The following is a 72,089-nucleotide window of genomic DNA, read 5'->3' as shown; positions in this document are numbered from 1 at the left end:
ATGGTTTGATATGGTTCAGTTTTTCTCACGAACTGTACCATGAAGAGCCCTAGCCTTCATAGTTTAGTCTGACAGCCCATTGGTAAGTCTTGCCTAGCTTGTAACACTTCTTTTCTGTTTTATAAAAGGTTGTAGCACACTTTTTGCTGTTGCAACTGTTTCAAAATTTTTTTGTCACTATTTCAAAAAAGAGAAACCTCCCAATTTTTTCTTCACTTCTTCCTTCACTTTCTTTCTTTTCTAGTGATTGGAACATGGTAATATGAGCATTTTGTTGATCTAAACACTACTCCTTATAGTGTTTTTTTCCCACCTATTCACATCCACTCTCAATTAAGAGCTTGTTTGTTTCAGCTTTAAAATAATGGATTTTTTTTAAAAATAGATTTTACAAAATTGTTTTTCAAAATATTACAAGTTTTTTATATTAGTTTTTTTAAAATTGAAATATTACTTTTGACATCCTATAACATAAACAAACATTATTGAAGATCAAAACAAAATCAAAATGGTAATTTTTTCAAAATGTGGTATTTTAAAAATGATTTTTATGAAAATCTATTTGAAATAGCTTCAAAATTAAGTGATTTTTTGAAATCCAAAAAGTTTTTCAATAAAAAAATGAAATATCTAAAATAACATTTTAAGAATAACTATTCAAATAAAATTTTTATTTGAAGTTTTTATGAAATTTTTTTTTGTAAATTTTTTTTACACAATAAACGGGCTCTAAACTTGACGATAAAAGCTTCTTGTTGAAACAACAAATCAAAAATGTTATTTAAGACCACAAGCTTCATGCCTCCCCCTTTTGTTTGTGGCCTAATATTCCACTAAATATCAATAAGAGGCTGATTGTTGTGTTGGCAACAAAGTAAACCCAACTTGGGAACAATCGAAGGGACAAGACTATTCTATGAACTTGACTTTTCTCATCTATCAATGGTTTGTTGCTTATAAAAGCTGTTGTCAACCACCATACATGGCAAGTTTTGGAAGAGGTGCACAATTACTTTTACAATATTTCCAAATCAAGTTCAATAGGACCTTTAATCAATCACTAAATGCAATTGAAATTTACTTGAATTTGAATTATGTTCAATTTTGCATACTATCTATTGTCTATTAGAGATTTAGTGTTACACCTGATTAATCTGGGATCCTTCTTTAGGCCATTCAAGAAGATTATGACTCTACACTATTAATGCATAAATCAAAGATTGCTCAATTTTATGATTGTAGTCACCCTTTTGATCTACCATGCATACTCAGTAGATTTTTGCTTGAAGGCGATTAGACCATGCCAACAATCATTTAAACTGTGAAATTCTAATGTTTTTGATACAAACCTGATTCGTCTGGGTTTTCAAATTGAATTTGCGATCATATAGTTTTAGAACTCTCTCGCACACTTTAAACCATAAAAACCCCATTTCTCCCCTTAAACTCCCTAGCCTTTCTTTCTTGTGTGATTCATACCACACATATCCTTCCCCTTTTTCATTTTTACTTCTCTTTGTCTACTTGATTTTAGCAAGTAACAATGGTGGAAATTTTGCCTTAATTGCAGTCTGCCCCTATTCGTCTTATTGCAGCATTTGACTTGCCTTCATTGCAGCCTCCAACATCTTCAGTGTTGGGTTTGAAGGAGTGAGTTTATTTTACACTGTTTAAAGATAAGGTTTGTTTAATGTTTATGAAGCTTGGGGTTTGAAGGAGTGGATTTATTTTTTACACTCTTTAAAGATAAGGTTTGTTATATGTTTATGAAGCTTGGGCAATCCTTACCTTACAAGTCAGTTTTGTAGGGATCAATTAAGCATAAGACACACATTCTAAGATGGTATTAGATTCTATCTTAGATCTGTTGTAGGGCTTATCGCATATGCTTCTTTAGTCTCATTGAGACCTGAGTGGGGGGAAGTGTGTTGGGAATTTTGCCTTCATTGTGGTCTGCCTCTGGTCGCTCAATTGCAGCATTTGGCTTGCCATTGTTGCATTTTTGTAGCCTCCAACACTTTCAATGGGTAGTATCTATAAAGTTTGGGCAGACCTCACCTTACAAGCTGATTTTGTTGGAATGAGTTGGGCTAAACCCTCAGTCTAAGAGTACATATTGTGAAAAGGTTTGTTGAAGAGGTGCTTATTGATTCAAGCATCATTTTGCAGGTACCTATAAAGATTTTGAAGATTGTTGAGCTGCCCCTCATGAAGTTAGTAAACAAATGTGAGACATTATCTAAGGAAAGGTGATAAAGATGTTGAAGATTGTTAGAGCTGCCCCTCATGAAGTTGGGAAACAAATGATGGACATTGTCTAAAGAAAGGTGACAGAAATGTTAAGATGATAAAGATGTTGAAGATTGTTGAGCTGCCCCTGCCCCCCTCATGAAGTGAGGAAACAAATGGGAGACATCGTCTAAGGAAAAGCGATGAATACAATGTTGATTTTGTTGGTGAGGAGGGAAAACTCCAGAAGTTGAATTTGCTTCCAGCTTTATCAAAAATAGAGAAGTCTCTTGGACATTTTTGAATAACATTTTCAAGAAGAGCATTAAGGAGGATGCCTACCTACACGTTGGCACATTTCTTTTTACAACAATGCTATTTCCTTTTTCCGTGAAAGGATTCAACTTTCAAATTACATTTGAACTTCTTGGAGCTTTTGGCATGTGATACAAGCCACTATCTTATCATGATATTAAAATTCATATTTAATAAAAACTGACTTTACACAGTTTTGGAGGATCATATGGCGGTTTGGAAGAGGTTCATCAACATGTTTATGACAAATGGGTAGATCAATTGAAGAAGGAAGACTATCTTGATTTTTTTGGCAAATAGTTCCAAAGGCATGTCTTTTTGGAATCAATTGATGCTTTTCGCATGTTGTTATTGACAACACACCAAGTTACAAGGCAAATGAATTTTTATGGTGGCAATGAGATGAAATCTTTATTTGGATACAATTGTTAAAGGTTAGAAGGCCGCCACTTATCGCTATTTTAGGACCAATTTTTTTTCTTTGTTGAATGAATTTTCCAATGGTGGTGGTTTAATTGAAATTGCCATGACATAATTTAATAATATTTTAATTTGGGATGCTTAATTGAAAATAGGTCATCATTTGTTAGGATGTTCATACTTCCTCTTCCCTCAATAGTGTTGACTCATTTGTAATAAAATAGTGTCTCAAAATGAGTGATCCATTTCAATCTTTAATACACTTTTTCCAATTTTACTCCCTAATTAAGAAAAATTTCATTATTCCCAATACATGATATGGGTACTTTAGTAAAAACATTATTCGCTCTTACTTTTATACACTTTTTTTAATATATGGAAAATGATCAACTGGGCCACTCATTGTGGGACAGAGGAAGTAACTTTAATACACTTTTCTTAATATATGGGAAATGATTAACTGGGTCACTCATTGGGACAAAGGTATGGGTGGGAATAGGCCAGACCTTTTATATAAATAGAAAAGGCCTAGGCTTTTTTAGAAGCCTGTTTAATTGAAAATAGGTCATCATTCGTTAGGATGTTCATACTTCCTCTGTCCCACAATAGTGGTGACCCATTTGCAATAAAATAGTGTCTCTAAATGAGTTATCCATTTCAATCTTCAATACACTTTTTTCAATTCTACTCCCTAATTAAGAAAAATTCCGCTCTCTTACTTTTATACACTTTCCTTAAAATATAAAAAATGATCAATTGGTCACTTGTTGTGGAACAGAGGAAGTAACTTTTATACACTTTTCTTAATATATGCGAAATGATCAACTGGGTCACTCATTGGACAAAGGTATGAGTGGGAATAGGTCAGACTTTTTATATAAATCGAAAAGGCTTAGGCTTTTTTAGAAGTTTGTTTAGTTAAAAAGGTTAGGCCAGAGACCATATAAAAAGCCTTTTAAGCCTATGAGGCCGACCTATTTAAATAAATGAGTAATTTTATTATTATTATATTATACTTTGTATTTTGAATTAAAATATAAAAATAAGTATTAGTTATTTTAAAGAAATTATGATGAAAAAAAATCTTATGAACAATGTCATAAGTTGCTTCCATAAGTTCTTTCAAACAAATAGTGTCACAAAATTTATGCTACTAGGTTAACTCAAATAAGTCAATGCAAACAAACATTTTATCTCACTGATCTTTTAATTTGTTAGTCTATATAAAGTTGAGTTGAATGACTTTTTTCAAATGTTCAAATAAAATAGGCTTTTAAGTAGGTTAATAGACCAATCAGGCCTTCAAAAAGGTCAGACTCGGGTCTAAAAATAAGCTTTACGCTAGGCTACAAGTCAGACTTAGGCTTTGAATTTTTTAACAGGCCAGGTTCAGGTTTGGCAAAGCCTAGTCCGGCTTAGCCTATTCCCACCCCTAGACAGAGAGAGTATCTAAGAAGTGGTTGAAAAGTCAACATGCAAAGTTGAAAGAAAAATTGGTTGAAGATATATGAACTTCTAAAGCGTTGAGATTGGTTGATTTTGATATGAAGTCAATGATGAACTGCATATATGAAGAAAAGAATTGCACCAAAAAGATACACAATTAGCCTTCAATAATAAAAAAATAGGTAGGTAAAATGTCATTAGTTCAATTTTGAAATTGATAGGCATAATTTGAAAACTTATTCTTTTGCGTTCTTTAGTAGTATACTTTATACTAGTGAGATGCATACTAGTGATGCTGTATATAAACTATCCACCTGCCTTCACTTAGTCTCCAACCGTAAGTTTGGGGCTGGGATTAGTCTTAGCTTATGCCTTGGATTATTTGTTCTGTAATGGCTTTCTTGTTGGACTTCAGTACTTTGTTACATGTTGAAGTTAGACTTGATAAATTATTCTTGTAGCTGTCTAGCTTAAAAGCTTCTAGCACACTTTCTTAGTGGAGACAGTCTTAACTATATGTTATTAAAACAAGTTATATCAACAAAATTTCTTTCTTTTATCTATTTTCATTTTAGTCCACTTTCACTTGTTTTTGTACCTTGTGAATAATAATTTCTGCTAGGTTTTGTTATTCTTTATTATTATGAAATTTGCCTACAAAATTGGCTTGTAAGGTGAGTGTTGCCCATACTTTATAAACATACAAATCAAATTTCTAAACAACCTGGCACTAAATCACCCTTTCAAACCTGAAGGTGTTAGAGGCTGCAAACCAAATGTCATAGTTAAGGTGGGCTAGCGGCGAACCTTAATGAAGGCGGAATTTTCAACAAAATATTATTTGTAATCAGTTAGATTTAAATATGTACCATCATGACATGGATTATAAATTATGTTGATGTGATTAGAAATATTGAAACACTGATATGTAGGGAAATGCATTATGGTTGTGAGTGTTAGGTGGAGACTCTCCGCGTTTAAAAGTTTACTTGACTATCAATGGGTTATCTGTATGTAGATAGATAATTGGGCAGTCAGTCTAATGTCTGTTCAATCGTTGTGTATTTAACTTCATGAATGACATTCCCCTTGGTTATGTAGGTTATTCACCCCATCCACGATCAGACCTTTTATTTGACTATTGCACATAAGAAGAGACTGAAGGAGGAGTATGGTTAGTAATGTTCATAATTTTTCTTATACAACTTAGTTTTAGCAGTGTTAATTTACTTTTGCCATTTTGTTGACAATTCAACATTGAATGGTAGGAATTGAGCCCTGGACTTTTGTTCAGAAGCTAGGAGATGCTGTTTTCATTCCAGCTGGTTGTCCCCACCAAGTCCGTAATCTGAAGGTAAATTTTTTGTATATGATATATTTATTTAATCTTAAATGAAGGTAATGTTGTCGTGTTTACCAAGAAGTGTAGTTGTTGAAATTATGAGCTTTCGATAATAGATATAATAAATGTAACTTAATTGTGGTTAAACATGATTAATAATAACCTGAGAACTAACTGTTATGCTGCCTTTTCTTTAAAATTCGGGACTGTTCGAAGTGTTATATACGTGTAGTCAAAATCCTAATCATGTTTGTAAAAGATTGAACTCTAATGTGATGATTAACTCATTGTTATTTGATACTAATGTGATGATTAACTTTATGTAAAAGATTGACCACTAATTTCTATGTGAAATGTTATTCCAACAAATTTTAAAAAATTATTTAAAGTTAAACAGTGTACTCTAGTTTAAAATAACTTCCGTATTAATAAATACATTTTTAAGGTCGATGAAGTGGATTTCCATGATGTGCTCTTCAAAGAATTTGAATCGAGCCTACGAATACTTTAAGCCCAATAGATCTAGGGCATATTTTGATGTCATCTTAGTATTTGGGTCAGTCCTTGCTCAAATTTCCAAAACAGGCTTTTACAATAATGAATGTCTATTCTATATAAATACATTCTGAACATATTATATGTAATGCATATTCATGGCAGATGTGAAAAAATATATATTTTTTTTTATTTCTTATAACTACCATATGCCTGAGAATGCTATCAAGGGTTGCCAAACATTTTCAAAAACTGCTCAAGACTATGATTCTTCTGTATATTCACGGGGTCTGTTATCCTTGGGAATAGAGTAACATGATTTAAAATAGATGGTCTCAAAAGTAATATCTGTATCGAATTGTGCGAATCTGTTAAATTTATGTTGGATGTCTAAAGAGAGTTATAGAACTTATAGTACAAAGACTAGAGATATCGTCCTCCCTTGAAAAAGTGTTTATTCCTAATAAATCAATGTTGAATGGCAAGGGAAGCCATATTGTGGTATTAAGCATTGCTCAGAATCCAATTTAGTGTGACTGAACAAGCATTATAGGTTGTTTCTCATTTTCTTTTGACCTGCCATCCTATGTAACAATCCTTTAATGAATCATGTTATTTAACCCAGTCACACTAATGATTTATTTTCGTTTGTATTGAGAGCATGTCAGTTTTGAAATAAAAATTTTAAATCCTGTACTTGTGATGTTTTTTACACTACAATTTCTTACAAACCATTTATCACCAGCTCACGGTTTATGTGTTGATCTTTCCCCCCTCCCCTTTTCTGGCTAATGCTTGATAAATATGTGTAAATGTCAATGTTATGTATTACTGTTTTGCAGTCATGCACCAAGGTTGCTCTTGACTTTGTCTCTCCAGAAAATGTCGGCGAGTGCTTTCGCTTGACAGAGGAGTTTCGCAAACTTCCAGTAAATCACAAGTCCACAGAGGACAAATTGGAGGTACGGCATACTACTTTTGTTGATTTGATTTATTGCATTTTCTATTTCATTTCATCATTAGCAGCTTATTTCACTAGATTTTGATCATAGGTCAATAGCAGTTTTAAAATATGGCCTTGACCTAAAATAGCCGTTTTTGTTAGCTTTCAGTTGCACATATTGATGGCATTGTTATGCACCTATTGAGGTTATGGCGAAACTGGTTTTGATTATAGTTAACAAGTCACATTTGCTTGAATTGAACATTTTTACCATCTCGGTCCTTAACTGCAAGGTGTTTATTAAATCACTTTAGTAACTGTATTCTAAAATTAATTACATGAAAAATTGATTAAAACGGAAACAATTGAAAATGGTTCTACATGGTTTGCAGATAGTTTTAGAAGTTTTGATTAATCTATTTCAGTAACAGATGTTACTGTGTTATATACTATTGGTCTTACCATATCAACAGATTGTTGGTATTTTGTGTATTGTTTATTCCCTGACTGCTGTTATTTGTTTGTTTGTTTGTAAAAGGTTAAGAAAATGATTATATATGCGATGCTTGACCTGGTCAAAACCTTGGAGAAAGCAAGGTTAGTGATTGCAAGCTTTAAGCCTCGTGGTTATGGATTTGCAAAACATGCATACATTATAGAATATATGATTTTCTCATTATTGTCTAGAAATGCATTGAAAATTATATCTCGTTTTTTTTTTTTCTTTCAATTTCTTTAGGATCACCATTTGCCTGTGTATATCATGAAATTAATGACTGTCAATTAATTTGCAGGTCTGGGGAAACTGGAGAAACTAAGGTTCCAGTGTAAATTGTAAATGAATCTGAGAGATTGACTCTAACTGTGGATGTAAATTTTCGAGTTGCTTTGTTAGGTGTGCTGATCTTAGAGTTCTTTTGTATCGGGCGGGTAGAAAAGGATCTGCATTTAGTTCTCTCTAACATACCTTGATGATGTACCTTTTGAAACATTATGACTTGGCGTACGAACAAGTATTACTTACCACTTCTATTATAGTGTCCTAATTATCCCTATGTTCAGGGACTATAGCAGAAGCTAATGCTAGTATTGAAATGGTAAACTTTTGAATGCATTCATGATGCTTAAACTTTTGAATGCATTCATGATGCTTCATGATCTTATAGTCTAATTTTAGAAGTGTATTTATAAAACATGGTTGGTGTTAAGTGTTATTTCTAATTTGTTTTCTTCTAATTTGTTCTTGATGCATGTACACATTCCTGTTTACGTATTTTATATTTTGAAGATAAAGCTTAGATCAAATTTTAGGTGTGTTAATAAAACGGATGTGGATTCTCTCTTGCACTTTCTCTACAGCTTCTGTTGAGCACCAATAAATTAAGATGATTTCTCACTACTACATCCCATAGATCTTTTATGCACTATTGAATTGACAAAAATATCCTTCAGCTTTTAAAGATACACTTCTGGAAATATTCTTTTTCAAAAAATTTAGTTTTTTTTTTTTTTTTCGGTAGATGCATTTACAGAAGTTTTAAAACGGGATTTTCTCAATTAATTGAGAAAATCAGAATATTTTGTTGATATATCTACACAACACTCTTTTCAAAATCTTTAGTAGATGTAGCTATGGAAGATTTTCATAAACTTAATTAATTTTGCGTTTTTTCAATTAATTGAAAATTTAATTTGTAACTTTCTCAATTAATTTGTAACTTAAATTTGAGACTTTTTCAATTAATTGGAAAAATCCAAGTTTTATTGTGTTTTACCGTAGTGAAATTTGGGATTTGTAATTAATTAGGAAAATCCTAAATTAAATTATAAATTAATTGAGAAAATTTTAAATTAATTTATTGTTATGAAATTAAAAAATACAATATAGAAATGAACTAGAGAAAGTAGTATTATATTATCTTCTTCAAGAAGTATTATCTACATTGCGAAGTGGACCTTATATATAGGACATTAGAAAGGTGAAAAATCATAATCTTATTATACCAGTTAATAGGGAATATGAAGATAAAAGATTAGAATACATATGGACATTCACAATAATATTTTATTTATAACACCTCCTTGGATGTCCATTGAAGATATGCCTCATTAAAACCTTACTAAAAAATCCAGTGGAAAAAATTCTAGTGAAGGAAAAAGAGTACAATATTCTTTGAATATGAATTGCCTCGTTAAAAACATTACCAGAAAAATCCAGTGGGACAAAACCATGCTGAAGGGAAAAAAAGTGCAAAACATATGTATTTCTCCCCCTCATGCATACATTTATATGAGAGACAATATTCTTTATAGTCGTTGCTTAAAATGTCTTCTTCGAAGTGACTTCATATAGTGTTAATAGTTATGCAGGATATTATGAAGTTGGTGCCATGATTTGTTTAATAGATCTCCACGAAATGATTGTACCATCATATGTAAACAAATAACCTCTTTCTGATCTACCATTGTGAGAATCTGACAAGTAACCTGCATTTCTAAGATAACGAAGTATATGTTTGACCGCTTTTTAATTTCTTTGTGTAGGTGAATAATTATATAGATTGACCGCAAATGATATATCATGATGTGTATAATTAGTAAGGTGCATTAGTACTCCAATTGCATTGAGATATGGTACTTCAGGACCAAGCAATTTTCATCCTTTTCTCGAGGCCTAAAAAGATCTTTCGCCACATCTAATGATCTAACAACCATATTGGAGTAGGCAACATGTGACATTTGTCCATATAGAATCATTTCAACACTTTTCTATATAACCTTATTGGTGTACAAATATTCTTTTGTCTACATGCTCAATTTGCAAACCTAGACATATATTTTCTTCTCTAGGTCCTTCATCTCAAACTCTTTATTTAAGCAATTTATAGCTTTTGGAAGCTCTTCAGGAGTCCCATAATACTTACGTCATCCACATAGACAACTATTATTGCAAATACTTTTCCACATCATTTTATGAAAATACAAGGACAAATTGAGTTATTTGTATATCCATCCTTTACTAAATATTCACTGTGGTGATTATATCACATGCGTGCAAATTGTTTCATCCCATAGAGAAACTTGTTCAGTTTGATTGAGTAGTTTTCTCGAGATCCAAAATTATGTGCCTCTAGTATATTAAACCTTTCAGGAAGTTTCATATAAATGTCACTATTAAGTGAACCATATAAATAATATGTCATAACATCCATCATGTTTGAATTAAGCCCTTCATGTGTTACAAGGCTAATTAATTATCAAAAATCGATTGAATCCACTACAGGTGAATATGTTTTTATCAAAATCAATCTTAGGTCTTTGTGAAAATCATTGAGCAATAAATCAAACTTTATATCATTCTTATTTTTCTTTTTCACAAAAACTCATTTATATCCAATTAGTTTCACACCTTGAAGTGTTCAGACTACATGTTCAAAAGTGAGTCACTTGTAAAGTGAGTTTAATTATTCTTCAATTGAATATATTTATTTTGGCCAATTCTCACTTAGTCTACAATCTTTAATAGACTTTGACTCATGATCCTCGTTATCATTGATAACTTTTAGCGCTATATTGTATATAAAGATATTGTCAATATTGACTTTATTTGGTTATCTCAATTTCGGTTCAATTCTATTTCATCCATGACATAATTTATCGAGATCTCTTTATTTCATTATTCAAGTACTTGATTTGTTCTTCTGGAACTGAAAATTAAATTAGGTCAAAGTGCTCTTAGCATTTTCATATCCCCACTTGGGTCATCTTTAGTTTCTTTTCTTAGTAGATGACTTTTAACATTGGAACCGACTTTCATACCACGCTTCAGGCGCATCAACAACTCATTTTCAATATTATATTATCCAATAGGAGAATCCACTTTGAGTGGAGTATTATCAGCTGATAATTTATTTCATAAACTTTGCAAATGAATAATATTTTGAACTTTTGGTTCATATTGATTTGTACGAGGATCAAGACTATAATTTATTTTAAATTACTCATTTGAACTTCTTGTTCATGATTTCAGTTGTTCATTTGAACTTCTTGTTTATGATTTCAGTTGCTTATTCCCTCCCCCTTATGTTGGGAAACTTAATTTATCAAGTGATAATCAGCCTATTGGGTTGCAATCAAGTATTAGATTATTTTCTCAAATTATATCCTCAAAATTGAGATTCATATTAATTATATTTTTTCAATATTCTTTCATGACTCATCTTAATGTATTATATTGGAGCAGTTGAAATATACACAACACATCCAAATGTTCACTTAGATGAGAAGTATTAGAATAAATTATGGAGGACTAAGATATAGTATCTTGTTGGCTTAATGCTAATAAATATCTTAATATCATACTTTGGGTGTTTCAAATATATAATTTAGAATTGATGACCATATAATTAACTTTAGACGTCTAAAGAATGAATCTTCGGGTCCATTTTCTTTCATGAACATATATTACATGATATTCAATATCAACTTTAATAATATATGTGATACTTATACATGAATTTCTAAAAAATCCATAAAACAAAATCTTAGTCTAATTAGTTGAGAAAATAATTTCGCAAACTTCTGGTTGTGAGTAGAGACATATGCATGATATTTTAGTCGATGCGACAGTTAATGTCATAAAAGCACAATTTCTCAAATTTTTATTTTCCTTTAGAAACACAAAAAAATTTATTGGATTGAAGAAACTTCTAGTTCTTCAATACAAATTATTCGCATCATATTATATCCGAGATGACCCAACCGGTTTTATCAACAACACATTTAAGTGTAATTTATAAACTACTGGTTTACAATGACATGTGCTTAAATTGTCCTAATATAAGTGTAGTACAAATCAGAGGGAAAAGCCGGTAACTTTTCTATTATATATTTTATGTCTAAATTCATTTGTGTAATACAAAGATATCCAATATCTCCAGTATAATTCATGTGAATTATCTATGACGAAAATATTTGGCAAGACATAAAGAGAACACACAAAAAAGAAATATAAAGGATTAAAGTTCATTCGAATCTCGACTCTATCAAAATATGAGCTTACTTTCATGCGTCTTTAAGATGGACTAACAAATGTCATCCATACACTATACTTGTAAAAAGAAAAAAAAATAGTATAATTAAGATTTATATGAGAAATATAAGCACTATTATAACAAATTTAAAATATGTAGCAACTTTAGACTATAGATATATTCTTTAATAGATTGCAATGTTTTAATTCTCTCGTTAAAGTATCAATATTTAGAAATAATGTGAATAAAAAAATTGTATCCGCAAACATTGATCATCCTAATAATATCTCATGATTTAACACTTTAATCATACACATGCATATGAACATAATATCATATAATTATCAAAATCATACAAAATCATATCACTAGAATTATATATATATATATATATATATATATATATATATATATATATATATATATATATATATATATATATATATATATATATATATATATATATATATATATATATATAGATGAAATATATAAATTTATAATTCTAATTATGAAATAATTTATACTCAAACCAGTTTAATAAGTTTGTAAGATAGTCAAATGCTAGAAAATTACAATAATCCAAAAATATAGTTATCCTTCTGGGATGTGTTAGAGTCACTCATGTCATTCTTCTAGAATGACAAACATTTTATGAGTATATTACAAGTTTTTTTTACATCGAAACACACAAATTTATTTGTGAAATCCTTCTGGAATACTTCACTATTATTGATGCAATCATTTTTCAAATTTTTAACATAACATATGCAATCCTTCTGGGATATGTTATTAGTATAGATGCAATCCTTCTAGGATTCATTAATATCATGATGAAATTCTTTTAATATTAGATATACAACATTTTAAGGTGTCAGAAATTCTTATTTTAAAACTTTAACTCTTCGAGAATTATATATCACAAATGATCTTCGTAGTGATAAAAATAAACCCTTATTTGCACAATCCTTCTAGGAAGCTAAAAAAAACTCTTCAAAGTCATGTCACAAATATTCACATCGATTAAGAAAAATAATTCTTTAAACAATCCTCATGAGATATCTTACATTAGTTTAAGAGAGATTTTTTGTGTGTGTAGTTCTTTTGGAACTCAATCACAATCACAAATATTTTTTTTTTTATAGTTCTTGAGGAACTCAATCACATTTTGTTGTTATTCAGGAACTCAATCACAATTTTATTTTACTAATAAAAATAATAATATTTATAATCCTTTAGGGATGTTTGATAAGTTCTTCAGGAACTATATAACAAACTTAATACTATCTTTAATGGATATTTGTTAAGTTCTTCAGGAACTATATAACAAACACGTTGTTTTGTAATCCTTCCGATATTATTGATAATTTAATAAGATATATCAAAATTCAACATGGATAATGAGAAAGCAAAACAATAAAATAATTAACTAATATTACCTCTAACAGTTAGTACTTCAATTTTTTTTTCAAGTTTGGTAGAGTTTCGTGCTGATAACGTGTTATGAAATTAACAAAAACAATATAGAGATGAACTAGAGAAAGTAAAAGAGAAAGTGATATTCTATTATCTTCTTCAAGAAGTATTATCTACATTGCAAAGTTGACCTAATTTATAGAACATTAGGAAGGTGAAAAATCATAATCTTACTATACCACTTAATAGGGAATATTAAGATGAAAGATTAGAATACATATGGACATCCACAATAATATTTATTCATAACATTTATCAATTAATTGAGAAAATCTTAAGTTCATGAAATCTTTCGTACTTACGGAATGGTTTGAAAAGAGAGTGTTCCGTAAGTAACATTCATATTTTTCCAATTAATTGGGAAAATCCTAAATTTCATTATATTTTAACGCTTTCGTAGATGCATTTATGGAGAAAAAAACTAATTTTTTTAAAAAAAATATGGTGATTCCGAAAGTGCATCTACAAAAATTGGGGGCAGAAATAAAATTTCGTTTGGTGTGTAAGAGATCTATAGAGTGGATTGAGAAATTATTTAAATTAATAGCCATTAGATATATCTTATATCTTATGTTTCTCTCTTCTAATTTATTGCATTTATTTATTTGAACCATTAAATTTAAGGCAGCATTGTTGACTGAATGTATTATGCAGGAGATGATGCATATATGCCAATAAAACAGAGTACTCTGACTTGTAGGTTGTATCTATCCTCAAATTATTTTAACTTTGATTTTATTTCACATCTATTATTTTGAAATACTTCATTTTCTTTTTATTAACTCACTAGAATTTTTTCACTGTGATTCTTCCATTAAACCCATAATAAAAGTTTTATAATTGATAATTTGACGTGTAAAAGACATTTTTTTAGTTGCTTCTTTCCCTCTCCCCTCATTTTATTTCAGATGAGATGAAATTTTATTTTGGTGCATAAATAAATAGTAATAGTGAATATGGTTACGCTTAGAAGGTCTCATCTTTATATGAAAAAGATTATAAGGTGATTTAGTTTTTTGTATAAATTCTACAACTATTTTATGAGAATTGTTATGTGACACAGAATAATACATGTGTGAAAAAAACTACAAAATTTTAAATTTTACTCAAACTTTACTTTTAATACGGTGTTGATGTAGTTGCTCGTTTTAAAGCTTATGTACTTCCTTACTTTAAGAATTTATACATTACATCATTGATATTAGATTTCAATTGAATAAACAATTAACAATTTTTAAATTTGTTTGCAATTGAATAAAGAATGAACAGTTTTTAAATTTGTAAAAAGTTTTCAAGTTGATCTAATTTTGATTAATAACCAATTTTAACATTGTTACTATTCATTGTAAATTTGCTACTAACATTTAATGCTAATCCCACAATTTAATATAATTATATCTTTTTGGTTTATAATAAAAAACATAAGTTCTTAATCATTGCATCATATAATTTGTGTATCTTTAGTTTGTAAAAAAAAAACATGAATTCTTAAAAATTGCATAATAAAATTTGTGTAAAGCTTTTCGTGCGTTAAAAAATAATAAGCCACTTATTTTTAATTTTTTTTAATATTTGAATATTATTGATCTCTAGCCGAATAAAACTTATTAGGTTATGTTTACCAAAAGACAAATTCTAACATATTTTATAGTATTTTCTGATATACCCAAATTTTGTAAAATTGTATTTTTATTAAAAAATTTCAGGCATTCCACTATTTTATTTCTTTTTGGCTTTAGTCACCAGTTCCGATCCACACGTGGTTCGAAGGGATGACTCACTGGTCAAATCTTGTTTTTTATCAAGAATCAAACTTGGGTAGTACCCGAACGATTCGTTCTTCTATTTTTTACATTATCATGAAATGAATTTACGAAGACAAGACAAACATTAATCAAGTTAACATATCCATCATTTCCTACTTAAACGTGAATTTGCCTCTCAATTTTAGTATGTTTGGTTTTACTTTTAGAACAGTGATAATTGATTTTGAATGTGAAGAATTATTTTAACATGTTTGGTTAAATTTGAATAGAATTGATTATATATTTTAAAATTAATTCTATTTAAAAATATAATTTGTACATTCAAATTTACTATTAAAATTAATTTAACAACAATTTATTCAAATATAAATCAATTTACTTTTAACTCACTTTTAGCCATAATCAATTTTACATAATTAAATTCACTTAAAATTGCCACATAAGTCCTAGTGTTTTTTCACCTTTTTCACATCCACTCTCAATTAAACTTGTTGATAAGAACTTCCAATTGAAAGAACAAATCAATGATGTTGGGATGCGTTGATGTGCATAACGTATATCCTTATGCACGGTGCATAAATACTCAAATATTGTTTATATTACTCAAAGTATTATATTTATTACTCAAAATAATATACAGATTACTCAAAATAGTATAAATATTACTCAGAACAATGAATATATTACTCAAAATAGTTAAAATTCGATATTACTCTGAATGATGTAAATATTACTCAGAATAATATACTCATTACTCACAATTAATAATTACTCATAATTAATAGATGTGTACAAATAATGCATATATTATTCATGGATTATAATATTATTGTTTGTTTCTAACTAAAATGTTACTCGGAACAATTTAAATATTACTTGTACGAAATTTATGCACCGTGCATAAGGATATACCTTATGCACATCAACCTGACCCAATGATGTTATTCAAGACCAAAAGTTTCATGCCTTCAACCAGTTGTCCGTTGCATAATATTCCAGTAGTTTTCTATAAGAGGTTCATTGTTATGTTGGTAACAAAGTAAACCCAACTTGAAGACAATTGAAGCAACTTGATTCACGACACACATATCCTTTCAAATTTTCATTTTCACCTCTCTTTTGCTCAAGTGATGAGGTGCTTATATCGATTCTATCAAGTGTAAATATCGTGAAAACATCTGTAGAAAAGGTGTTTATCGATTCAAGTAACATTTTGGAGGTATCTATAAAAATGTTTAAGATTTTTGAACCATCACTCATGAAGTCAGGAAGTAGATGTGAGACATTGTCTAAGGGTTTCAAAGTAAACAAAATAATGTAGAAAACAATTGTAGAATATGATGAAGACAACACTGCTTTTATTGGCGAGGAGGAGAAAAGTCTATAAGTTGAATTTGCTTCCAACATTTAAAAAAAATAGAGTAGTCTCTTAAACAATTCAAAATAACATTTTCAAGAAGATTATTAAGGAGGATGCACATTTACACATTTTCATATTTCATTTTATAATAATGTTTTTTTCTTTTTATGTGTGAAAGGATTTTACTTTTAAAAGATATATGAGTTTATTGGGACTTCATACATGGATTACAATCTTATAATTAAATATTTGAATGAAAAAGCTGGGTTTACATAAATTTTGGAAGAAGTATATGGTCGTTTGCAAGAAGATCATTTACATATTTATGACAAATGAAAAGACCAATATAGCAGTCCCTCATAAATTTAAGAAAGAGATGTGGGAGTAGGACATCGTCTAAGGAATTCAAGATAAACAAACTAATGAAGAAAACAATTGTAGAAGGTGGTGAAGACTTTGCTGATTTTGTTGACAAGGAGAAGAAAATTCTAGAAGTTGAAAATGCTTCCGACTTTTTCAAAAATAAAATAGTTTCTTACACAATTTTAAATAACAATCACATGAAAAATATTAAGGAGGATGCATACATACACGTTACTATATATATTTTTTCAATAATGCTATTTATTTTTTATGTGTGAAAGAACATAACTTTCAAAAGATATATGAACTTGTTAGGTCTTGTGGCATAGGGTACAAGTCACTATCTTATCATGATATTACAGTTAAATATTGAATAAAAAATGTGGATTTACAGAAAGTTTTGGAGGATCATATGGCAGTTTGGAAGAAGATAATTTGTATCTTTATGACAAATGGATAGATAAATTGCTTGAGGAAGACTATCTTGACTTTTTTGGAAAATAATCTCAAGGGAGTGTTTTTTTAGAGTCAATTGATGCTTCATTGTGGTCTGCCCCTCGTCGCTCAATTGGAACCTTTGGCTTGCCATTGTTGCAACCCCAAAAACTTTAAATGTGTATTGTTTTTAAAGTTGGGGAAATCCTCACTTTACGAGCTGGTTTTGTAGTAATGAATTAGGTTTAACCCTCACATTCTAAAAGTAAATATTGTGAAAAGGTTTATACAAAAGGAGCTTATTGATTCTTGCATGTACCAATAATGATGTTAAAGATTGTTGAGCTGCCCCACATGAAGTTAGGAATCAAATGTGGGACATTGTCTAAGGAAATGTGATAAAGATGTTGAAGACTGTTGAGCTGCTCCTGCCCCTCATGAAGTTAGGAAACAAATGTGGAACATTATCTAAGGAACAATGATGAAGACAATGTAGATTTTGTTGGTGAGGAGGGAAAAGTCCAAAAGTTGAAATTGCATCAAACTTTTTCAAATATAGAGAAGCCGCTTATATATTTCTGAATAACATTCTCAAGAAGCGTATTAAGGATGATGCCTACCTACACGTTGATACATTTTTTAATACAACAATGTTATTTCCTTTTATATATCAAAGGATTTAACTTTCAAAGTATATGTGAAATTATTGGCGCTTTTGACTTGTGATACAAGCCACCATCTTATCATGATATTAGAGTTAATATTTGAATAAAAGTTTAGTTTACATAGTTTTGGAGGATCATATAGCTGTATGGAAGAGGTTCATCTGAAAGTTTATGATAAAATGGATAGATAACTTGAAGGAGAAAGACTCTTGATTTTTTTTGGTAAATAGTCTCAAGAGTGTGTCTTTTTTGAGTCAATCAATGCTTCTTGCAAGTTGTTATTAACAACACACCAAATTACAAGGCAAATGGAATTTTTGTGGTGGCAATAAGAAAGAGTCTTTATTGGATACAATTGTTAAGGGTTAGAAGACAACCACTTGCTTCTATTCTATGTCCAATATTATTTCCTTGCCGATTCTATTTTCCATTGGTGTTGGTTTAAATAAAATGGAGATGAAACGATTTGCTAATATTTTAGTTTGGGATGGTTAATGGAATATAGGTCATCATTTGTTAGGATGTTCATATTTAAGAATTGTTTAGAAAGTCAACATGCAAAGCTTAAAGAAGGAAAATTGAATGAAGAAATATAATCTTTTAAAGTGTTGAGATTGATTGATTTTGATGGGAAGTCAACGATGGGCTACATATATAAAAAAGAATTGCGCCAAAAATATATACAATCAGCTGTTAATAACAATAAATAAGGTACGTAAAATGAATTGCGTTCTTTAGTTGTATACTTTGTGGAATATTATTGTGTATGTAATGACTGATTGGAGATAGGATAAGAATGTTATGAGGAATTAAATGAGTATGAAAATTATGGATTTTGATGATTCAAATGAATAATTTTAAATTTATACTGAAATGGTAGTAGTCTCGCTGGCCCAGTTTCTAATAGTGTTATTATAGTTGCATATAAATATGAATTTGAACTTTTAACACTATAGACCAAGATGGTTATGAATTGATGAATTTTCAACCAATGATTTTATTAAGGAAGATGAGTTTGACTGACACATTAATGACTTATTTTAGAGTATTGGCGTGTTTTTCTATTGGACTACTTTTGGTATTGTGTTATGATTTATGATATTTTTCTAATTAGTCAATTGACTTATTTAATTTTTTTTATGCTAATTAGTCAAGTGACTTGTTTAATATACTTCTATATTATATTTTTTGATAAGAATGTAACTAAGTTAATGTTATGACTTATTTTGGATGTTATATAATTTATGGTTGTGAAATCTTCTTAGTTTTCATGTACTTGCTCAAGACCCATAGATTTAAATTCTATGTTGCATAATTGTGGGCACATTACTAACTATGAGATATATAATTTTGAAAAACTTAAGTAAATTAAAAAATATTTTAATTTATATATAAATTGTATAAAAGATAGAAATTAGAGATAAGTATAACTATATTATATAAAAGATAAAAATTATAAGTAACATTTAACATGTAAATATATAAAGAATCATCTTTATAATTTACTATGCCATAGATCAAAATAGGAGAAACAATGTCATACAAAATGAAATTGTAGTTTTTGTGTCATATGACAAACGTATATTTATCAATTTAATTGTGAGAATATATTAGTATATATGCAAGAAGTATTCACATGTATCTAAATGGAGTACCCTTTTTTTTTTTGTAAAATAGTTTTGTAACATTCTAGTTTTATTCACACTAGCATCAAGTTCACCTACATTATAATTTTTTATTATCTATGGTTTAAAGCTAATATCTAACTAATATTATATCTAGATATCATTGTATACAATACTATATAACATATTTTGGGATAGTGATATTCTATATAAAAAACCCAGTTGCCTTCACTTAGGCTCCCACCGTAAGTTTGGGGTAAGGAAAAGTCCTAGCTTATGATTTGGCTTATTTGATCTGTAATGATTTGTTTGTTGGACTTCTGTACATTGTAACATGTTGAAGGGAGGCTTGATAAATTATTCTTGTAGCTCGTTAATATGGATTTCTTAGCTTGAAGTGAGACATAGATTTAGGTTTAACATTCACACGCAAGTATTGATTCTTAATGTTGTTGTATTGTTTGATAGGCTGAGAGATCTTCAATTAAACAATAAGGTGAAAATCTAATCAAAGGTTTAGACACAAACTCTATTTGTGAGCGGTACATGATGATATTCATGAGTGCTTAGATTGTGTATAACTGATTGGTAAATTACATGGTATATCGGTGGATGAAATCTAATTATGGCAAGCTCTCATATCTCTGAAACTTTATCTATCATTTATCGATTTACATTTTATAACATTAAACCATCAAACATCTTACAAACTTATGCTTAAAACCATACTAACTATTGAATGACCTTGATATCGCACCAGTCCATGTGGATACAATAAAATAAATACTTACTTTTGATTGCTCAACACCAAAACGACGTCGTTGCCGAGGACTGATGTTTAAATATTAAACACTACTACAATTTTGGTCTTTAATAGCACTAATATAATAGCGCTTTTCTCTTAAGTGCTATTAAAAATTTGGGGTTGAAACCTATGATAGCGCTTTCCTTATAAATGCTATTATTGGTTAATAAAAAAATAAAAGGAAAAAAGAAGACATCAATTTAATAGCACTTGTATGAAAGGGCTATTCATATGATAACGCTTTGCTAGAAAACGCTATTATAAAGCTTTCCACAAAATTATAAAAATTTACGGTATTCAAAGGTCGCGTGTTCGATCCATGCTGACAACATTTTTCCTTTTATCGGAACAAAACCTATTCTTAATAATATTCCTTTTCCTCTTAAAATATATAGTAAAAATAACGCACTATTTTTTTTTTATTTTGCTTACTTTCTCCCTTTCTCACCTTTATCGTCACCTTCACTTCAAGGAACTCAGAATCTCACCTTTAACCTGAACGAACCAATTTCATTTTTTCTCCAAATCTAGGTTTAGGATTTCAAATACATAATCACTTGTTCTAAACTTCCATGCGAAACCCTTGACCTTCTTGGCGACCACTGCGTCTCGACAAGTCTTATACCGTGAGATCAGGTACACACAATCCTAGTTGCTTCTACATCACAACTATGTGTTTCATTGACCTTGATACTTTATTGGATCGGTAAGTCTTTCTACTATCTAAAATCCCATCCCAATTGAAATTAGTTTTTGAAATTCACAAGTTTTCTCTAATTAGGGTTTTTGAGTAAACAAAAATTAAGTGTATGGTTGACCCATGAAAGACTTTGGAGGATCTCATTCTCACTGTCGTCGTCCAACGTGGATGCTTCTGTTAGACGCTGGCCTATAGATCTAGAGGGGGGGTGAATAGATCTCACTAAGTTTTTACAGATTTTTCTACAGACTCGAGCGAAAGCGGTTCTGAATCGACTTGCGTCTATTCTGGACCGCTATTGCAAAGGTCGTATGTGTTTCAAAAACAAGGAGTAAGTGGAATTGATGGTGAAGTAATATGATAGCTAATCAATACGTTTAACAACTGAAATCCAATTAACTTCTAGATTGACAACTTTGATTTTCAATGCAGTAAGATTGGATTAAGCAAAAACACAAACACTTGGTGATAGGTTCAATTTGATAGTGATTCAAGTTGTGGTGAATTGTGATGTTTGTGCAGAACTTTAATTCACAATTTTAACACTTGAATCGTTGATCAATTTTGCACTTATAACCAATTATGAACAGAAAATAAAAAAGAAAGTAAAAGCGACAAGAACACGATATTTGTTTAGGCAGTTCGTCGATCGTCCTCGCTACGACTACGTCTGCCCCCAATTCCAAATTGAAATTGGGTAATCTTTCATTAATGTTGAAAGTAGTATATACAAAGAAGATAACAAAGCGATAAACGATAAACCAATTATGTCGATCCTTTGAATCTTCTTCCCCCTTAATCTTGAGTCAGATCAAGGTTATCCAAGAGCTTCACTTTGATTCCCTTCTGCAGTGTCTTGATTCCTTGAACTCCCCGTTCCTCAATCGTTACACTCAGCCGAATCCTCAATGAACGCCTCTTGATAAAAACCCCCAAGAACCACCCGTCGTGGAGGACAAAACCCGCAGATTTTATTCACCAACAAACCCCACAAACCTTCACCCACTAGGAATCTTCAATTCCGTTCCATGGACGTTATCGAACTCATCACTAACCCGCAACGCAAGAATGATTATGTGTAATTGTGTTGGAGATGATGAAGAACGAAGATGAGAAGCGTTTGTGTATCTTTCAGTCGTTGGTGTTGCTTGAATAATTACCCTTGCACAATATATATAATTGCATAACAGTTAGAACCAAGAAAAACTGATTTTTGAACTTTCTTGATCAGTTAGGTCGACCACTTGTAGTGCTTAGGTCGACCTAACAGAGCTTGCAGAATTTTTCTCCCAGTTAGGTCGACCTGTTGAAGGAGTAGGTCGACCAGAATCCTCTTCTGATGCATTCTGGGGACATTTTCACAGATTAGGTCGACCTAGTTGCCATGTAGGTCGACCTAGCAGGCTGATATGAAGATATCTTCATTTTGAGTCGACCTAAATGGTCTGTGAGTCGACCTAGCAGAGGTATATGGATTTTCCTTCATTTTAGGTCGACCTAGGTTGACAGTAGGTCGACCTAACTGCTGATTTTCTGCATTTTTCATGTCCAGCTTGTGTTGAGTCGACTTATATGCATAGTGGATCACCTTGTGCTTTCATGAGTGATCAAATGCTTTGTTTTTCTGATTCCTCCTTGTTGTTTGAATGCTTATTTGAGTTTGCCATGAATCAAAAACATCTTTGAGTGTAATCTTGTATTCACAGCTTCATCGTCCTCTTCATTCGCATTCTGGACCTTCATTGTTTGTATTTTTTGGTTTATGATTTTTCTTCTTCTTCTAATTTCTTGTGATTTATTGATTTTCATTTGAGATTTGTTAGGTTTTCATAGAATTCTTATCTTTTATAGCTTAACTACACAATCCATCAAGCACAGATTTCTTTCTGGTAAGTTGTTGAAGATGATTTGAATTAACACAGTTTAAACTTTAAATCTTATATCTTCCATTTATTGATTACTTTGAAGTTTTAGTAATCTAGATTATAGCATTTAAGTTTTATTCTTCTATTTTAAAAGTAAATAGAAATCAAATACCTTGTATTTTGTTTTGTACAAGCTACTGTTATATGTTTAATAGTGTTTATTATCTTCAAAACCAAAGAAAGAGAGTCTAATGACACTTGAGGAGGCAGTAGATTCTCTCCCCACTAGTTATAGTTTCAGTTTGATGTTTGTGTTTTTTTCTATGAGGTTACAAAGTTTATGGTGGATGTATGGTTCTATAACATCCAAAATGTATAATAACATGCAAAGCAGTGAAACAGTTGTCGAAGAAAGTTCTGGTGATGAAAAGGAAGCTGAATAGAAACCTGAAATTAAGATGTCATTTATTTACCTGATTCATTAATTTGGAACTGTTGCTGGATTTCATCATAAGAAAAGTTGTTGCTCCTTTCAATATCATGATATTTGTACCGTTATTTTCTAGCTAGAGACTCCTCTAGTAGATTTCGTTGTCCAACTACTAATCAAACAAGGAATTGCTTTACTAGATACGTTGAATATCATCGGTGACGGTGAGTCATACTCTGCTGCCCTTTATTTTCATGGAGCTTCTTGTTCGCATACACCGTAAAGTTGCATCATTTTTTTGTATAAACTTTTGAAATTCATGTGCAGATGTGTAGCTGCAAAGGGAGACGATGCACAAGAATGTGATAAGTTTTCCAAGTATTATAGTGCTCTTTGCCCTGACAAATGGGTATGTATTTTCAGTTATCAATATTCTTTATTATTGGCTAGGCACTAGGATATGCATCTCCAACAAAATTTGCTTACGGATATATTGTCTTGCCAATGGTATGATGGAATAAATCCATGCAGAACAGAAGTTGCATGACACAAAATCTTTATCCAATTTTATTGTCTTGACATTGCTGCATAAAGAAAAGAACTCTGCTTCACAGAGATGTGAACTGGTTTTAGATTAAAGTGTGGAAAGAGAAGTGAGGCTGAGATTGAGTATTGATGAAGTTAATGCAGAGAATAAATCATGTGAGGTAGGAGATTGGCAGACTGAATTGCATGAGAAGTTCAGGGAGATATGGGGCTTACCAATAAGTTCTGGTATACGGTTAGGATGAGTATTAGGTTGGGGGGGGGGGTTGTTGAAATTGGGGGCAAGACCTAGTAAGGAGGGACTAACTTATAACCAATCCTGGAGGAACAATAATTTGATCCATCTGTCTTAGAATGAAGGGAAATGGGCATGGGATTGACAAGGCCCAATTAGACCAGAAAAATAAATAGAAAGGAACAGGGTAATTAGTATAAAATATATGAAACGAGTTGATTTGGAAGGAAAATAATTAACTGATTTAGTGGTAGTTGAATGGATTTCTATACTTTTAGGTGTCATGTTCATGCATTTTCTATGTATAGGTGTAGCTATATTTTGAAACTTTATTATTTTGATTGTATTAACCCTATGGGAAAATAATTAAATATGTTTAGATGAAAAACTGTTTTTGATTTATGTCCAACAAATGAGTTTAGTTTAATTACTTTTCCTTGTGACCATTCAATTTCAAGAGGATTCATTTCTTGTTTCTTTAATTGAAAATACTGTAACATAACACCTTGCCTTTCATAAAGAGGCACAATCACTGTATCAGGTGATTTAGTTCCTTAATTATAAGTTGGTTGATTTTTAGTTTGAAGAAGACCTAACTCAAAATATATTGGTCCTAATGAACAAATTCTTAATGTTAAAGAGACTTTTCTACTAGCTGGAATTAAGGATGCACAAAAAGTACATGAAAGTGTCCCACTTCAAAAGCCAAAACTAGAAAGGTACGCGCTTCGAACGCCTCCACAGTGGCTTGGACTGCATATTGAAATTAGAAAGACTATAATTGGTTATGCATGTTAACATTATAAAATGGTCTCCTAACCAAGTGGTCCCCGATTTCTGTTTAACAGTAAACTACTGTGTTTCTTCCCTAAATATGGTCATGCTTGGCTGAAGAAAAAAGATGGAAGAGTTGTAGGAGAATAACATTTTCAATTATACCTCTGTCAGTAACACTTTTTACTCTTTATACAGTATTGATTCTTGTTTCCATTCTCCTATGCACTTTTTTTAATGACTCTGGGAATAATCCAAAAGTTATTGATATTTCTTCTTTAAGTTTGTTCTTGCATGGCATGCTTGAAAGGAGTTTCACTTTGATATCATATAGGCCATATAAATTCATTTAGTACCATTAATTTGACTATTATACAGTTAGTAACTTTTATCTAGTTTTTGCATATTTCATTTTTGTTTATATTCTATTTGTATGCTTTTGCTCTTATAAAAAGAGTTCTCACACTAAGCAATATATATAATGTGATTAATATTAATTTTTTCAATCAAGTGGAAGTTTTATGAATTAAAAAAAGGTAAGTATAAGAAAATATATTATGTTTAAATTTATGAAGAATCATAGACCATGATAGTAGTGACTTTAATTGTATAATTCAACTATTCTATTAGTGGCTTTAATAGAATAGTTACAACTACTAGAATAGTGTTTTTAATAGAATAGTTACAACTAGAAGCTTTAATAGAGTAGTGACTTTAATATAATATTGTTTTTGGTGTTTAACTAATGGAATAGTTACAACTAGGGGCTCTAATTGCAAAGGAGAAAGCCAAAATCTTGTTTTGATAGCTAATTATTTCAGTTGCAACTTTTATTCATGTATTTGCACTAGTCAGATGCTTGGAAGGTTGCCAATTGAACTTTATGAACTTTCAAGGCATCTACAATAATGGACCATGCCTTATTTTTTATTGCTATGGAAATTTGTACCTGCGAGCCTGTTCGGGAAAAGCTCTAGTCCTTTCGGAAGCTCTCTTACATTTGCTAAAACTGTAACAACATTCCAACACATGTTTTATATAGAATATGTATTAAATGTATTGATTTTAGAGTCATACAGTTTAAGTATTTTTATGTTTAATTTGAACAAGATTATAATATTGTCATGACATGAAATTTATATAGTTTGTGAATTGTAATTAGTTTTTGAATCAATACATATTGATTAATAATGTCTTTTATATAATATCTCAAAAAAATGTCTTTTAGTGAATTTGTTATTTTTGTTGATATTCACATTTTTGAGAATAATGAATATGTTGTTTTTGCCATAATATTGAGTTACATAAAATCTCTTTTGTTTGCGGTGACTACAAAGAAGAAGAAAAAAAGAGTCTTTAATACCGCTTTTCACATAAAGCGCTATTAAATCAAAGGACTACAATAGTGCTTTTGCAAAAAAACGCTATTATATAATGGATCTATATCTCGATAACAATAGCACTTTTACAAAAGCGCTAATAAAGTAAATGTTTAATAGCGCTTAAAAGCGCTATTATAAATAACTAGCCTATAATAGCGGGGGCTTTAATAGCACTTAAAAGCGCTATTAAATACTAAAAAAAGCGCTATTAAAAACTGTTTTTGGCGTAGTGAAAGCATAGAAATAGTTTTTTTTATCATATTAAGCTTATGCATTTGTTAATATTGTATATATACTTCTAGCCATCATGCTGCAAAATCGTGCTTGGTAGATTTGTGATTTCTATTTAGGCGACGTAAAATACTGGCAGAAAAATTGCACTTTGAACTAGAGATCAAAAGAACTGCCTTAAGGAACAACAGAAAAACCAGGAAGCGCAAACAACTAACCAAGCAAAAGAAGCAGCAAGAGGGAGCGTCCACTTGGAAAAATCGTTGAGCTAACAACGTTAAACAAGCACTTGCTAGAAAGCAACCCAAATTTTTAAGTATTTAATAACTTTGCATTTAGTAGCCTAGGCATTAAAGAGTGAAAGTGGATGGAAAGCATGAGAAAAATTGACATTTTGAAAATTTTGGACAGACCTGTTGGTGGTAAGCACACCCTGCTATACCAACAAAAATTTATTTTATTCAGCCCACTTATTAACTTTCACTCAAACCCATTTTCCCCATCGTTGTGGTGGTTTTCGCTAATTTAGTTGAATTTTGTTTAAATTGTTTCATATAGATATTTTAGTAGTTTAGTTTATTTTGAAGTTGTTTATATTTTAGTAGTTTAGTTTATTTTTAAGTTGTTTAATTTAATTTGAAGTTTGTTCTAAAAGTTTGTCTTTAAATGACTTGAAAAAAGCATTGAGTGATTATTTCAAGTATGAGTGTATCAACATGCAAATGTTGTGATAATGGTAAAAGCTTGAAAAGATAGTACAATGTCAAGGTATATGTTTATTTCTTTCTAGAACATACCATGAATATGAAACTTGTATTTTGTACAAACGTCATGTCATTCATTCTTTTGCACTAAATGTTCATGATTGAATCACTTTAGATCAAAATATAAATGTGAGGAAACTTTCTATTGTTTACTATATGCACATGAGATCAATAATATTTTGTTTTAATTGGATTAACTTATGGTTAATCTTGAAATTATGTTGAATGATATGAAAGCATGAAAATGATCAAGATATTTTTTTAAAACAACCACTTGACCAAAAGTGACTTACCTTGTGAATGAGCGAGAATTTTTTAATCCATTTGAGCCTTAGTTTCAGGATCCATATTGGTTTTGAAATTCGCACATAAATAATTAGTTCATCATTGATTTTTTATCGGATTCTGAATTTTTTCATGGAACACTTTAACAATCAACCATCATTTGTGGTTGGGATTTTGTCCCTTGCCTTTCAAAGTAAAGGAGAATTCATATTACAATGATGATTGTATTCAAGTTAGGCAGAAAAATGTGGGTTGCTAAGAAGTTGAAAAATAAATAAAAATGTGAAAAAGAAAAACAAAAAGAAAGAAAAAAATATATATGAAAAAATGAAAGAAACATTGGCAAATGTTTTGTGCCAAACAATGTGAAACAAAGGTGTAACAATTGAGCAAAGAGAAAAGTGGTAAATAAAGTTGTGAATGGTAAAGAATTTGAGAAATGAATGTTCTCCTAGATTTTGGAAACTTTGTGTCAATTACCTTTAGTTATTACCCTTCTTTATTAACCAAACCACATTATCACCCTTGAAAATCCTTTGTGATTTGTGCTTTTATGCTTTCAATTAGATTTTTTTGGATGAGTGCATAAGCTAATCACGATGTTAGCAATATTGTTGGTTGTGAGTAAAGTCCCTCATTTTTGCTCTTTATCCATTGATGAAGATGTGTGTTAGGTGTGATTCGTAATTGAGAATGTGTTATCTTGGAGTTTTTGACATGAGTTTTGTGTTTAGTAAAGGTAAAGGGAAACACAAGAAAATGGTGTTTGAATTAGGGTTCAAGATTTAAATTTTTTTATTAACCAAGACAAATAAAGAGGAGCAAAGGATAAAAATAAAGAACAAGATATTTTTATTCTGGTTCACTGTTAACGAATCTACTCCAGTCCACCGGCTAAGGTGATTTTGTCTTATCAACAAGGACTTAATCTACTATAATCTAACTTCTTACTAACCACAAATACTACCCGTCAATGTCTTCTTGAGAATTTCTAACTATACCCTAGTCTCTCAAGGAACATATATAATTAACTTACAAGTTGAAATACAAAGGGTGTGTGTTTACAAGACGCTTCTTGAAAGCAAATTACACAAATGAAATACAAAGATAACACAATATTGTTTGAGCAAGTTAATGAACAAAATTTCTTGCTTTTTAAAGCTTTAAAAATGAACAAATTTTTAGCGTATTCAAAATTTTATTCAGTAGTTCGTTTTTTCCCCACCGCAATCTTCCAAGTCTTCAATATATAAGCATCAAAAGATATGTTGAAGGGTGAAGATGGAATTTCACAATTTCTTAGTTGTTTTCTTCATAATGGTCAGCTGAGAGTGGTAGACAACATCGTACACTAATACAATCCATGCGCCATAAAACATGTGTAGTGGAAGAAATATTTGATTTGTACCATGTATTGTTTTGTCTCACGTAAAATCTTTGATCTTATCTACTAATCTTCAGAAGCTTGAGAATGTAGATTGGTGAAGTATGTTTATAAGAATCAAATGTTGAAATAAAGTTCTAAGTTGGAGAGAGTTGATAAGGGCCAAAAATATATTGATTATTTGTCATAAATAATGGCAAATATTAACTTGATTCATTGGATTCACAAGTCTAAACCTCAAATTTTATGTATATATTATCTTTACAGTTTTGTCATATGTAAATATTATGTAGATTAATCATTTGTAATTTTGTAGGTATGTATACATAAGAAGAGGTTTGGTAATCAAATGACAAAGAAATGGCTTAACCATGCAATTTTGGAACAAAGTATGTTTGTTGAGTTTCATGTTGAGTACAATCATAGCACAAAAAGCAGGGACATCCGCAATAAACTAAAAAATATCCGCTAAGCCCCATTTATGGTAGTTTAAGTTTTTTGTTTGTAGCTTCTCTCAGCGCCAAATTTGGGGCTAAGCGCGGTCTACTTTATCAGATTTGTACAAATAACTTTTAATTTTAGAATTTTACAAAAGGGATACTATTTTGGAGATAGAGAAACATGCCAAACTCCCTTTAATTTTAGAATTTTACAAAAGGGATACTATTTTAGGATTTGGGATTCACATCAATAATCGGAAATCAACATTTATGCTCATTCATTTATTTTCTTCTCATTTGTATCAAGTTACCATGAGTGGCTAAACTCCTTTCTTGTTGGGATTGGATGCAGTTCACCGTAACATTATGTATGTTTTTATTGATCATGATGTTATATACAGTCTATTAATGCCTTAATACCGATGTTATCTCTGTTTTACTGTTTAACTTTATAGATTTGTATTGATATTAAGAAATACGGTTTGAATCTCGATCTAAGATTGTAAGTTCTCTAGTTTTAGGATTGGCATTAATTTCAATAAAACAAATAAAGCACGTTTAGTAGATAGGCTGAATTAACTTGTTGTCAGGAACAAGTAGAGCAAGAAGTCCTATCTCATGTTAAGACATGTTGTGTTGAGGTGTCTCAACATCTATAATGACATGTCGTATGAGATGTCTTATATAACATCATACGACATCGTGCCTGAACTGAAGTGGATAAGTTAAATCTGTTATGATTTAACAATCATATAACGCCTGAACTGAAGTGGATAAGTTAAATCTGTTATGATTAGAAGCCCAAATCCAGTTGGGAATAGGATATAAAAATAAGGATTTGTAACCTAGTTTGGTACGGCTCAAGATGTAGAAGTCTAGAGTTAGTCAAGGTGAATCTCCCGGGTTGTGGGAAGATCACCATGTCCTTCTCAAAGCTGTGAAGCAAGAGAAGTAGTGTCCACCTTGAAGCCTGTAGGCAATAGGTGTATTGTTCTTGGAGGAAGCTATGAAGCAACTCTAAGTTATTGTTCTTAGTCAAGAGTCTTTGCTAGGTATTATCATGGAAGTGAGTCTTCTACGATTGTTTGATACTGTATAGTATCACTGTTTGTGATTGGAGGGATTTGAAGAGGACCTCATACCTAAGTGAGTCTTAGGTAGAAGTATTGCATTGAGTAGTGATTAAGTGAGAAGTTGTAAACCAGAGGTTGTTTAGCTTCAAGTTGATACTTCTAATAGTGAACTTCATTCCTGGCTTGGTATGCCCCCAGAGTAGGAGAGTTGCTCCGAACTGGGTTAACAATCACTTGTGTTCTTTACCTTTCAGTACCGCATGAAATTGTTTATATCTTGCCTGTGTACTTCATGATAGACCGGATGTCTCGACATCCTATAGGACATCTGGGACTGCTGCACCAGAATTTCAAAGATAATCATCTGTTAGATTCTAAATTCTAGACATAGATTTAGGTTTAACATTCAGCGTAAGTATCGATTCTTAATGCTTTGGTATTGTTTAATAGGCTGAGATATCGTCAATTAAACAATAAGTTAGAAACCTCATCAAAAGTTTAGACATAAGGTAGATACATGATGATATTGATGATATTAATGAATGTTTAGATTGTGTATAATTGACTGGAAAATTACGTAGTCTATCGGTAGATGAAATCAAATCCTGGCAAACTCTCATATCTCTGAAACTTTATCTATCATTTATGGATTTACATTTTGTAGCTTTAAACCATCAAACATCTCGCAAAGTTCCACTTAATATCATAGTAACTATTAAACGACATTTATATCGCACCAATCCTTGTGGATACGATAAAAAAAATACTTAATTTTGATTGCTCAACATCAACCAACCATCACTTAATTGTGAAATCAGGTCTCAAATTTATTTTATACAACCCCGGTTGGAATAGATTTTCAAAATAGGTTTGTGATCATATTGTTTTAAAATACTTTCCCATAATTAAAACCCTTAAAAACCTATTACTCCCCTTAAACCTCCATGTCTTTTTCTCTTGAGTGATTCACAACACACATATCCTTCCATTCTCATTTTCACTTCTCTTTTTCTTAAGTGATAGAGGTTCTTATATGGAGGTGTTGAACACAATGTTGATTTTATTGACGAGGAGGAGAGAAGAGTAGAAATTGAACTTGCTTCCAACGTTTTCAAAAATAGAATAGTCTCTTAGACAACTAAAAATAACATTTTCAAGAAGATTATTAAGGAGGATGCACATTTGCATGTTGTCACATTTCATTTTACATTAATCTCATTTCCTTTTAACGTGTGAAAAGATTTAAATTCAAAAAATATATATAAACATATGGGGGCTTTTGACTTGGGATACACATGACTATCTTATATTTAAGAATTTGAATAAAAAAATTGAGTTTGTATAAATTGATTTGTCTCTCATAAAGTTAAGAAGAAGATGTTAGACATTGTCTAAGAGATACGATATAAACAAACTAGTGAAGAAAATAATTGTAGAAGATAACGCAGACAATGCTTATTTTGTTGATGAGGAGAAGAAAAGTCTAAAAGTTAAATTTGCTTCCGAATTTTTCAAGAATAGAGTAGTTTCTTACACAACTTTAAATAACATTAACAAGAAAGGTATTAAGGAGGATGCATACCTAAACGTTGCCATATTTATTTTTACAACAATACTATTTCTTTTTATGTGTGAAATGATTCAACTTTAAAAAGATCTATGAACTAATTAATACTTGTGGCATAGGATATAAGTCACTATTTTATCATGATATTATAGTCAAGTATTTGATTAAAAAATGTGAATTTCCACAAAGTTTGGAGGAACATGTGGCTATTTGGAAGAAGATAATTTGGATGTTAATGACAAATGGGTAAACCAATTGAATGAGGAAGACTATCTTATTTTTTTTTCTTTTTTTTTAAAATAGTCTCATGGGTATGTTCTTTTTGTAGTAAATTGATGCTTTCCGCAAGTTGTCATTGACCGCACACTAAGGGTCCGTTTGGTTGGAAGTAGATGGAGGGGAGGGGAGGGAATATTTATAAACAAATGTGTTTGGTTCATTTTTTATGAGGGGAGGGGAGGGGAGGGGAGGGGAGCAAATTCCCTCCTAAACTCACTTTTTGCTCCCCTCCAAATTGGGGGAATTTGGAGGGGAGGGAAGATTCATTAATCAAAATTTTATTATTTTCCCTATTTTATCCTTAATTATTATTTTTATTCCAAGATTGCCCTTATTGAATCATTAAAGACTAGATTTTTCTGTGTTATTTCACGTTTCATTTTTTCTACTGTGCGGTTGCTATTTGTGACTTGTTGCTCTCAGGTGAATTTTTTCCTTTTTATTTTGTTGAATTTTCTTTTTTGATATTATGTTGTTTTTTAATAATAACAACCTCCTTATATGAGTTCTTATTTATAATATACAATAGTAATAAGATTTTTTTGTTATACTATTAATAATAATAACAATATCCAAATATATTATATTTATGTTATAAATAAAGATTTTAAGTTTAATATTATTTGTCCAATTTTTTTAACATTCTAATATTATTTTATGTATTTTAAATTATAGAAATTATTTTATTGGGTTAGATGAATCATCAAGATTAGATAATGTTTGATTTGCGTTGAAGATCTATAGTTCAACTAATGTGTGCTGTTGTTTACTATTATAGTATAATTTATAAACGAACAAGTTTTTATTTGGGGAAATTTAATCAATACTATTGTTATTTAGAATTATTTTTACGAAGTACAAATAACAAAGGATAAAAAGGTAATTTAATTTTAAAATCACTCCCCTCCCCTTGTGAACCAAACAAACATGTTGTTAAAAACCCCTCCCCTCCCGTCCCCTTCTTTGAACCAAACATATATTTAGTTAAATTCCCTCCCCTCCCTTCCCCTCCATTCCCCTCCCCTCCCCTCCCCTCCGTTGAACCAAACAGACCCTAAGTTACAATGCAAATGGAAAAATATTGATGACAATGAGAAATTAATTATTGAGCACTTTTTGTTGTACATTGCATAAGTTTAATGATGGAGTATCTGGAGTAGAGGGTTCTACTCATAAAGATACAATTGCTATATGGAAAATATAACATCATTTAAGAATGTGCACATCCAAGGAGCCGGTCGAAAGTTAATATGCATAGATCAAAGAATGGATATTGGGTAAAGATATATGATCTTTCAAAGTGTTGAGATTGATGGATTTTTATATGAAAACCATACAATGTATTTCACAAGTCTAATTTTGATTTTTTACTTATAATTTAAAAAAAAATGAATTCCTTAATTGTATAAAATTATTGATGAAACGTGAGCCTAATAATGACAGAAAATTTCTTTACCCACCTCCTAATTTTCTTATCCATCTCTGGCGAATTTCCCAAAATACCCCTTATTTCAGAAATGCATTTCCGAAAACGTACTTTTATTGAAAAAAAAAAGTGTTTTCGGAAATGCACTTCCGAAAACACGAAAAAAATGTGTTTTCGGAGATGCATTTCCGAAAACACCCACTTTTTTGAGTTATCGGAGATGCATTTCCAAAAACACCCCTTTTTAGGAGAGGGAGGTGTTTTCGGAGATTAATATTCGAAATATTCCAAGACCAAATTGGTCTTGGAATGTTTCGGATATACACTTCCGAAATAATTCAATAATTATTAAAAAAATAAAATCAAGGTGAATCAATACAATTAATAGGTATAAAATGAAAGTGAATCAATAAAATGAAAGGTAAATCAATAAAATTAAGTTGAATCAAAATTTCCTAAATAATTTTAAAGTTAGAAATTATTTTACTAACTTATATAAATCAAAAACATCTTAATTTCATAAGTAAATTTTGAATTATATAAAATTAAGTATAAAATTTATTCATTAAATAAAATTAAGACAAAATCTTTTTTAAAATTTTTTAAACTAAATAAAAAATTATAACTCATTTTTAATTATGAATCAGAATAGAAACATATAAATATATAATCATAATTATTAATTTTGTAAGTGAAATATATAAATATATAATATTATTATATAAATATATAAATATATAGATATATAATAATTATTATAAATTAAAACACTCATTTTTTTAATTTTTATAATTATTATATAAATATATAAATATATAATATATAATATATAATAAATGTAATAAATATAGAATAATTATTATAATTATTATATAAATATATAAATTAAAACACTCATTTTTTTTTAATTTTTTTATAAATATATAACAATTATTATAAATATATAAATAAAAAATTATAACTTATTTTGTAAGTGAAATTATTTTAATTTTTTTAATTAAAATTATTTTAAATTTTAAAATATGAATCAGGATAGAAATTTATAATAACTATTATTCATAACTCATAAATTATATCAAAATATATAATTATTATTATTATTCATTAATCATAAATTATATCAAATTTATAATATGTGAATTAATTAATATCATAAAATTAATTTTTGAGATTTTTTAAGATTTTTTTTTGTTGTTTCGGAGATGCATCTCCGAATTAGTCAAAATCCCAATTTTTGGGATTTTTTCAGAAATGCACTTCCGAAGTCTGAAAAAATTTTGAAAAAAAAATATTTCGGAAATGCATTTTCGAAGCGGGGTAAAATGGGTTTTTCGCTGGGGTGACCCCCATAGAGAGGTGGGTAAAGAAAAAATCTAATAACATACATTTTGTATGCTACTAGAAGTTTCATGGACCATAATTTGATGTTTAAATGTGATTTTTATTTGAAATTATGATTTTTAACTTTTAAGATTAAACGTAATCTTTATATTAAAATTTATTGTTTAATTTACTTTAACAGTAATTTATTCAAACGTAAATCACTTTACTTTCAACTCATTTTTAGCCATAATCAATTTTACATTATCAATTCTCTCAAAGTGATTGCATAAATCTTTATAATATTTTTCCCCTTTTCACATCCACTCTCAATTAAACTTGATTATGAGAGTTTATAATTAAAATGCCTTCAACCCTTTTGTTGTATTGACAACAAAGTAAATCCAACTTGAAAACAATTGAAGCAAGAACTATTCTATGAAATTAACTTTTATCATCCATCTAAGCTTTGTTACTTATAAAAGTGGTTGTCTACCACTATTAATGACAAGCTTACCAAATCAAGTTCAATAATGTAGATTATATATTGTCCATCGAAGGTTTAGTGTTACACCTATCATTCTTTGAGCTATTCAAGAAGATTGTGACTATATGCAATATCAATGTCTGAATCAAAGATTGTGTGATTTTATGATTGTAGTCACCTCTTTTGATATATTGTGCACATTAAATATTGTGCACATTTAAAGCCCTTAAAAATCATACTTCTTCCCTTAAACTTCTAGGCCTTTCTCTCTTGGATGATTCATAACACAAATATCTTTTCCCTCTCTTATCAAATATTTTCAAACCCTTAGATCTAATTTTGATTAATAGCCGGTTTTAACAATCCCACATTTTAGTATAATTTTCTTTTTTTAGTTTTTAAAAAGAACACGAACTTTTAAAGTTTTTGGTGTTAAAAAAGAATACATTACCTATTTTTAAAATATTATAAATATCATTAAGCTCTAAAAAAAACTTATTTGGTTATGTTTTACCAACAATATTTATTCATTAACATATTCCATAACATTTGTTGTTATACCCAAGTTTATCTAAAAAATGTCTTTAAATTTATTCAAAAATTCGCCATTACACTATTCCCTTTCTTCCCTTCCTCTCTTCATTGCATTTGAATTTCTATTGAATAGAGTCTATTCTTCCCTTTTACTCCACATGTTTAGTGTGCCATTTTTTCAACATGTTTAGTGTGCCATTTTTTCATTGTCTTATAAGTGAACTACATTATCCTGAAATGAATTTACAAAGACAAGACATTCATCAATTAAGTTAACAACCGACGTAAATTTAATTTACCTCTCAATTTATGATATGTTTGATTTAAAGTTTTTAACATGTTTGATGAATGTCCAATAGAATTGTTGATCCTTTTAAAATTAATTCTATTTGAAATTATAATTTATAATTTTTGAATTTAAACATTATTCTTACATAAAAATTTACTGTTCAATTTACTTTTAATCTGAATCAAATTTATAAAATCAAATTACTCAAAATCAGTTTTACTTTTAATCTGAATCAAATTTATAAAATCAAATTACTCAAAATCAGTTTTCTTCACCGCGGAACCAAAGACTCTTTTAATGACTTATGTAATCTATGGCTGGTGAATATTTTTCCTCAAACTATGCTGATTTTTAAAAACCAAAATCATTTTCATCCATAGACCTGATTTTCATTTCATCCGTGATGTCCCCAAAATCAAAATCAATTTTCTCAATTCCCATACTCAACAAATCCTCCTTTTCCCCTTCAATCCCCATACTTAACTCCTATACCCAAGTTATATTCAAGAACAAGCAACAATAAATTGACACAAATTAAAATCCTTACTTCCATTTGAGAAAAGAAAACAGGGACTGAACACCTTCCCCCAGCAAGGCAGCATATTAGCACAACAAACTAGTAGTGTATTTCTAGTAACCAAATTAACAAGTGATGCTCTACTGATATAATGCCATTCCATTACAGTAACAATCTCCCCGGTGCAGGATAGGCTATGATAAAAGAAACTTGATTACTAGTTGAAAAAAGAGATTCTCTAACAAGAATTGTTTAACTTCATACATAAAACTACCACAACATCATTCACTAGATAGTAGACAAACTAAATTCAGCCTATGTTAGCTTTGCTATGCATAGCTAATCCCAAATCCGGATAAAATGATAGGGGTGTGTTATACAGTCAACAACCAATGTAAAACTTGGTTGAATCTCTTGACATAAATCAACTACGAATTAATGTATTCGCTTTTCAACTCAATCAACCGCTCCGAAGAAGATAAACACCATTAGATCAAAACAAATATCATCTTATATAACATTGTTAAAAAGAAACACGAGCTCGGGTTTAACATCAGTGATCTTATTTTCGACCAAAACAATACAGAACATCTCATTCTTCATACTCTTCATTCGCAAAGACAACATTCAACAAAGACGATCTCTTCCATATACAACAAACAAAACACATAAAAACCACAACTCAAAGCAACTTAACACCAGCCTCCCTCAGAGAATCAATAACCGCTTTTACCTTTCCGTGATACCGCTGTTCTCTCTTGAAGTGAACAGCAACCGCAGGAATGTCCTTAAGCGAAAGACGCTCCGCAAGTAACTTCCCGATCTTCGCAGCGGCAGCAACATCGCGAGTAGTTTCCAATGTCGATCTTAAGGCTTTCTCCTGCGAGCTTGCGGAAGAAGCTACGGTAGCAGTTGGAGTGTGGATCACTTGAGCAGTGACGTACTTGTTTGTGAAATGCATCTTCAAAACATAGGGTTTGAGAAAATTTATAATCCTTGGAGGCCTTATCGGAGGTGGAATAACCATATCTGTTTTGCAATGTAATCAAAGTTGAAATCAGAATATAGTTTACGCATAACAGAATCAGATAGAATCAGATATAATGCAAGAAATGAACAAACTATCGAATTTCTGTGATTGGAATGAATAATCCTAAACCCTAGGTAGTTAATTGCGGTTAATAGTGGCGCAATTGCGACGGTGTGGAGGAGAGCGGCCGGTTCCGGCGACAGCGCATCACTGTCGCCGCTGCCTCGGATTCGTTTAACGATAACGAAACGGCGTGAGTGGCTGCCGTCGTGGAGATTTGGGGCGGCTATAGTAAAAAATATTGAAATGAAAGAATGTGGAGAGAGAAACCTGAAGAGTCACGGCGGAAGGAGGAGGAAAGTGACGGAGGAGTGAAGGATGAATAAGCGGCGTGTGGTTGAATTACAGTGGTGGCGGCTTGGCTAGGTTAAATGCGAAAGAAGAACTCAATTAAAACCCAATCTGGTGAAAATTCTTCAAAATGTTCAAAATATCTTATATATTTATATATAAATGCAAGGTTGTCATGATGGCAACCCTAGCCATGTGTCATCATGATAATAACTCTTGGCAACCTTTGACACATGTCACTCTAATATCAATCCTAATTCTACTTTTTTAAAAATTGATTTTACATTAATAATTATTAATAAAAACTTTAATTATAAATACAAACTCTAAAAATAAATAATAATTATTATAATATTTATAATAATATAATAATAATAATAATAATAATATTAAACCACCCGTATTAATAATAATAAATTATATAATATCTAACTAATAATAATATTAAAAATAATAATAATAATATATTCAATTAGCACTATTATATCTTATTATTCTAATTCTCATTTTTTATACAAAAAGTCTTTAATTCTCCAATAATAATAATAATAATAATAATAATAATAATAATAATAATAATAATAATAATAATAATAATAATAAAAATTATAAATATATATTTAATTTAAATATAAATATCAAATAAGTTTTGTTTAAAAAAACTGTCAAATAAATATGTTATAAATATAATTTATATCCCATTTAACATTCTTTAATGTATTAAATCTCATTGCAATGTTAAAAAATTATGCTGTCATCTAATAGAATTCTCATCAATTTGAGGGATTAGTCATTGTAATTATCCCATTTTTTCGTATTATTTTCTCTTAGTTTTTCTTTCCACTCATTCATTTTACCTTATAATTTTTATAGGTAAATTTTTTTATAGATTTTAAAAAAAAATGAATTATAAAAAAATGGATGTTATATTGAAGAATACTTGCATAATATGATAAAGATCTCTTTCAACTTAATCGTAGATTTTTTATTCAAAATAAATCCTAACCACACATCAATGTTAAATTTTTTGAGAAAATTTAATCATCTACTACAATATCGGATCAAAGCATTAGTCCCTGAAGTTAACTAATGTTTTTTTCTATTATTATTTTTCAATAATTCATTTTACCATTTAGTTTTTCTTTTTCAGTGATTACATTATTATTAAACAATATAATTATTTATCACGGACTAATATATACAATATATAATTAATCAATAATCATGTAATTTGTTTTTAACGTTCCACTATTATCCCACCTCTACTATATATTTCTTTATGCTAACATAAGAATTAAACTTTTGAATGTTAGGTTGAGACTATTTTAAGGTCATATCTTCATTAGGGGTGATCGCGGTGCGGTTTGGGCAGTTTTGACGAAAAAAATCATCCGAACCGCAAGAGAAAAAATCGTGCGGTTTGGTTTGGTTCGGTTGGCTTTTAAAAAAAATCTGAACCAAACCAAACCAACCTAATGCGGTTTGGTTCGGTGCGGTTGGTTCGGTTTTTTAGAAATATTTTATTGAACCATTCATATACATATAGATGATAACATAACTTTGTATTTAGACATTCATACACTATTAAATAACAACAAAACCCGTCATATTTTGACAATAACTTTCTATTTAATATGTAAAAATTAAATTAGACAAAAGTGGAATAATAAACATAAAATAATAGTATAAAACAATATAAAAATTATTAGAATGAAACAAAAAAATAGAAGATACGAGAGATTAGTGAAGGTGAAAAAGAAAAAACAAAAGAGTTGAGAGATTAGAGAAGAAGATGTGCGATAAAAACGAAACTGAAATAGGGAACATTTGCCTAAAAATGAGAAGGTGAAAAAGAAAGAATATAAGAGAGTAGAGATTATAGAAAAAGAGGGAAGATGTATGTGGCAAAGAAGACGCGATAATGCTATTAGAGATTTGAGAAGATCGGGACTAAAATCATGTGTAAGGATGAGAAAATTGTTCGTAATCATAAGGTTAAGGTATTATAGATTTAAATTTGGGTTGGATGTGAGTTAAGTAAAAGTTAGGTTGTAACATAATGCGGTTTGATTCGGTTTGGTTCGGTTTATAAAATACAAACCGCAAACCAAACCGAACCATGCGGTTTTGTTAAAAGATGACCCAAACTAATCCAAACCAAATGCGGTTTTTTGCGGTTTCGGTTTGGTTTGGTTTGGTTTGCGGTTTTCTATTGGGTTGGTTTGGATTTGATCACCCCTAATCTTCATCTTCATTTTCTCTTATATTTTGTTTTCATTTCATTAAAAAAATCACATTATATCATAATAAAACTACGGTAATATTCTTTTCACCTTACTCCTACGCTTTTTCCTTTTTCAATCTATATTTTACTTATTGTCTTACAATTGATATTTTTTATATTAAAAATATGATTAACAAATTATTAAGAGCAAATTATACAAACTTTTCCGTGCATCGCACGGGCAAACTACTAGTAAATTAGAAATAATGAGAATTTTCAACGGAATGAATTAGTTTTTAATGACCGGCATCAAATAAAAATATATTATTTTCATATAAATAATTTAAAATTTTCAGTTTTACATAACGGATACGGATTACGTGTTTGTGATTGTCATTACTCATTCATTAAGAATGTAAAATTAATTTAGATTAGTTCATATTTTTTTTTATAAATTTTTCAAAAAGTTGATAATAAAGGAATTATTAACTCCAAATTGAAATAAAATAAAGGAAATGAAATAAAATCAACTTAATTTTTCTTTTATAATTCAATTAGAGTTTAAAGATAGTGCACCGTCTGTGTAAAACAGTTTTACACATACAACCAATTAAAATATTTTAATTTGTCATATAATTTCACTTTTTTAAAATTAAAAATGAGATTTATATTGATGCATGTCTATCAAGTGCATTTCATTTTTTCTCATTCAACTAGTAATATTTTTTGCATATTTTTAAAATATTTAGGTAGTTATAATTTAAAATATTTTTATTAATAATAATTATTTCCGAATAATAAAAATTTATTAACTCCTAATAACTCTTTGTTACTCACTATTATCAAACAAACAATTACTTATATTCTATTAAAAATGTATATTTATATGAAATATGTTCTTTCCTGTTGAACAGGTGGTCAGCAACGGTAGGCTTGATCTTCAGTGATAGTTGAGAGAAAAAAGGGTTGAAAGAACGAAGAGGTACAACATAAAGTATTAGATTTTGGGTGAGAGAAATGAGTTACCTTGCTCTCTAGAGGTAGAGAGCTATTTATAATGGTCTCTTTCGATTGGATCCCCATTTCCGTGGGCTTGGGCGCTATTTGCGGCCCAGAATATAGGAGACTATTAGACTGGATTCCGATTGGTCGTGCTCGGGGGAACTAGTCGTTGCCGAGGACGGGATCTCCGCGTGCTCGGTTGATCACCAGTCGTGCTCAGCAGAAAGGGATGTGTTTTTGCTTGTGGACAGTGTGTTGGACCAATGCGTATTGAGTCAAGGAGTGGATTGAACCAATTGAAATAATTGGGATAGTCCAAAACAAAATATATACTCATTATTATTAAAATAGTGTTCTTATTAACTCTTTATTATTCACTATTATTAAAATAATTAGGTATATTTTCTCATTCAAAATAATTATTTATATTAACTATTTAATGGTATAGTTTTATGTTAAATAATATATATATATATATATATATATATATATATATATATATATATATATATATATATATATTATTCTGGACTGGGCCAAGATTCGGCTCAATCTATTTTCGGCCCACTTAACCTTAGAGGTCCAAAGCATCTCTGAACCCATAAAGGGCAAACAGTGCTCGTCTCCTCGAGGACCCGACGGCACTGGAGCAAGCTATCTGGTGTCCGGCATGAGTGCTCCCTGCGAGCACCCTGCATGACGAGGACCTACCTCCTCACCTAGACCCAAGCATGTCAAGCGTGCTCCCCGCGAGCACCTGCTCCTCCGAGGACCCTTCTCCTCGTAGGGTTCCTTCACATCCAACCCCCCTGTATAACACAGAATCCACGTAGTCCCTAAAAGCTCGCGTCTCCCTTGAACTTCGGAGTGGTTGACCAGGACGGAGAGCACTCACGCATCTCCGATATTTCCACCTAGGAAATCTGGCAATCTCCTAATTAGGCCTGGGAATCCAGCCTAGTAGCGAGATCATGGCCCAGCACTGGGGGCTATAAATACCCTCTTTCACTAGAGGGTCAGGTATTCATTCTCTTCTAACCTTTAGCTCGTACTTGCACTCTGATTGCTCATCTTCTTAATTTAGCATCGGAGTAACTTGAAGGTACACCCCCTCCACTTCTCAAAGATCCAGTTTCGTGCAGGTCTTGACGATCCATCTGATCAGGTACGATTATATATATATATATATATATATATATATATATATATATATATATATATATATATATATATATATATATATATATATATATATATATATATATATATAAACATTGTTTTCATATAAATAATTTTCAATTTTCAATTTTAAATGGTCATGAGCGTTTGCAAAAAAAAAAAAATCCAAGGCAGTGGATTAATTTGACTCTTCCACTAAAATGTTGAGCTTGACTCATTTCCTTTTGTATAACAAATCGAAGATTCTAGATATTATTATTATTCCCTCAAATCTCTTATCTCGAACTTGCATTCGCTATTGAACTTGAAGGTTTAAACGACATGCCATCTCTCTCCAATTTGGGGATTAAGAACATCACGAAGGGCAACAATTAGTATGGTTGAGGTGTTTAGCCACTTGCGAAGGCATCTTGACTTTTTAGGAGCCATATAGGTATGGTAAGGAAAAAATTAAGATGGATATGAAAAATGTGAAAAAATGGAAAACATGTGTTAAAGGGTGAAAACAAAGTGGATTAACATAAGTGAAACAAGTGAAAACATCCTTGCTTTTATAAGGCTTCATCTTAATCAAGTCAGGACCAACACAAATCGCAGCATCATCAGATGTACAACGACGATTGCAATAAATATTTGTCCCAAATGAATTTGAGTATTCCCACATCATAATAATTTTTTTTAAAATGAAATAGTCAATTTTATCAAATCTATAATTAGTAACTAACTTTAACAAACATTAACATACATTAAAAATAATAAATTAAAATAATCCTAAAATTATTCACATATATCTCAAATAATAAAATACAAACTAAAATATTAATGTATTAATTAAACAATTAATATTCTAAATCATAGAAAATATTTCTAAATTATCAACCACGTCAAATTTTGGGATGGATACTATCTTTTAAAATAGTAAAAACACAAACTTAAATTTGAACTCAATCAAAGAGAATTTTCATCGTCACACACAAAAGACAAATTTGGACAGATATATACGAATACGAGTTTTGTTGTCATGTCTAATCTCAAATTTGTTTTAAATAACACTAAACAAAACAAAAAATGGTAATGATAGGAGTCAAACCCTCGACTTCGAAGTCTTAGTGGCTTAATTTTCATACAAAATCTACATCAAAAAATATTTATACAAAACTAATTACTTGAAAATATTTTACCTACTTCATAAAATATAAATTTTGGGGTGTTTGGGGTAACATGATCACCCCTTGTCCCAAATGTAACTCCACCCTTAATAGGGGCTAATAAATTCTGAATTTGCAAAACTTAGAGACTATGTTGAAAATCTAAATACAATTTAAGGAGCAAATGTGCATATTCACTGCTTTTCATTCCATGTGAAAAAAGTGCAGAAATCATATACCCAAAGTATCAAGGAGAAACTACTCTTGCTTATATATTTACATATCTTATGTGATGAAACTAAATACATTTAACCATATTTTCCATGCCAATAATTTGCATTCCATTCAAAGAGAACCTTTCAACTTTCTGCTACCTTCTATCTTCTGTCATGATTTGACATTTTGTTCTTACAAGTAATATAAAACTAGGTTCCAATTAAAGCATGGAAACAGTAACCTAAAGGAGTTGGAAACAAGAATGTCATATGTGTCTCTACTTTCTACTTTCTAATTTCTAATGATGCATACAAGTCACAACCACTTGGAAATTTCGTCAAAAGAATAAGAAGCTAATGGTTCTAAGAACAGTAACATAACATCCTTTCATTACTTTGGATTATATTCATTCATAAAAGAATATAGTTATTCTGATATCAATTGAGAAAGGTATATATTTATAATGTATATAAAACGTGGTTTTATTAGCACTGCTTTACTTCAGTAAGCTTATAACTCGAGCAAGGGAATAGTAGTAAGGGAATGAGAAAAATATGGCTAAAAGAGTCACCAAGTAGAATCTCTAAAAAGTGTTGATGCGACGGAGGAATGTTAATCATGTTGGTTCTATGAGGTTAATAACTCCTCTATATATTGAAGAAAACAACTTGCATCAAACCATTCCTTCCAAAACTAACAACAAACTACGAATTTGAAAGAGGGGATTTTCAAGATGCAATGCCATGTATTGTGCAAGCCAGTTACTACCTTGATTATAGTTAACTTAGCTCTTGCTTTTGTCAATTTACTTCTCAAAATGGTTCTCAATGAAGGAATGGACTACATGTCAATTGTAACATATCGACAAGCAATTTCATTCGTCTTCATGACACCTATTGCATGGTTCTATGAAGGGTATTCGTCCTTTGGTGTTTGGTTGGTACAACTTATTTATAACTTGTTTGGGCCTATATATTGAAGCAGTTTTCAAATTTTTTTTTACAGGAAACACAAACTGGAGGCTCGCATAATATGTCTCCTTTTTCTATCTGCTCTTGTCGGGTATGAATTATCGGGACGGAAGAACACGCTTATAGTTCTGTGCTAATACTATAGTTATCAAATAAATAACATTCTATGAATGCCTTTCAGAGTAACACTTCCCCAATACCTGTTTCTTCTTGGACTTGGGTATACATCTGCTACAGTCTCATGTGCATTCCTCAACATGGTACCTGTATTTACATTCATCATGTCACTTCCATTTGGGTAAGTTAAACAAAAAGACATAATTACTTGATTGCGGTATTAATATAACTACAATAAATTTTCAATTAATTACCAGATTGAAAATTTTTTAGGATAGAGAAGGTGAACTTGAAAATCAAGAGTGGCAAAGCCAAAACCTTGGGAGCAATTGTGTGTATTGGTGGAGTTTTGTTGTTAGCCTTTTATAAAGGAATTCCCTTGAACAACCCACAATCTCAACACATAGCACATAGAGATACAAATGGGCCACCAGCTGCAAAGTTAGAGAAATGGATTGTAGGATCAATACTTCTGACTGCAGGTTGCATTTTGTGGTCTTCATGGTTTGTTCTACAAGCAAAGATTAGCAAAAAGTATCCATATCAATACTCTAGCACTGCTATTTTGTCACTTTTTGCTACTATTCAATCAACAATATTAACTTTGGTCATCAAGGGAAAGAATGGCTCATGGATCGTCAAAGGAAAGCTAGAAATAGTGTGTGTAATATATTCTGTAAGTATGCTCTTTGCGATGAAATGAAATACACACATCATGTACAAGGTTTTCAAAAGGATTTGGGTGCAGTAAAAAATCGCACGATTTCACGCAGCCAGGACATCATGGTCGTTGGATCAAGATTGGATAGTCAGATTTCAAGCATGATAGAGTTGCAAAAAAGTCAATTCTTTCCTTTCTGCATCGTCTGATCTTGATTGAAATACCACCCATGTGCTGACTGCGTGAATTATTGATTGCAGCAATTCAAATCCTTTTCAAAACTAATTGTGAAGTTCATGACTAAATATAGAAATCTTAGAACTCAAAATATTTATGTGATCTTAGGGATTGGTGGGATCGGGGTTGTGCTATGTCGCAATGTCATGGTGTGTCAAGCAAAGGGGTCCAGTTTTTACTGCAGCATTTACCCCTCTTTTACAAATATTCGTAGCTGTTCTCGATTTCTCAATACTAAAGGAGGAAATATACTTGGGAAGGTTGATTTCTTTTTTCACTCTTCTATGATTTCCACACCTTTTCTTTCTTCCATTGCACCTAATGAATCCCTAACTGCTACAAGCAGTATTGCAGGATCTGCCTTGGTTATTGTTGGCATGTATATTCTTTTATGGGGAAAAAGTATTGAGGAAGAGCAATATGTCATGAAGGATACACAAGGAAATCAAGATGTAGAATGTCAATGATAATTCCACCAATCACAACATAAATGAACAATTGATGTACTATACTCTGCGACATGAGTGTAAACTCTTCGTTTAATTTTTATATTTCTACAAAAAAAAAAAAACTGATGTACAAAAGTTGTTTCACAAAAGCATGTGGAATGGTATAACCGTATAAGGTATTTTTAATATTTTCATTTCAAAAGCATAATGGACAGCCCTCGTCAATACTAGCATGATTTTATTTTAAATTTGCTACAATCAATACCGTATGTAGATTCTATCGATTCACACAGGCATCTCCAACAGAACTAAAGACATCAACATCAGATTTGTGATGCAAGGATATATAGGCACCGAACAATATTTGCTAGTCATAGTTAATTCTCCTAGCTATACCTTTTTGAGTTTTCTGGTATGAAAGGTCAGGGGTCAAATCAATATGAAAAATAAAGCTGACCTCCAAAGACAACAAGAACATATTTGACATCCAAAGAGTGGAACATTTCCCAAGCAGCCTTTTCTGGAGAAGACATTGCAGTACCAACAGTAGCAATATGCGTGTTATTCCAGGTATTATTGTCAACAATAACAGTTCGGTTAGCCATTGCAGTTGTTTGATATCCGTAATCCCACCAAGAAGCCACCTACAAGAAATTTTGAATAGTAAGATTTAACTTTTGTTTTCTTTTAATTGGAAGTGGGGGGATTAATCTTATTGAGGATAACAATTTAGAAACTTACGCCATAAACTATCCATTTGACTTGAGTGATCGAGTATATCATGGATTCAACATTAAACAATGTTAAATATTACTAAATATGAAAGGGTTGATAAGCCTACCTATGAAGATCTTCCCACGAGGTCATAAATTTTACTATTCTGATAACTAAAACGCATCAAAGAGTGTGGTACTAGTGATTCAAATATAATGATTGATACATTCTACTCGTCAACTAGCCACACACAAAAATGAGAAAGGAATCAAAATGTTAGTGGGACCAATTGTTTTTTTACAAGCTAGGGATAATGCCCCAAATTAATACAAAACATCAAGTAAGCCATCTCTAGTCTTAATGGCATTTCACAATCCATGATATCAAACTATTGAAAATACAAAATAGTGAAATTTCATCATCTGCAGCCTCAATGGCAACTAGCTCAACCTACAGTGGCATCCCCGATCACATCACATCACATTTTGTATATTTGAATGTACGTTGCAAAAAAAATGTTAAATTTTAAGACATAAATTTCAAGATTGAAATCAACAAAATCATGCGGTCTTATGCAGATAGAAAATCATTAATCAGTATGTCGAACTTGACAGACAAGAGACACTGATAGTTCATTCCAAAGTGTCCCTCTTTAAAAAACAGCTCATACCAAAGTGTTACAACACAGATTATAAAGTTCTTACAGACGCAAATTCATATGTTTCAGCAGAAAAATATGGAAATGCCGTGAAACTTACTTTATCATCTACTTCTGTGTTATGACTCAACCAAGCATAAGCCTCTCTAAAATCATCAAAAACATGAAGCCCGTCGTGTGAATGTGATGTTAGGACGATAGAAGGGGCTGAATAAGCTTCTGCTGCTGCCCATACACTGTGAACCTACAGAAGAGATCAAGATAATGAGGTCACTGTAAACATTAAGAAAGATTTTTTTATTGACATACACTGCAGCATGAGGATGCCTTGTTGACTGTTTTCAGAAAGACAATAACAAAATATCAATAAAAGATGACATTTTAGACCTAATTGTGTACTAACCAGCACCGATTTAACAAACAACCAGGAATTTATCTAAAAGTAAAAGTAAATTGTGAAGTAATAATAAAGAAATACATTAAGTTAAATAAAAAGGAATAACTAAATATTAAATACCTAATAAATGTGTGTTAAGTTCTATCCCTTATTTTCATTTGTAGTAGTATGCAAAAAATATGGTCTGCTAAATAAAATTATTTGAGCAGCAACAGCTTGAATATGGCAGTGAAAAATTGTTGGAAATCAAAGAATGTGGGGATGAAGAGAAAAAGAAACCTTAAGGGCTTTCAAGATTGAATGAGAATCTCAAAACTGACAATGAAAAGAGGTTTTGCAGAAGACTGCGGATGGAAGGTGGTTCTGGTTTGATGATGCAAGGTGGAAAGTATCACTCTAATACCATGTTGAAAATTAGAAGGATAAGGAGAAGAAGGTGAAAAGGAAGCTTGAGAGTTTAATGATTGAGACAAAAATCTCTTGGGGAACAATATGAAAAGATAATGAAAGGTGATACATTTGCTCTATTTAGAGCCTTATTGATGACAAACCAAGTGCAAGAAACTAGTTAATGATCTCTAACAAACTTAACATGCATCGAGATTCATTTATCCATTTCATCGGGAACAATAAATACCATTAACTAATTCAGGATTTTCTAGATTTCAACCCTAAAAGAGAAATGCCAAGAATATTTATATCAACGAAATTTGCTCAAAAGCATCTTAATCCTAAAAATGAGATCTTCCCAGTTCAGTCCAAAAAGATGTAATTCCAAAAATTGTTTATCATTTGATACTCAAGAGATTGTAACTAACAATGCCTGCAAAATCTCTCCATGACCTTTCTATTAGCTGTATACATGTGTACATGAAGTGCATACTAATAAATATGCTTACCAACTAATAAATAAACGGAAAACTAAACTAAAAAGGGTTCCTTTTTAGTCCTTTCCTTTTTGAGACAGTTTTTGGGGTTGATTTCTGCAAAACATAAGACGAGAGACCAGTTATGTCTAGCTGAAGTTATTTCCAATCAAATATTAACAAGGAATCTAAGTAGATGAAAAGAATTATATTCTTACAGATTTTGTTTTTTTAATCTTTCCCCGAATCCTGTTCTTTGGAGGTTTCAACTTGTATAACCGCACCATCCAATGGTGGGTTGTGAACACCTGAATGCATTTAAGTGACTTACATCAGAAAACCAAAACAAGCACTGAAAAGAATATTAGAAAGAATGATTGCTGTGATGAATATAACAACAAAATATGCCAGCATAGATAAACACTTGGTAAATTATCAGATATTGTAGAACAGATACCATGATCGGTTCAGTATGTGAATTCATCTTGCCACACACTAAGTATAAATTAATTTCAGTATCATCATATATTTTAGACAGCCAGACAAAACTCATAATAGATTAATTTCATATTACCCTCCCTCCCTAAGTGCACAGAGCAGACTAATAAAAAATAATCTGACCTCTTCAAAATGCGTAAGTTTGAAATGTTTCTTTCCAATCTCTGTCCGCCTCACTCTGTCAAATGCTTTACCGTCTGTCTCCACAAATCTGTAGCAAACCAATGTAGAGGGTAGTTAAGCAGCCTAACAGTTGAAAACAGATAATTTTTTAAAGCCAATTTTACAATGAAACTGACCTGTAATATGAAAGCTTATACATGAGGGAGTTAAGCATTGTTGGTGTGGCCATAGAATCAATTCGATATTGGCCATCCCTCTTTTGAAGAAGTTGAAAACAAAGAAGGGTTAACACTACTAATAAGCTGAGCAATTAATGAAAGCAGCTAGAGTATCGTCTGTTTTAGAAAATCATATATCGATGCCCAGATTAAACAGCCAAAATTTCAAGTATGACTTACCAAGTAATCAGGTTCCTTTATGTGAGGGAATACACCCCCTCCAATACGAACCATCCACAGGAACTTATTAATATCATCACTGGGATACCCCACCAATCCTAATAATAAGCACGGAGCAACAAATCAGAAGAGAATGACTTTGATAATCCGAATATGAAAAAAGAAGCTGACCTCCAAAGACAACAAGAACATATTTGACATCCAAAGAGTGGAAAATTTCCCAAGCAGCCTTTTCTGGAGAAGACATTGCAGTACCAACAGTAGCAATATGCGTGTTATTCCAGGTATTATTGTCAACGATAACAGTTCGGTTAGCCATTGCAGTTGTTTGATATCCGTAATCCCACCAAGAAGCCACCTACAAGAAATTTTGAGAAGTAAATTTAACTTTTGTTTTTCTTTTAATTGGAAGTGGGGGAGTAATCTTATGGAGGATAACAATTTAGAAACTTAAGCCATAAACTATCCATTTGACTTGAGTGATCGAATATATCATGGATTCAACATTAAACAATGTTAAATATTATTAAATACTAAAGGGTTGATAAGCCTACCTATGAAGATCTTCCCACGAGTTCATAAATTTTAATATTCTGATAACTAGAACGCGTCAAAGAGTGTAGTACTAGTGATTCAAATATAATGATTGATAATTTCTACTCAACAACTAGCCACACACAAAAATGAGAAAGGAATCAAAATGTTAGTGGGACCAATTGTTTTTTTACAAGCTAGGGATAATGCCCCAAATTAATACAAAACATCAAGTAAGCCATCTCTAGTCTAATGGCATTTCACAATCCATAATATCAAACTATAGAAAATACAAAATAGTGAAATTTCATCATCTGCAGCCTCAATGGCAACTTGCTCAACCTACAGTGGCATCACCGATCACATCACATTTTGTATATTTGAATGTACGTTGCAAAAAAAATGTTAAATTTTAAGACATCTATTTCAAGATTAGAATCAACAAAATCATGCAGTCTTATGCAGATAGAAGATCATTAATCAGTATGTCGAACTTGACAGACAAGAGACACTGATAGTTCATTCCAAAGTGTCCCTCTTTAAAAACAGTACATACCAAAGTGTTACAACAGATTATAAAGTTCTTACAGAAGCAAATTCATATGTTTCAGCAGAAAAATATGGAAATGCCGTGAAACTTACTTTATCATCTACTTCTGTGTTATGACTCAACCAAGCATAAGCCTCTCTAAAATCATCAAAAACATGAAGCCCGTCGTGTGAATGTGATGTTAGGACGATAGAAGGGGCTGAATAAGCTTCTGCTGCTGCCCATACACTGTGAACCTACAGGAGAGATCAAGATAATAAGGTCACTGTAAACATCAAGAAAGATTTTTTTATTGACATACACTGCACCATGAGGATGCCTTGTTGACTGTTTTCAGAAAGACAATAACAAAATATCAATAAAAGATGACATTATAGACCTAATTGTGTACAAACCAGCACCGATTTAACAAACAACCAGGAATTTATCTAAAAATAAAAGTAAATTGTGAAGTAATAATAAAGAAATACATTAAGTTAAATAAAAAGGAATAACTAATATTAAATTCCTAGTGGGGAACAAAAACATATATTGAAAAGTAAAAGATAATTTGAAAATATTATGGTTCAGAAACCTAGTTAACTTCAAATGAATGACGGGATGATTTGGAAATTACCACATAGAAGGCACCCAACAATATAAGTAAGACAATAGCAATAATGGATGTTTCCAGAGGTAAAACCGAAAGCCTTTTCTTAATTTGTGACTTGCTAGGAGGCTTTTCCACAGGTTCCTTTTCCTTCCTCTTGCTCTTTTTTGAGGTCCGTTCCTTAGGTGTGTCCTCAGTTTTATCAGTCTCCACAGTATCATCTGGCACAACACTTTCAGAACTGGCACCTCCAGCCTTGATAATCAAAAGCACAATTTGAACAAGGATAACTCATTGAGTGACTAAAAGGAAGCAATGTCAAATCTGATGACAATTAAAGAACAAATGCTTACATCAATATGAGAATCAACTGAGAGACTGGGTAGCTGAAATTTAATTGATCTAGTGAAAACATCGAAAGCTTGAGAAAGAGCAATTCCAGACAAGATGCAAGCCGCTGGAGCAAGCACAAGCATCAGGCGAACCTGATATTTGATGATATTGGGTAGTCAATAAAATGAAATAAAAAATGCTATAAGTTGAAATACTGCAGTCCCAATAGTTCCATACCATGACACCAGAAAAATACACCGATGTAACAATATAATGTATCACAAAAGAGCTAGCATCAGATACAGGCGAAAAGCAAGCCTGCAACAGTAAGAACCAACATGACTAAGTTAAGAGCTTCTCAGAATACTATGAGAAAATCAAACAAAAGACCTTTTCAGCAAGAGAACTCACGATAATGCCAGCTGGAACCAGAAACGCCAAGACATTGATGTCCATAAAGTAAGAAGGCCAAGTTGGCGGCTGATGCTCACTAACACTAGCAATGATTAGTATGTACTTGCTTGCATAAATACTGAAACCCAACAAATGAATTGATAAATACTTCATAATTTAGGTCACACACATAATAATTAGATAATTAGCTTTAAGAGATTGCATGTGTATGAGTAATTAACAACAGAGTTAACAAAGGATGTAATGTAAGAAACAATAGAGCCTTTTTCCACTAGGTGGAGTAAGCTACTTTACAACTTTTTTGCACAGAAAATGATATCAGCTTAATTTGATCAAAATATATTGTATCCATTCACCACAATTAAAAAAAACTCCATCTCTCTTGCTTCGCAAATTCACTGTGAAAGTTCAACTTCCATCCTTCTGTAGTATCTAGTATCTACAACCAGTTTAAGATTTCACCTACCTAGTATGGATTCTTCAAATAGTCAAAAACAAATACTTTTTAATTAGTGCAAGATCATCTGGAGTCTGTCAAATTAAGACTTATGAATATTGTTCAAATTTGATAGGTTTTATATCCCCCAAAAAAAAAGTACTTAAAGGAGATGTAAAGCATAGTATTTTGGCAAGTTGACAGAGTGGTGCTTCTAAAGCTCAAAACAAACCTTTACAAACACCCTAAAACCAACAATTTTGCACCAACAAGGGCGCAGATTTAAGTCCTTAAGTTTTCTGGTATGAAAGGTCAGGGGTCGAATCAATGGATGCCTACTAGTTTCAACTAAGATATTTTCTACCACATTTGAAATAATCAGAACCACTATTTTAATTGATGCCCCTCGGTTTGGAGTAGGAAAGAGGCTAATTTAATTTCCTTTGATGTAAATTCTTAATTTCAAATCTTACAGATAGAAATTATTGACTCAAATCATAAATATAAATAAGACTATTGATTTGATATTTATTTACGTATTTAAACTGTGTCCACAAACATATGTAGTAAACAACATGGTCAACAAACTGCCAACAATTCCAGAACCATCAGGTTTTTCGAGGCTTTTATCTAGTTATTACTTGTTAGAGTGCACAAACTTGTTTTCACAATGTGAAATGGTAGTTACATTCCTTACGCCTGTAACCGACATGTAGGTCTTGTGCAATAACTCTTCCACAACAAATGTTAACTGCTACAAACTTTAACGCAATCTACTCAAAAGAGAATCAAATCATCTTCTATTGATGTATCATTCAACAAATTCTCCTCCTGATTGTGCTGGCGGCAACCATGTTTCATTTGACAGACAACAAAATGTAGCATAGAATAAGTTTCATCTGAATCAGGGTGTGTTTTATCGTGGGCAATAAATCTATGAAGGATCCCAGATATTTCAACAAAACTAAACCCAGGTGATTTTTTCACTCCTCTTCTTTCCATGGCTTCTCTCATGCTCTTTGCATCATCCCAACGTTTGACAACTGCATATACATTTGACAAGCCAATATATCTTCCATCATTGTTTGGATCTAGATCAATAAGCTTCCTGCCAACTGTTTCTGCAAGATCTAAATTTCTATGGTTAATACACCCACTAAAAAGAGCACCTAACATGGAAGCTGATGGTTCTATGGGCATTTGACAAATAAATTGGTATGCAGTGGTTAATTGACCTGCACGCGCCAGCACGTCTACCATGCAAGCATAGTGCTCACTTGTAGGTGTCATGCCACATTTAACAAGGCTCTCAAAGAAGTACCATGCTTCTTTAACTTGTCCTCCATGGGCACAGGCAGCCAACAAGCAGAGGTATGTGATCTCATCGGATCGGATGCCGAACATTTGCATTTCCTTAAACAATTTAAGAGATTCTTCCACTAACCCATGTGTGGCAAGACCTCCAATCATTGCATTCCAAATGAACACGTCAGTTTGACTCTTTGAGACGCCCCGAAATACAAACAAAGCCTCCTCTATTGCCCCACATTTAGCATACATGTCCACAAGAGAAGTTTGCAAGACCATTGTCATTGGTAAACAATTGTCAACAATATACTTGTGCATCATTCGCCCTTTTTCTAGAGCGCCAAGATGTGCACAAGCAGACAAGACACTCACCATAGTCACTTCATTGGCTTTGGGACCAACAGCCCGCATCTTTTCAAAGATGGCCATAGCTTCCCTGTACTCTCCAGCCTTCACATAACCATCAACCAAAGAGCTCCATGACCGAACATCCCTCTCCTGCATTGACTCAAAAACTTTCTGAGCCGAAGCCATTTCTCCACACTTGGCATAACCATCTAACATGGAATTCCATGAAACCAAATTTTTTCCTTGCATACTATCAAATACTTTATGAGCCCACATAATATTCCCGCAAGAAGCATACATGTGAATCAAAGAATTTTGGATAAATCTATCAGACTCGTGCCCAGTTTTTATAATTTGGGCATGCACAGATACACCACTTTCCTGTTTTGAAAGGCGTGCTGAGGCCTTCACGAGAAATGGGTATGTTAAGTAGTCTGGTGCAACCCCATGTCGCAGCATCTTTAGATAAATAAATAGGGAATGAATTGGATTTTTGCTATTTGAATAGCCTCTTATGATTGTATTCCAGCTAAAAATTGTTGGACTGGAAAGCTGGGAGAAAACCCTGTAGGAATAATCAATGTCGCCTGAATTGGACAGAGCAGAAAATGAAAGGATTTTGTACATAAACGAGTCTTCATGAGATAAACCAAAAGAGATCCCAATAGCATGAAGCTTCTTCAGCTCAAGCATTGATTTGCAATTACCAAGAAGGTTGAGCAGAGTTCCATTTATATCTGCAGTTTTACAAGACAGTGATCCACCAAGCATTTATCTTGTCACACCACCAAGTCAAACACTTTTAGTGTATGTATCATGAGCGAACACCTGACGAAAGCAACATAAACAGAATGTCAAATAGCAAAACCAGAATCAATTAAAACACCGTAAAGAAATTAGCTTAAATCAAACAGCCTAGTATGACACACGGATTATGAGAATGAATTCACTCTAAAGACATTTAATCAAACATGTAATATGCTTCATTTTCAAATTAAAGAAAAACAACATCCCTCAATTGAAACCCTTAAAACTAAACTGATGGATTATATCAAATTTCAACTTGTAATATAAACTACATATGAAAAAAGTGAGCAGAAAATAAGCTTATTATGAATCCATTTGTTTTACTATAGAAATGCATCTGAATTCATTCAAGTGCTATCAATTTCTTTCAGGCATTTTATCAAACAACTTGCAGGCAGAAGTCCAATCTTTGATACCAAAATTTTCTAAAAGATAACAACAATGAAACAATAAGTGATAGAAAAGGGCTGAAAAATAACAAAAGTAAATGAAACCTAAAACTCAAATTATAAAACAAAATACCTACACAATACTGGTTTCATGTAGAGTAGTAATATCAATATCATTAATTCATAAACTTTGAGGTTTTGTATGAATTCATGAAATATGATGGTATTCAGAGGTATATATATTTTAATGTTTAGATTAATTAAAACTGGATGGAGTCAGCTCGTTGCTATTTATTCTTCAAAGTTCAAATCATGTCAAGAAAAACTAATTGTATAAGTTAATTGTAGTTATAAAATGAGTTTAAAGGTTCATATCGATTAAATTAAAACAATATTACAAATACAACCGATTAATATTTTTAAATTTACTGTGTCATATCAAAATTTTAATAGAATACACTTCTCTCATTTGTCATATGAAAAATATTTTACACTTCTTTTTTTCTCTTATAAAATTATAGTAATTGACACAAGTGTTATCATCCAAATTAAAACTTCTTTTAAAAAAAAATCTTAAATACATATTACTTTAGTCCAATAATATTAATAAAATATAAGAATTTAATTTTATGTTTAATAACAAATATTAGTAGTTATTTTAATATATATTACTAATTTATAAATATCAATAATTTAGTTATATTAATACATAAAAATTTATTAAAATTTTTGTAATTGATAACGACAATGATAATAATTTGTTCATATTCAACTTAAATTTTACCAAACACAATTTGTACTGGTTGAAGAGTACATATGTGCATGCTGTCCCTGCAAAGGCGGGGAGATTCAGAGGCCTTAATATGTGTATATCACGTTTTGATGGTGAAGGCTTGCTCACGGCAGCGAGAAGTATTGTATGGTGGTATTTTAAGGTAGTTTGAGGGACCAACTCACGTGAGGTGAGAGACCCTGTTGATGATCGGCGATGCTTTGCGGGGTTTGGGTGCACATCATACCTCCTTACGAATTGCACGATGTCTTTTAGATCGTCGGCATGACTACACTTTTCCCCAGTTTTAAAAATCATATCATTGACCCATTGTTTACCCTGAATTTTGGTAAACAATCTATAGTCTCTTTATTAAAGATTACTTGCAGGATCAAGTAGAGAATCCTAGGACATAATGCCAAAGTCTTATCAATTTTATGTTTATTTATAGTGATGTAGATGCTTAGTTTAATTGAAAAATGCTTGTTGAAACTTAAGTTTTAAGGCTAAAACTAAGAAATTGACTAGAAAGTATAAATTGAAAAAGGGTAAAATGTTGACAAAGGAATTAATAAAGAAAAATATTTAAATCTGCATTAAAAATAGAGTTGTTTGAAATTTGTAATATGTCATGCTTACATACATTTTTCAAATGATACTCTTTTCACTCTTTGACGCGGGTATTTTGAGTTTCTTAAGAAATATAACAAATGTGGACCCCTACAACTGGAAACAAAAGCTACTTATATAGAGATCCTAAATAATCGTCTATAACGGCCGACTAAGCAAAATCTGCCACGTTTCCTGATTCATGCAAAATTTTGTCCCACAAGCTTCCTCGTGTCTTTGAAAACCCGTTTGTCTTAATTCACTTAAATCTATCTCGACTACGCTTCAATGAAGCAAGATAACTAAAAAAATTCTAAGTCCTTAGAACATTATGACTTCGACTCTCCAATAGGAAAGATTCGGCTGAGATCCATGGGCGTTGTATTTCGACGACCCGGAATAAACGCAACAAACTTTCAGGTCGACTAAGACTCCTTCAACCAAAAAAAAAAACAACATTCATACATCTGCTTGCAAGAGATTAGACCTTGTGCCTTGTCATATACATGTGTCAAAAATTACAAGGTAACACGTATGCCTCCAGGTTCCTTCCTATCTGTTGGGAGAATACAACATCCATGAGTCACTGGTATGTGGCGCCAGGGTTCTTGAGGCCGAAGGGCATAACATTGTAGTAGTAGTTGCCGTGGTTTGACATGAAAGCTATTTTGGACGTATTTAGGGATCTATCCATATTTGATTGTATCCCGAGTAGGCGTCCATGAAACTTAACGTGTGGTAGACTGACGATAAGTCAATGAGACTATAGATGTTTGGTAGTGGTATAGATTCTAGGGATAGGCGATGCTCAGATCTGTGAAGTCTACACACACGCGCCATATATTATCGGCCTTTCGTACCATAAATACGTTGGCCATCCATGTGGGGTATTTTGTTTCAATGATGAATTTGGCATTGGATATTTTTTATTTTAGGAGTTGTCGCCACTCACATTGGCGGCTTGCATAGGCATGGAAATCCTGCATGGGGAAAATGCGTGACACATACTGCATGCATGCATGCATGCATGGGGCTAGTGCGCTAGGCTTGTGGCTAGATGGGAATCTTGCATGTCTTGTCTTGTCCACTTTGTGTCTTTCACGTATTGAATATGTTGCATGCATGTATAACTTGTGTTCCTATTTATTCATATCATTCATACACAAATATTCACAAACATTTATTCACATCTAAAACATTCACAAAATCACTCAAAATATGGAATTCGTACCATAATACAAAATCAAAGCTCACGTAAATGGTGAGACCTACGAATGTGATACAACCGGCTTTCTATTTAGAAACACTGATTCTACACATTTTTGTCTAAATATAAGAGTTGTTTTCTCGTATCTGAAAAAGAAATTAGAGTCCAAACTTAAATAAACAGTCTCCCAAATTATCTACCAATATCCATTTTTTTCTGATAACAACTCAGTCAAGTTTTATCGATCAGGGATTTAAAATGACATAGAGGTTCAAAACATGTTTCGTAACAATGAGTATTCTGGTTACGTGTATATAGAGTTGTACATTATGCTGAAACAAATTGAACCGTCTAAGACTATTCAGTCTCAAGTTATTAATCTCGTTGTTGGCGATGAACAAGATGCCAAACATCTCGTTGAAAAATAAACCGACGTAGAATATGTGGTTGATGACTTGGTGAATCGTGATTCTGAAGATGAAGAACAAGTTCTAATACCTCATTCGCATGCGTACTCACCGCCAGCGCACTTCACAACCCTGAACTTTGGCGAGGATGAGCCATCGGTCGATATGTTCTACAACCCGTATATGAGGTTTGACGAGGAGTTAAAAAAGGGTGACAAATTTCATACAAATGAAGATTATATGCTAGCAATCAAAAATTGACACTTAGCAAACTGTGTTGAATACAATGTTGATCTATCGAATCCAGATAGATATGTCATTTTGTGAAAAAATCCAGTGTGGGTATAGACTGATGGCATCATTTAAAAAGAAATTTAATGCTTGGGTGATAGGTTCGATTTCTCAAGCCCACACTTGCGTTAACACCAATATGGTGCAAAATCATCGAAAACTAAGCCATGATATGATATGTCATACCATATTACCTCTCGTAGATGCTGACCTGTCACTGAAGGTCAAGACGATTATCTCCCATTGCGTTTATGTGATCAAATATAGATTGTCGTACAAAAAGGCTTGGTTAGCGAAAACCAAGGCAATTGAAATGGTCTACGCTATATGAGAAGAATCCTACAAACAACTTCCACGCTACTTGGCTGCACTTCAATTATATTCATCTTGGACGGTTTCTATAATGGAGACCTTGCCTGCACAATCCCCATACGGAACTCATCTCGAAGGTAATGAAATATTCCATAGACTTTTCTGGGCGTTTCGACCCTGCATCATCGAATTTGCTTTTTGCAAACTGATTATTCAAATTGATGGAACTTGGTTGTACGGGAAATACAAAGGAACATTACTAATGTTAGTCGCACAAGATGGAAACAATAATATTTTCCCCATAGCATTTTCTCTAGTAGAAGGAGAAACAATTGCTGCTTGGAGTTACTTTCTCAAGAATCCCCGAGCTAAAGTTGCTCCACAACCTGTTTCTGTTTTATTTCTGACAGGCACGCTTCTATTGACAGTGCATACAACAATCCGAAAAATGGTTGGCACGACCCCCCATCTACGCATGTCTACTGCATTAGGCATATTGCATAAAATTTTATGCGGGAGATCAAAGATAAATTTTTGAAGAACAATTTGGTGAATGTGGGGTATGCCTTAAACAACCAGGATTCTAATACTACCTCCGCGAAATAACATTGTCAAATACCAATGCGGGGAGGTGGATTGATTATCTTGACAGAGAGAAGTGGACTAGGTCGTACGATAATGGGGGGAGGTGGGGCCACATTATAACACCCCCTTTCTAACCCCAAATATATCATACAATCAAATAGAGTAAGCATGCATAAAGGAAAAAGGGCGTCACATGTTATTTTCATCACAATGAAAACCTAAAATAAAACATCCAATATTCTTAATATGCAGAGATCATATTTGTAACACAAATGTATATCTCATGCTTTCATACATTATGCATAAACGCTTGCGGAAAAACAATTGAATTGCTATTAAAAGATTCAAAGAATATATCCCATACTATATTCATCTACCAAATCCAAATTAACATTAAAATCCACATACTAATTTGAAATCCACAATCTTGGCCACATAGCCTTAAAACAACATATCCGAGATCTCAAACAAATACATTCGAATATCCAACAAAACATATGAAATAACAATATCCAAACATAAGCATAAGTATAAAGAAAATCCCCCCAAGTGTTACATGATCAGAGCATATGACTCGCTACCTAATCCAATAACAAACTCAGGAGCTCCTCGGCTAAATCCTCGGACAAGCTACTACTCGTCGGAACCTGCACGTTATCAACAAAGGATAACATTCAAACAGAAGGGTGAGAATTCAACTTCTTATAGAAAACATAATAATGGAAAATGCAAACATAAACAAGCGTACATTTTACTATTCATCACACTTCTCAATTAAGCAATTCACATATCATATACCAATCATCACTCCAAAACAAATCACATACAAGGCAATCACATAACACACAATGTGACTCGAAATGCAACAAATTTGACTTAATGCATGTGGTACCCAATGTGAATCCAATGTTTCACTGCTTTTCGATTCAATGTTTAGAATCCAAGCCACGCTCCCGATCCGGACAAGATCAAAGCCAATACGCCTATCTCCAATTAAGGATCACGTCTTCTACGCCTATTTCCATTCAAGGATCAACGTATCTTACCATGTGAACCCAAGTTTCACCGCTTCCACCATAGAGCTGACCATGCTATGAATGTATGTACAAATACCAACAATTTATGCAATTAAGATTATCTCATCAGTCTTAACTTACCGCATATCACCATAATCCAACTCTATGAATTATCCGCCAATTGTACACAAAATTCACAACACAATTAACAATTGCAACAAGGCATAACAACCATCATATATCCAATCGCATACATCATGATTACATCTACACAAAGTGTTCCAACAATTGCTATACATCTCATACTAACATAACGCACATAAGACAATTACATGTCATTCCATATAATAACATCACAATTAATCAATCAAGTGCATTTAAATCCTATACTATCATATAGAATATCACGATAGCTTTCTAACGCTTCGAACGGCACATAAAACGGAGCTACAGATCAAAAGTTATGACATTTCAAAGTTTGGAAAATGTTTTGTAAAACAGGGTCCGCTCAGCGAAGGGGTCCAGAAGCGAACTCCAAACAAGTTCCGCTTAGCGGAGTGCTAGCGAGACCAGGCAGAGATTTTTAACTTTCACAGCTCCGCTCAGCGGACCAGCTCCGCTCAGCGGGGCCTGCGATTTTCTGAAAAATTCAACAATACTCAGAACTGCGAAAATCACATCCTACCACTCCAAATCACTTCCAAACATCAATAAACATCAAATACAACCAGTATTAATCATCATTGAACAACATATATCATTAAAATCATGTTAAATCATGTAAATCCATAGAAATAACATAGAAATTAGGGTTCATACATTTCTCATGAAATAGCAAAGAACGAAGAGATTCACACAACACATACATTACCCAATCATAGATTCTACAAGAACTTGTATTCAAACCCTTACCTCTTGAATTTCTCCTTCTAACTTCAAGAAATCTACAATCCTCTTCTCTTATCTCTTCTACTCTTTTGCCTCTTTTCTCTTCTCTACTTTTCTTTCTATCTTTCTATCTAATTTAGGTTAACTCATAAAATTCTCTTCTAACTCTCATGATCTCATTGGGCTTAACCCATCCACTATTCTCATTTCTAGTTCCCATTAAGCCCAATAGCTAATTCTAATAAAATTCTACCATTTATTAATTAGCTAAATAACATATTACCACAAAATCAAATAATTATTACTTAAAAAATAATTAAATAAACACATAAACAATACCAATTATCAAATAATCCTAATTAAATAAAATCTAATAAAAATAGAGTGTTACACACATGACAACAAATCTTGTGGAATCGATGAACGACGTCTTCAAGGGCATACGAAACCTACTTGTAACCGCTTTGGTGAGTGCAACCTATTTTCGGATGGCAACATTATTCGCGACAAGAGGTAAGCAGTGGAATGCAGTGTTATAGACACAACAGGTGTACAACGATATCTGCATGAAATTTGTGCAACAAGAATCAGACAAAGCCAACACCCATTGAGTTACAGAATTCGAACGCCATGGCCACACTTTTAGTGTCAAAGAAACAATTGACCACAACCAGGGGCTGCCAAGACAAGAGTATCAGGTTCTAATACTAGATCGTTGTAGCGACTGCGCCCAATTTCAAGCCTATCGTATGCCTTGCTCTCATGTTACTGCAGCTTGTTCACATACTCACTTTGATGCATTATCACTTGTATCTCCAATTTACAAGGTTGCAATGTTGCTCAGTGTATACAACAATTACTTTCCAGTGGTAGCAATGGAGGCATATTGGCTAGTGTATGACGAGGAAGTTGTTTGGCATAACGGTTCAATGCGGAGAAATAAAAATGGTCGACCAAACAACAAGGGTATTAGAACCGAAATGGGCGTCGCTGATAAAATGCAAAGAAAGTGTAGTATATGTCGCCAATTCGGACATAATAAAAACAAGTGTCTCAATCGTGGATCTAATTCCACAACATAGTTTTTATTCAAAAGTCAGATGAGTTCCAACATGGAGACGTCTATAAGACTTAAACAACAATAAGAACAAGACTAAAATATAATAACAGCGATTAAAATAACAACACGAAGACTAAAACAACAACACGAACAACCATTAAAATCTAAGAAATTACAACAGTCAAAAAATTTCATCGGATCCATGCATCATTTGAATGGCATCAATGTTGTTTTCCACTTCATCCCATAAATATTCTATTTATCCGGTCTCAAGTGAGGTATTTGTTCTAAGCCTCTGAATTCTTCTGATGACTTCGCCAAATTTGTACTTCCCCTCTAACCAAGCCCCTAAATATTAATATATTCGCCAATGCAAGTGGCGACTTGGTCATTATTTGAGTGTGGTCGCCACCCTAGACGGCGACAATGTGAAAAATTATTGAAAAAAAAGACCATTTACGTAATTTTTTGAAATACTTAATTATTTTTAAAAAAATCGCAACAAGACACCAACTTCACCTGACATCAACATCATTAAGTTTGATTTGATGTTTGTTTCAATGAACTTTGTATAAACTTAAAAAAGATATCAACATGCTATTATTAAAAAAAATTAATTTATAAATCCATATCACATGAATATTTCAATATTTTTGAGAAGGATTCAAGAGTGCCCAACAACATATATTTTTGAGAATATTTTGTTTAAACACATGTTTAGAGTTTTATAAAAAAAATATTTAACATGCTCAAAATTAAATAAATCTATATTTAATTCATTCCATGTTTAAAAATTTCAAATTTTTTAAAAAAATTATTATAAATTTTCAAACATACTTGAATACAAAAACTCAAAATTTTAAAAAATTTTAAAAGCTTCAATACAATTATATAATATTATTTCAGTTGAACCAAAAATGCACATGAAATGAAAGTTTGTTGTCTGCAAAATACCACTTTTCTATGAAGAAGAAAATAAATAGTTGATAATTTCGTTTGAAAATATTATATAATTTAAAATTTAATAAATTTTGTTAAAGTTTTTTTTAATGAAATAATTACACATTCAACAAATCGTAGCCGTTAAATATTTATTGAATTTTAACTTTTATTTTAATTATTTATAAAATAATATATGTGAATGGTTGTGATGTGTAAATTTACATTGATATGATCCACTAAATCCATTTTTTTTTACGAAAAATTCAAATAAGATTTTTTTTTCAAATAATCTTGAAATAAGATTATTTCAAGATTTAATACATATCGCTAACATGACTCCATGACACATAATTAAACAAACAAAACAAAAAATTGCAACAACAATAAAAAACAAACAAAACAAACTTACAGAAATCCGCAAATGCCGACCGTTGATCATTTGTGGGACCCACCGCAATGAACCGGTGCTCCGAATCGGAGCGTCTATTCTACTGGACCCCACTCCCAGACCTTTTTTCGCAGAACTTTTTTTCTTTCATTTCAATTTTGATTTCGTTGCCGTTTTCTCTTTTTTATTCTTCTATTTTAAACAAAAAAACAATTATTTTATATTATATTATATAATATTCCGTAAGATTGATTCTTCGATTCGATCATTCTTCGTTTTCTATTCACTCTTTTTCTTCTTCTTCCTAATTCCAATGGAGAACGACACCGCCACCACCACCGCCACCGTCAACGGCACCGGAAATACGGCCAAAGTAGTTTCGAGCGGCGGCGGCGGAGGAGTAGGAGTCAAATCCAACAATCAAATCCGTGAAGAAGAACATTCCAATTTGAACGGCGAGGAAAACATACCAGAGAAAATGGAAGAGAAAGAAGAAGAAGAAGATGAAGACAAAGAGGAACAGCAACAACAACAACCTACTGGATCTGAAACCGCCGCTCAACAACCTTCCAGAACCCCTTTCAGTAATCTCAGCCAAGTCGATGCTGACCTCGCCCTCGCCAGAACTCTTCAAGAGCAGGTTAGGTTTCTCTCTTCTTCTCATTTCTATTATCACTTCTTTTGTTTTTGTTTTTGTTTATTCCTTAATTAATTTTGATAGTGAAGTGAATTATAACTTTTTAGGATTCATTAACTAACCTTAGATTATTATTTCATAATCATTTTCTGTAACCTAATATTGCTTTAATTAAATTATGAAAAATAAGTTCAAAAAAATATATGAAAAATATCATAAGCTATTTTTCTTTTAATTTTATGATTGAATAGGAAAGGGCATACATGATGCTGAGAATGAATAATGATGGAAGTGACTACGGAAGTTGGGAGGGTGGGAGTTATTTGCATGACGATGGAGATGATTTTGATGATCTGCACGATGGAACTGATGTAGACGAGGAGGATGAGGATGACCAGGATGACGATAATGAGGAATATGAAGATGAAGATGTATTTGATGTTCATGCTCATGCTAGTGCTGGAGAACATGATAATGCCACCATTGAATTTGATCCAGAGCTGTTTTCAAATGATGAAGCCTATGCAAGAGCATTACAGGAGGCTGAAGAGAGGGAGATGGCAGCTAGACTGTTGGCACTTGCTGGGATACATGATCGTAAGTTTTCTTTCTTTGCTATGAGTGTAAGTTTGGTGAAATTATGTCTTATGTTTTCAAACTATCCAGTTAGAATCTCTAGTTTCGTTTTCAATTGCAGAGGACGCTGAGGACATGGAGGAACATGGTGCTAATTCTCAGGTAAATGTTTCTATTTTATGTTTATCGTTTTCACGCACACTCGTGGACTATCATCTGTAGATTCTGTATATTTACACTCCTGTGCACTTTGGAAAACGAACATTTTATAGGCGTGAAATCTCTACCATATTATTAGGGGAATATTTCATGGTTATTAAGAAAATAATACATGCAAGTGTAACTAGATATTTTATTTTGTTGTGAACATAATGTGGTCCTATTAAAAAATTGTTGTAATACTAACATTCTTTTCCTTTGAAACTTCGTTACTATCCCTTAGCTTATTTCAGTTATATCTATTGCACTTGATACATATAAGATGAAATTCATGTAAGATTTTTTTTTTAATGGTTGTTGTGCTGTATTTGAGGTTGTTCATTATTAATTGTAAGAAACATAGTCCTAAGCTGAACGCAAACATCAATAACTCTGTAACAACAACAGTCTAAGAATCAATTATGTTTAAGCCTCTGAGTGGATGATGTCCTAGCTGCAGCCTGCAGAGGATGTGAAGGGCGGCTGAAAATGAAGTAAAAAAGAAAAACAGTCCGAACAAAATACCAATAACTCTGTAACAACAACAGCCAAAGAATCAATTATGTTTAGGCCTCTGAGTGGATGATGTCCTATCTGCAGCCTGCAGAGGTTGTGAAAGGTGGCTGAAAATGAAGTAAAAAATAAAAACAGTCCAAACAAAATACCAAGAGAGAATAGAGGGATGCCAGGTTGAAAAATGAGGGCAGAGATCCAAAAAAATTAGAAGTAATTGGAAGGGTGTTTTACAAGAAAGAGATAGAGAGCCACACAGTCTGTTTTGCCACTAAGACGATTCACATGAAAACTGGAAAAGGGGTAGGGACACATGAACAATCAACATGCCAGAGTAGTGGTGTTGTGTGAATAAAACTTTGAGCAGTGTTTCCAATCCTATAGCAGATGTAAGATATGCTCTAGTAACAGACATGTGTGGGTAGCCCAATAGCAGGTATACGATTCACTCTAGTTCTATATTAGAATTTTGGCCTAATACAACTCCAAAAGCTAGCTCAAGTGGCGAGGATTGTGTGCACATTATAGAGTATTTTGGTCATATAACAGAATAGACAGCAAGCAATGAACATGTAGAAGATTATGGGTGAAGTTGTGTGAGACTGTAAATAATTGTTTCTCATTGTGGGTGCCACCCATGCTTCAACAGCAGCACTAATAATGCATGCTATTTATAACTCTGGTTCCCTACCGACATGGGTCAAAAACTGAAGATAAAATACTACTATCACTTAATTTTGGTGTTTGAAAATAGGTTATTAGAAAATATAATAACGTGATCTCTGGATCAACAAAGTATCTTAACTTAATTTCTTCCATTGTTAGTAAATAACTTCTCTTGCAGATATCTTCTTAATGTTAAAGGTATTGTGTTATTGTAATGACATAATCATCAAGCTGGAGTGATATACTTTTTTTTGGCATAATAGAATTGAATCATGCATCTCAGTTACTAATGTTAACTCAACTCAATTCTATGAGTACTTATTGTTACCCTCTAATTCTGCAGGATGCTTGGGAGGATGTCGATCCAGATGAACTCTCGTATGAGGTAAATTTGATCAATATCAAAGTTTATATTGCACTTCCTACTCTCTGTTGGTTTCTCTCTCATGTTTTAAAAATATGCTTCAATTATTTTAGGAACTCCTGGCATTAGGTGAGGTAGTAGGAACTGAGAGCAGAGGTCTTTCGACTGATACTATTGCCGGTTTGCCTTCAGTCAACTATAAGACGGGGAGTGATCAACACGGGAGCAATGATTCGTATGTCAAAATACTGCTCCTTCTATCGTTAACTGTCTATGATCATGATAATATATACATTATTGCCTGATTTTTGTATCCCTTTTAGGTGTGTCATTTGCCGGGTGGACTATGAGGATGATGAGTCCTTGACACTTCTTTCCTGCAAACATCTGTACCATCCTGAGTGCATTAACAATTGGTTGAAAATAAACAAGGTATGTTCATACATGACGAGCTCCTCCCCTCCCAATCATTTACTATTATCTCCCCATACATGAGGTCTTAGTTCAAGTTCCTAGTGTAAGTTTGAATGGGTCCATTAGGCCCCTCTTAAACAGTTATATGCATCTGATTGAATAATGCTTCTATGCCTAACCGGTTCAACCCCGTCTCTTAAAAAGTGTCACATTTGCACTTTTTCTCCGTCTCTAAACAACTGTTACTTTAGAACACCAATGGAATAGTTATTATTTTTTTCTCCACTAATATACTATTATTTATTGAATTTCACTCCACTAACTACCATTAATAGAGTGTTTTAGCAAATGATACTAATTTTACAATTGAAGTCAACTAATCATTTCCTTAAAATCTGCGCACAACACGAAAGTGGCATTTAATCCAAGACAAATGGAATAAATGGTGCATAAGTGTTCTTTTGTGCTGTTAGCATTGTTCTGCTAGCGAAGTCCTTAAAATAGCTTGAGTAGAACTTGGATTGCACTATATATCATTTTCTGTCTTGCTTTATATCTTTCACTTTCAACCTAAATTTGCAATACATAGATATGATTTGAAACTTATCAAAGTATCAATCTGAAACTCCTTAAGGCTATAGTTTATATAACACCAAGTATCATTTCCAGTTCCTAACACCTTTGTTTTTTTAAATGGAAAATGTTACCAGTTGTTAGAGTGGGGAATTGAACCCATGAACTCCTTATCACTCCTCGGATCCTAATACTTCTGAATTAGTCTGTTTTATAGACCCTTTCTGTCTAAACAATATCATCTTGCTATTCGTTAATTTGCATACTGTGATATAGCTTTTTTAAATCTAATGTCAAATATCTTCATTATTTGCTGTCTTGATTTTTCTATTCATGATTTATTTTACAACTTTTTTAACCTCCACGAGCAGTCCTCTCAGATTCTATTGCTATGTTTCAAATCTCATTATTTCCTAAACTTTAAAACTGCGCATTTGATATTCTAAGATATTTAAGAAGTTGGCATGTAGTTTAAAACATTTCACCGGTTGGTAAATATTAATTTCACCCATTATTTATTATTTATACACTGAGCAATTAAGGGCTAGATAGTGCTGCACATTACACTAAAACAATTAATTTATCAACGGCAGAATAGCTTAACTTTAAAGGGAGCTTTAGCCTTAATTAGTCAAAATTTGAATTTTAAGAAGGATATGAAATAAGAAAGAAATCGAATAAAAAAGTTTACTAATTAAAGATCTTGAACGATCTCTAGTCCAAATGGGCATTAGAGCAATAGAACAACGACAGAATTAAAGGAGGCCAGTTATAAAAAATGTAGGATTCTTGGCTGTCAAGAAACCAGCTACTGAATCAGCTCAACTTTGTTAGTTTTTTATCACTTAGATGCCTACTCTAGCAAAATTTCTTTTGGTTTTAAATATGAAAAAAAAAAAAATTGAAGGCCCAGGTTACAAATCTCAACCAACAGAAAAAACAACTCAGATTCTAGTTGGTGAAGGAATTGAAGCACGGATGATTGTATTGTACCATATTTTTTACGAAATGCTTTTTTACTCTGCCATAGTTCTTGACGCATGAATGTCTCTTTTTTCTGATATAGATATCTGGTTCTCCACCTGTTTAGATTGTCTCATTTACAAAATCTAACAGTAATGCCCGTCCAGAAATCATAAATTAATCCCTTCCTGAATAGGTTGTTTTAAGAGCTATTTGCACCGGAGAAGTTGTTATATATCAATTTGTTCTTTGTTTGCAGGTTTGCCCTGTTTGCAGTACAGAGGTATCTGCTTCGGGAAGCAACTTGTAGGGAGAACGACGGTTATTTGTTTCAAATTGAAGAAAATTCGTGCAAGTTGAGAGCTATTATCCCAAATTATAAAAGCATTGCCATCATGTATATCCAGCTCCTTGGTTTTGATTTCAACATGTAACTTTGGGAATCAGTTGTCTAGATTTTCTTACTTTAATGGAATGACTGGCATTATTAGTGGTCAGGTATGATGACAGCAGGAATCAGAACTACGTTTGGTTGTTCAAAATTCAGATTTATCATCTCTTTTTTCTTTTAAAGAACCCTTTATTTTTGGGAATGTGACGAGGGCACAAATTTTAAAATCAAGTCTCAGAAACATAAAATGGTGTATGTGATCATTTCCATTTGTAGTCATCCTTGGTTAGATCTTAACATTCTTGATTATCTACAAATTTGTTGTGTACAAAAATGAACTAAACATAAATAAATGTCATGTCAACCTATGAAAACTTCCATGTAAAATAATCTACGCTAATGTGGCTTTTTAAAAGTGGTAGAAAGTATTTGACACTCATCATAAATGGTTACATGAAGCATTATCGTACTACTAAGAAAGGACAACCTTATTTTGAAGCTTAATGCTATTTAGCGTGTGTTCGGTTCTATGGCGAAGAAAATTAATTTTGAGAGAATTGATTATACATAATTGATTTTAATTAAAATTAAGTTTAATATAAAGTGGTTTATGTTTTGGTATATTAACAACTAAAGTGATTTATATGAAAAATGTTGTTTGGATATTTTTATCAAAATTGCTTTTGGGTGTGCAAATGACTAAAAAGGATTTTAAAAATAAATCATTCAAATATAAGTTCAAATACAATTCCTTGTTAAATATGAAGTACTTAAATCAAACTACAAGTAGAAAATATAATATAAAGTGCAATACAAATTTGAAACACTAATACGATTTTAATTATTATTTTTTAATTCTATAATTTGATCACAAATTGAATCACTAACATGATTCTTTTTTGATGAAGAAGCTATATTTAAATTTTAAGTTGAATCTAAGTCAATCGGTCTACGATAATCGTTGCGATCAAAGTCTATATCTTCATCTTCATAACGATGGGAATCAAAATCCATTTTGACATTCCTTCTCATAAAGTTGTGTATAGCCATTGTTGCAACAACTATTTCAACTTGTCTTAATTGAGAATTTAGGCATGCAGCGTAAAATTGCAAACCTATTCTTTCATACACCAAAAGTTCTTTCTGATGTGCACCTTTAACTTGAATGATAATAATTGAATACCTCATTGTGATTATCAAACCCATGAGACCGTCTAAAATCAGGAAGATGGTAACATTCACATCTATATGGATCAAGATATTCCATTGGTGTTGGATAACTTACATCCACCAAATAATACATACCTGATAAAAAATAAAACTATAAATCATGATAAGTAATATTAATAAGTTGTAAAGAATAATATTCAAACCTGGAGGAGGATGTGGAAAATTCAGATTAGCATTTGTGAGAGCTTACCTTCCCATCCAGCCAATACAAAAGTAAAACACAAAATGTTTCAATCGCATACAACCATTACATTTTGTGTAGGATATCCTTTTCTTCCAATGAATTTAATTTGATCACAGACACTAACCACACATGGAATGTGTGTACCATCAATTGCTCCTATGACATTTTTAAAAAATGGCCAATATCGTTTATCATTTCTAATTTTTGAATGACTATCATGGAATAAAGGATCTTGAGGTTTAATATATTCCATGGACAAACTCAAGCAAACAAATAACACTTCATGAAAATGTCTATTTATAGTTTCTCTCGAGTTTTGAAATCTTTCTTGAATCATTCTATTACCCACCCCGTGTCCAACTACAACTAAGAACATTGCAACCATCTCCTCGACTCCTATGTGATTAGCGTGCTTAAAATCATGATCAACTAATTTATTGCAAAGTTTATGAAAAATATGTTTTTCCATTCTAAACATCTCATAACAACGAGTGAGATTCCCTTGTAATATTTCTTTTACCCATGTATGTCATGTTAGTTCACCAGTTCTACACGGCAAGGAAATGTACGTTCACGGCAGGAAGTTTCAGAAAGCCTAACATGCTGGAATTGCTTTTAAGGGACCATAATTGATTTTGGTGCTTTCTAACGTGTAACCAAACACAGACTTAGTCATTGAAAGGAACGTTAAGAGGCTCACATTGCTTATT

At 31.8% G+C, this 72,089-nt stretch overlaps 7 protein-coding genes across 12 annotated transcripts in view; 3 read left to right on the top strand and 4 right to left on the bottom strand.

Moving 5' to 3' along the window:
• LOC131649229 (lysine-specific demethylase JMJ29-like) overlaps window positions 1-8,447 on the top strand; it is a 14,697-nt gene extending 6,250 nt beyond the window's left edge. The window contains exons 9-13 of one of the 2 annotated variants that reach the window (XM_058918990.1): window positions 5,512-5,584; window positions 5,679-5,764; window positions 7,090-7,209; window positions 7,729-7,787; window positions 7,985-8,447. In XM_058918990.1, coding sequence (XP_058774973.1) covers window positions 5,512-5,584; window positions 5,679-5,764; window positions 7,090-7,209; window positions 7,729-7,787; window positions 7,985-8,021 — 375 coding nt within the window. In that variant the 3' untranslated portion in view covers window positions 8,022-8,447. Of the gene's footprint in view, window positions 1-2,169; window positions 2,979-5,511; window positions 5,585-5,678; window positions 5,765-7,089; window positions 7,210-7,728; window positions 7,788-7,984 lie in introns of those variants that run through there. The other variant, XR_009298201.1, reaches the window with a different exon arrangement.
• Window positions 8,448-37,734: 29,287 nt separating this feature from the next.
• LOC131645909 (uncharacterized) lies at window positions 37,735-38,763 on the bottom strand. Its single transcript, XM_058916101.1, has 2 exons — window positions 38,607-38,763; window positions 37,735-38,275 (listed from the first exon to the last, which is right to left on the bottom strand). The coding sequence occupies exon 2, from the start codon at window positions 38,271-38,273 to the stop codon at window positions 37,929-37,931; it is 345 nt and encodes a 114-aa protein (XP_058772084.1). The 5' UTR covers window positions 38,274-38,275; window positions 38,607-38,763; the 3' UTR covers window positions 37,735-37,928.
• A 6,330-nt stretch (window positions 38,764-45,093) lies between these two features.
• LOC131648578 (WAT1-related protein At3g30340-like) lies at window positions 45,094-46,978 on the top strand (the record flags this gene model as incomplete). Its single annotated transcript, XM_058918325.1, has 6 exons — window positions 45,094-45,311; window positions 45,402-45,458; window positions 45,549-45,665; window positions 45,758-46,160; window positions 46,491-46,642; window positions 46,729-46,978. Coding segments are annotated over 6 exons (1,068 nt in total), but the record flags the coding sequence as incomplete, so codon positions are not given.
• A 272-nt stretch (window positions 46,979-47,250) lies between these two features.
• On the bottom strand, window positions 47,251-49,464 carry LOC131648577 (dolichyl-diphosphooligosaccharide--protein glycosyltransferase subunit STT3A-like). The gene is made up of 3 exons (XM_058918324.1): window positions 49,444-49,464; window positions 48,304-48,447; window positions 47,251-47,475 (listed from the first exon to the last, which is right to left on the bottom strand). The coding sequence occupies exons 1-3, from the start codon at window positions 49,462-49,464 to the stop codon at window positions 47,266-47,268; spliced, it is 375 nt and encodes a 124-aa protein (XP_058774307.1). The 3' UTR covers window positions 47,251-47,265.
• On the bottom strand, window positions 49,370-53,705 carry LOC131649227 (dolichyl-diphosphooligosaccharide--protein glycosyltransferase subunit STT3A-like). The gene is made up of 11 exons (XM_058918988.1): window positions 52,903-53,705; window positions 52,729-52,809; window positions 52,512-52,643; window positions 52,186-52,413; window positions 51,662-51,805; window positions 50,657-50,843; window positions 50,486-50,583; window positions 50,264-50,343; window positions 50,088-50,175; window positions 49,685-49,774; window positions 49,370-49,583 (listed from the first exon to the last, which is right to left on the bottom strand). Exons 1-11 carry the CDS (start codon window positions 53,056-53,058, stop codon window positions 49,527-49,529), a joined length of 1,341 nt encoding a protein of 446 aa, XP_058774971.1. The 5' UTR covers window positions 53,059-53,705; the 3' UTR covers window positions 49,370-49,526.
• Window positions 53,706-53,843: 138 nt separating this feature from the next.
• LOC131649226 (pentatricopeptide repeat-containing protein At5g08305-like) lies at window positions 53,844-56,515 on the bottom strand. Of its 3 annotated transcripts, XM_058918987.1 has the most exons (3): window positions 56,327-56,515; window positions 54,577-55,825; window positions 53,844-54,462 (listed from the first exon to the last, which is right to left on the bottom strand). In XM_058918987.1, exons 2-3 carry the CDS (start codon window positions 55,766-55,768, stop codon window positions 54,119-54,121), a joined length of 1,536 nt encoding a protein of 511 aa, XP_058774970.1. In that variant the 5' UTR covers window positions 55,769-55,825; window positions 56,327-56,515; the 3' UTR covers window positions 53,844-54,118. The 3 variants fall into 3 exon arrangements, with proteins under 3 accessions (XP_058774970.1, XP_058774968.1, XP_058774969.1); XM_058918985.1 differs by having other exon boundaries at window positions 53,844-55,825; window positions 56,327-56,514; XM_058918986.1 differs by having other exon boundaries at window positions 53,844-55,825; window positions 56,331-56,514.
• An 8,385-nt stretch (window positions 56,516-64,900) lies between these two features.
• On the top strand, window positions 64,901-70,262 carry LOC131649225 (E3 ubiquitin ligase BIG BROTHER-related-like). 3 transcript variants are annotated; one of them, XM_058918982.1, is made up of 7 exons: window positions 64,901-65,310; window positions 65,559-65,904; window positions 65,978-66,045; window positions 67,604-67,645; window positions 67,738-67,859; window positions 67,948-68,056; window positions 69,834-70,262. In XM_058918982.1, the coding sequence occupies exons 1-7, from the start codon at window positions 64,984-64,986 to the stop codon at window positions 69,882-69,884; spliced, it is 1,065 nt and encodes a 354-aa protein (XP_058774965.1). In that variant the 5' UTR covers window positions 64,901-64,983; the 3' UTR covers window positions 69,885-70,262. The 3 variants fall into 3 exon arrangements, with proteins under 3 accessions (XP_058774965.1, XP_058774967.1, XP_058774966.1); XM_058918984.1 differs by having other exon boundaries at window positions 64,902-65,310; window positions 66,005-66,045; XM_058918983.1 differs by having other exon boundaries at window positions 64,902-65,310; window positions 65,987-66,045.
• Window positions 70,263-72,089: the final 1,827 nt, after the last annotated feature.

This window comes from Vicia villosa, linkage group LG2 (genome assembly GCF_029867415.1).
Source record: "Vicia villosa cultivar HV-30 ecotype Madison, WI linkage group LG2, Vvil1.0, whole genome shotgun sequence".
Classification (NCBI taxonomy): domain Eukaryota; kingdom Viridiplantae; phylum Streptophyta; class Magnoliopsida; order Fabales; family Fabaceae; genus Vicia; species Vicia villosa.
The sequence above is the reverse complement of the archived record's forward strand: the minus strand, read 5'-3'. Positions and strand labels throughout refer to the sequence as shown.

What these genes read in the sequence shown, in the direction of transcription:
- LOC131645909 (XM_058916101.1), bottom strand. Translation starts at nt 38,273, where the DNA reads ATGGTTATTCCACCTCCGATAAGGCCTCCAAGGATTATAAATTTTCTC.
- LOC131648577 (XM_058918324.1), bottom strand. Translation starts at nt 49,464, where the DNA reads ATGTATACAGCTAATAGAAAG. An exon ending in TGTATACAGCTAATAGAAAG is followed by an intron (nt 48,448 to 49,443) that starts GTCATGGAGAGA and finishes TCTCTTCTGTAG; the next exon opens with GTTCACAGTGTATGGGCAGC. An exon ending in ACACAGAAGTAGATGATAAA is followed by an intron (nt 47,476 to 48,303) that starts GTAAGTTTCACG and finishes AATTTCTTGTAG; the next exon opens with GTGGCTTCTTGGTGGGATTA.
- LOC131649227 (XM_058918988.1), bottom strand. Translation starts at nt 53,058, where the DNA reads ATGAAGTATTTATCAATTCATTTGTTGGGTTTCAGTATTTATGCAAGC. An exon ending in ACACAGAAGTAGATGATAAA is followed by an intron (nt 50,844 to 51,661) that starts GTAAGTTTCACG and finishes AATTTCTTGTAG; the next exon opens with GTGGCTTCTTGGTGGGATTA. An exon ending in TAAAGGAACCTGATTACTTG is followed by an intron (nt 50,344 to 50,485) that starts GTAAGTCATACT and finishes CTTCTTCAAAAG; the next exon opens with AGGGATGGCCAATATCGAAT.
- LOC131649226 (XM_058918985.1), bottom strand. Translation starts at nt 55,768, where the DNA reads ATGCTTGGTGGATCACTGTCTTGTAAAACTGCAGATATAAATGGAACT.
- LOC131649225 (XM_058918982.1), top strand. Translation starts at nt 64,984, where the DNA reads ATGGAGAACGACACCGCCACCACCACCGCCACCGTCAACGGCACCGGA. An exon ending in AACATGGTGCTAATTCTCAG is followed by an intron (nt 66,046 to 67,603) that starts GTAAATGTTTCT and finishes CTAATTCTGCAG; the next exon opens with GATGCTTGGGAGGATGTCGA. An exon ending in CAACACGGGAGCAATGATTC is followed by an intron (nt 67,860 to 67,947) that starts GTATGTCAAAAT and finishes TATCCCTTTTAG; the next exon opens with GTGTGTCATTTGCCGGGTGG.